The following is a 72,089-nucleotide window of genomic DNA, read 5'->3' on the forward strand; positions in this document are numbered from 1 at the left end:
CCTTTTGTATTCCTATTTTGAGAATTCAGCTTTTTGTGACTTTCTTAGATTAGTGCACGTGCAACTTAGGAAATAGTTCCCTCAAAAAAAAAAAAAATCTTAGGAAATAGGTCTGCCTAAGAATCCGTGGGGATAAATAACTAATATTGTGGAAATGACGTGGGTAATTATTTTGTGGGTAATTATTTTTTTGTGGGTAATTATTTTTTTGCCATAATTATATTATGTGGCTGCTGCTAAGAATCCGTGCCCAGAAAATCTGTTTACCGAGGTATAAAGATACCTAGACAATGATAGGATCATGGCAGGTCACAGGTGTAATTTCATCCGGTCTGGGTCGTTTTCCTATTTTGAGAATTCAGCTTTTTGTGCCTTAACGCACTGCGGTTGATCAGCTTTTCAGCTTTTGCAAAATTGATTACGAGTTGAGGCCTGCTACAAATTCGGCGCGCGTTTATTTGGGAATCCCTGAAGTTATGGGGAATTGCAAATGAGGGTCGGACGCATGTCTTAGTGCCATAACATAATCTAAGACATGTTTATTGCCATCACTTTCGAATATCGATATTTAATCACTTTCGAATATCGATATTTTTCTTGCATGCGATGCAAGAGGAAATGAAAATCACATATTTAAATCATTGAAACCAGTCATTACTTGCAGGTACCATACGTTTAATGGAGTTTCAACATTGCGTGCTCCACATGTTTAACAAAATGTCTAAGAAGAAATAAACCAATTTCATAAGAGAGTTGACCTGAAAGCGGAAACACTCGTATTATAAACAGACAGATTTCCCAAGGTAAGTTACAGACACTCAAATATTGAAAATCTTGAATAATATAACCAAAAATAGTCAACATAAATAAGAGAAAAAATTGTTCTGCTTAATACATTGAAACTACTCCCTCCGTCCCACTGTAAGTGAGACCTTTTTTTTTTGCACGGAAATTAAGAAATGTGTATTTTGTGTGTAGGTGAAAAAGTGAAAAAGGTGTTTAAAGGGAAAAGTTTTTACCCAAAAAGGAAAGGTCTCACTTACAGTGGGACGCCCAAAATAGAAAGAATCTCAGATACAGGGGACGGAGGGAGTAAATATTATCATAAAAAAAAACTATGCTCATAAACATTGATGCTCTTGCTGCAGACTTATTTGATTTATTGATTCACCACATAAAATTCTTGTTTTTTTTTTCCTTCTTTTTTTGGTTTAGATATTGGATAGACTGTAGAGTGATTCCTCATATAAGTGAGTCTAATCTCAACGGCAACCTCTTGAAGAAGTTAACCGGTATCCACGGCACCTTGTACTTGAACCGTGGATGGCGCAACACAAAGAGGTCGATGAGGAGGGCGATGATCTGGAAAGGCGTGATGTAGAGGAGCACAGCCCACGCAAATGAGAAAGCAGTGTATATGGCGGTTGCCCTTGGATCCCTCCACCTCAGCAAGCAGAGGATGGCCGATTGCTTCACCGTGCCCTAAACAGACGATGTACAACATTCATTGAACTATTTTGATGAGAACTGTAATTTAGATGACATTGAACTTTGTTCTTTCTAAAAATGAAATATTATAAAGTAAATTACGAATTTATACACATTTTGTAATTCTGATATTACTTTTAAACTTTTTTAAATATATATCGAATCTTACTAAATTTTGCATTTGAGACTTTTCCAATTTTTTCGACGGTCGAAAATATGGTGCGAATACCACCACTTTATGTTCTTCACTTCAATAATCTTAAAGTTTAGATTTACAATTCCTCTAGTCCAATATTATACAAATTATTCTCTAAATCACATCATTTTGCTTATACAAATTGGATTCGCTGCAAAAAAAAATATACTAAAAAAACATCACAATATATTATAAGAACACTAAAGCTGTACACAAATACATATGTTAATAACATTGACAATTTAAAATTAATAGTAAAACAAAATGCATATGTTAAGTATATATATTTATTTTTAAAATACATAGGAAGTACTCCCTCTGTCCACGAAAAAGTGCCCTACTTACCCCTTTTTTTTTGTCCACGAAAAAGTGTCATGTTTACCTTTTTGTACATTCATACCCTTTACTTTTCAATTTATTTACAACTTATGTCATTAATAATAAATCCACACTTTTATTTAATCTATGCAATTAACCCACACAATTAATCCCATTTATTTATTTATTTTCTTAATTTTCAGTTTATTTATTTATTTTCTTAATTTTCAGTTTATTTATTTATTTATTTTCTGAATTTCAAGTTTATTTATTTATTTATTTTAGAATTTTTAGTTTATTTATTTATTTTCTGAATTTTCAGTTTATTTATTTATTTATTTCCAGTTTATTTATATATTTATTTTCTGAATTTTCAGTTTATTTATTTATTTATTTATTTATTTTCTGAATTTCAAGTTTATTTATTTATTTATTTTTGAATTTTCAGTTTATTTATTTCCAGTTTATTTATTTATTTATTTCCAGTTTATTTATTTATTTTCTGAATTTTCAGTTTATTTATTTATTATTTATTTATTTATTTATTTCCAGTTTATTTATTTTCTATTTTATTTATATATTTATTTTCTGAATTTTCAGTTTATTTATTTATTTATTTTCTGAATTTCAAGTTTATTTATTTATTTATTTTTGAATTTTCAGTTTATTTATTTTCCAGTTTATTTACTTATTTATTTATTTATTTCCAGTTTATTTATTTATTTTCTCAATTTTCAGTTTATTTATTTATTTATTTTCGAATTTTTAGTTTATTTATTTCCATTTTATTTATTTATTTATTTTCTGAATTTTCAGTTTATTTATTTTCCATTTTTTTATATATTTATTTTCTGAATTTTCAGTTTATTTATTTATTTATTTTCTGAATTTCAAGTTTATTTATTTATTTATTTTTGAATTTTCAGTTTATTTATTTTCCAGTTTATTTCCAGTTTATTTATTTTCCATTTTTTATATATTTATTTTCTGAATTTTCAGTTTATTTATTTATTTATTTTCTGAATTTCAAGTTTATTTATTTATTTATTTTTGAATTTTCAGTTTATTTATTTTCCAGTTTATTTATTTCCAGTTTATTTACTTATTTATTTATTTATTTCCAGTTTATTTATTTTCCATTTTATTTATATATTTATTTTATGAATTTTCACCTAATAAAATAATGCCAAATAGTTAGTGCAAGATTAGTAAAAGTAACCACAATACATTAACACTACCCTTTTAGTCTTTTACACCACCTTTACACCAACTTTTTCAGCTTTCTTAAAACCCGTGCCAGCACCCAAATGGGGCACTTTTTCGTGGACGGAGGGAGTACAAATTAATAGGGACACGTGTAAGTTTTGTTGGAGGTAAGTGGTATTTGACATAACAGTCAAAGTGATACGCCAACAGAAGTCCTAATAGAAGCCCAACAAGTTATACAAGATGAACCAAGCCCAAGCTTAGCCCGGAGCCGACCTCGTCGAGAGATTAGAAAGCCCAACCGCTATCTTAATTAGTTATTCCTTTACTTATTGTTTTCTCAGAGTCCTACATAGATTAGCACTAGATTAGAGTTTATTTCTTGTTTTCCAAGTAAGTAGTTGTTGCCCTAGCTTCTATATAAGGAGATGGGAACGTTTGTTTTATTTATGCTATGAAATTATTTCTTGAAGCTATTCTTTGCGTGATCGTAAGAATTGCCGGAGTTTTGCATTCTCCCTAACGTGATCATTAATACGTAGCGTATTAATTGGTGCTTTCATTGTTGTTCTCATGGCCCCCGACGTTCCCGATTGGCAAGCGCCGCTCACCGCCGTGCAGAAACAGATCGACGAGCTCGTCGCGCTTTTCCGCAACTCCCACCCTTCATCATCCTCCACCATGGATAACCACAATCCTCGTGGCCCGCTGGTTCGTCTGGACGTTCCGCGCTTTGACGGCGATGATCCTCATTCATGGATCTTCAAAATTGAGGAATACTTCGCATACCACAACACACCAGACACGCAACGCCTCCAAATCGTTGCGTTCCATCTCGACGGCAAGGCCTCCACATGGTTTCAATGGCTGAAATCACAACATATGCTATCGACATGGCCGGATTTCTTAGCCCGCGTTCGCGCGCGCTTTGGTCCCTCGCAATTTGAGGACCCCGAAGGCACGCTAGCCAAACTCACACAACAAGGTTCTGTTGGTGATTACCAATCCACCTTCGAATCTTTAATGGGACGCGTCACGGGTATCTCTGAACCTCTTCTTATATCCTTTTATATATCTGGGCTCCAGCCATCTATCCGTCGTGAATTACAGATGAATCGACCATCAACGTTGGATGAGACTTTCGCTCTTGCTCGGGTATTCGAAAGCAAGTACTCAGAGGACCCGCCCAGCCACCACGGCTCCAACCGGCAGTTCAACAGGCCGGCATATTCGCCCTCTTCCGTGCCTCGGCCACCACCAGCTCACACGCCAACACCACCACCATCGAGCCACCCCATCACCACACCGCCTATCACTGGGCCTCGTCGCGAAACCACCACGGCTGTCCCGGTCCGACGCCTTACCCCGGCAGAAACTCGCGAGAAGCGCGAGCGCGGTCTCTGTTTCCACTGTGACCAAAAGTGGAACCCCGCCCATCGTTGCAAATCAAAAGGCACTGTCATGCTTTTAGAGGGAGATGACATCGAACCTTCGGAGGATATTGAACCCACCGAACCCGCTGATCACTCTTTGGATGAGACACTTATCATGGGCGATATCTCTAGCCTGCACTCATTGTCCGGCGCTACTCACCCCCGATCTCTTCGTTTATGGGGCACCACGCTCAATCAACGCTTTCAGGTAATGATCGATAACGGTAGTACTCACAATTTCATTACACCTGCCCTTGCAGAGCGCCTCAAGTTGCCACTCTCACCGGTTCCCAGCTTTCGAGTCCGTATCGGCAACGGTGACTCTATTATCTGCCAGCACGTCTGCCACCACACCACTATCAACCTCCAAGGCACCGACTTCACTCTGGATCTCTTTATGTTGCCCATCAAAGGCCCCGACGTCATTCTCGGCATTCAGTGGCTACAAGAATTGGGCCGTGTGCTACACGATTATAGTCACGGTCGCATGGAGTTCACGTGGAATGGTCAACAAGTTTTTCTCGAGGGCGACCCTTCGCTTTGTTCTCGCGAAATCTCTTTATCCTCGCTCTAGGCCCTACTCCAATCTGATGAGGTTGATTCACTATTTGAATTATGGATGCTCCTGACCGACGAACCCGCTGTCCCATCTATTCCTCTTACTGAACTCCAGGATGTTTCTTCCTATTTTCGTCCGCTCCTGACTCAGTTCGCCGACGTATTTACAGCACCAACGGGACTTCCTCCACATCGTCTCTTTGATCATCGTATCCATCTGGACCCAGGTTCCAAACCAATCAACGTTCGCCCATACCGCTACCCTCACTTCCAGAAGAGCGAGATGGAACGTTTGGTCCAAGAAATGCTCGATCAGGGCATTATACGCCCCAGCCACAGCCCATTTTCATCCCCAGTGCTATTGGTTCGGAAGAAGGATGGCTCTTTCCGCTTCTGCGTTGATTATCGCGCCTTGAACGCGGTAACCGTTAAAGACAAATTTCCAATTCCCACCGTCGATGAACTCATTGACGAATTGGGCACTTCAACCATCTTCTCCAAGCTCGATCTGCGCGCCGGGTTTCACCAAATCCGTATGCACAATCAAGACATTTTCAAGACGGCATTCCGGACTCACGACGGCCATTATGAGTTTCTAGTGATGCCATTCGGCTTATCTAATGCTCCGTCTACGTTTCAGGCCACTATGAACTACGTTCTCAAGAAATTTTTGCGTTGTTTCGTCGTCGTCTTCTTTGACGATATACTTATCTACAGTCGCTCCAAGTCCGAACATCTTGAGCATTTATCCGCCGTGCTCTCCTGCCTTCGCACCAACTGTCTCTACGTCAAGCTCTCTAAGTGCTCTTTTGGGACTTCGTCTGTCACCTACTTGGGTCATATCGTAAGTGCCGGCCTCGTCGAGAGATTAGAAAGCCCAACCGCTATCTTAATTAGTTATTCCTTTACTTATTGTTTTCTCAGAGTCCTACATAGATTAGCACTAGATTAGAGTTTATTTCTTGTTTTCCAAGTAAGTAGTTGTTGCCCTAGCTTCTATATAAGGAGATGGGAACGTTTGTTTTATTTATGCTATGAAATTATTTCTTGAAGCTATTCTTTGCGTGATCGTAAGAATTGCCGGAGTTTTGCGTTCTCCCTAACGTGATCATTAATACGTAGCGTATTACAAAGTGTCAAACAATTGTTCGGTGGTATTAGAGTTAAACAACCCGAACCGGCCAACGAAAACCCAAAACAAAATGCACTTTATTTAAATGCTACGTGTCCTCAGTCTAACGGCAATGTGTAATGCACGGCATACAAAAATATAACACCCGTTGACTTCTAAGTGGAAGATGAAGACCTCCAAACAAAGTCATACAAAAATTGTAATTTCAATTAATTATTACAAATTTCTGTATTAGATCATTAATTTCAATCTTCATTAAAGCTGAAGTTGGGCGAAAACGAAAAAACCTAACGCAATTCTCCAATATCTCCGGCGAGCATCCACGGCAGCCGCGCCTCCTCTCGCCGTCTCTCCTGATCACCCAGATGAAGATTTTTGTTTTTTTTAGAAAAAGAAAAAAAAATCAAGTCTTGGAGCTTGTTTGTTATAGATTCATCTCATTTCTTTTGTGTTTGTTGCTGAGTTTTTAGGAGTATATATATATATATATTATGCCAAGTCTGTCATCTTTTCTGACAATAACTAAAGGGAGAGATTATATATGTTCTAAAATAAAGCTTTGAAAGGAAACGAACCTTCTTCAGTTTGGTTTTGATGAGTATGTTGCTGTATTTGTTGTTTTCGCTGTAACAAAAATGAAGAGAAATTGATGAGGTGACAAAAAGGGAGTTGGTGAAGATAGGAACTAAATCATATGAATTGTAAAGGGAAACTCAAGATTCTTCATTCCAGATTATAGCTCTATATATAGAGCAGAATACATTCTGTTTAAGTTACAAGACGGAGGTTATTTTGAACTAATAAGCCTGCCACATCAGCAAAGCCATAACAGAAAGATTAACAGAGCTGCATGGAATTGGTGAAAAAAGGGATTCCCAAAACCTATGCATGGAAGTTGGGACCTATGCATGGAATTGGGTGAAAAAAGGGCGTTAATTAATTAATTCATTCATTCACATTCATACTTATTTTCGATTCCCAAAACCTATGCATGGAAGTTGGGACCTATGCATGGAAGTTGGGACCTGCATAACGAGGTGACGAGTGAGTAAATGGATAACACGCAAATGAGAAAAACGTGATTGTGATTGAAAGTCTATAAATAGACATGAAGAGACTCCTACACACACACTAAACAAATCAGCCTAGCACCTACCCAGCACTCCACCCCCCTCTCGCTCAGCACTCATCACCTATCCCCCCCCCCCCCCCTCTGCACGCAGCACCACCCCACCACCCTCACACCCTCCTTCCTCTCAACCACCCCCATCTCTCCAGCCTTTGTTAAGAGGCAACAGCAGCCAACATTTGGAGCAAACGCAGCAGCAGTGTTAACGAAACAGCAGCAACGTGAAGGAGCAGCAGCTCGCGGCTGAACCGCCGAGCCGCCGCCCCTTTTCTTCGTCTCTCTTTCGACCTCTGCTGTACCACCGCTCCACTGCCACCCTCCTCCCTCACGTTCTACCTCCTTGACGACGACGAAGCGAACGCCGGACTGTCAAGCGGCCAAGCTCTACGAGCCCTTGCTGCCTTACTTCTCTCTCTCGACTCTCACCCTCAAATTATAATTCGGCAGCCACCACATCTCTCCTCCCTAGCTCACCACCAGCGGTAACTCCCCAAAAGAACGAAAGAGAGTAGCAGCAGCTCCTACGCACCGCCGGAACCACCGCAGCTCGCACCGAGGAGGAGAGCAGTCGTCGGTCTTAGCTTCTCGGGTAGCCGACGCTTATTTTCTTGTCCCGACTTTTTCTCTTTCTCATGCACACCTGCACATATGCATGCATGATATATATATGTATGTGTACGTACATATGTATATAAGCATGAGGATATATATATATATATATGTACTTGGTATTGGTTTTATATATATATATATATATATATTATATTGAGTATATATTTATATAAGAAAGGATTTGATAATAATAATATTATTAGAAAATTCTTATTTCTAATAATTATATTTTTGGTTTAAATTTCTTTTCTTTGAAAAAGAAATCTTACATAGTAATATTATGGATTATTATGATAGATCGGGACGAGGAAAACGGGAATTCTAAGTTAGCTCAGTTGAAGAAGGAATGTCAATTCGCTACGCCTTGTGGAGATAAGTAAGTACTTATTAATAAAGTACTTTATATATATATATATATATATATATATATATATATATAGATGACTCGTTTTATCGAGCATAGATACGTGATTCATATGAATATATATATATATATATATATATATATATATATATATATATATATATATAGGGGGCCGCTCCAATGAGACCCCCTAATTTTATTGAGATCTAGGGCACGATCTGGTGCGTTTATTTTATCAATCCTATGGCTGATATTGTATCTGGAGGGTGATTTTTTTTCGCAGGGTTCGAATCCTAGAGGGAGCAGAATATTTTAAATTTTGTTATTCATCAGTATATACTGCATTGTTCATCAGTATATACGGCCCTGTTCATTAATATATATGTCTTATTCATTACGAATTTTTTAAATTTTATTTTTCATCAGTATATACATCTTGTTCATTAGATATACGTTTTGTTCATTAGTATTATATGTCTTATTCATTGTCCTAGTGTTTCACGAAAAATATGGGGTCTCACTGGAGCGCGCCCCTATATATATATATGATGGAGAAGAACTCCTATTAATGAGAGTGAATAAACGATTAATGATTGTTAATTGTCTATTTTATTTTTCTCTATTAACACGAATATATATATATATATATATTCTCGTTTATTTAAGGTCTGAACGTGGTAAAGCACGCAAGTGATTATAAGTGACGATAAGGAAAGAGCAAGGACGAAAGGTAGGCATATTTTCTAACCCTAATATGCGGGCCTTGCAAACCCTCTTATGTGGGTTAAAGATAAAATCTTTTATACGTTATTATTATTATTATTATTATTATTATTATTATTATTATTATTATTATTATTATTATTATTATTATTATTATCAATAATCCTCTATATTGGTGAAAAATTGTTGTTAAACCGTTGACTTGCCATGATTTGTGTTGATGAGTATATGGTACCTGCTACTATGATGATACGATCGGCCTTGAACTACGTGAGCCGACGGGCTACTAGTTAAGGTTTGTGCACATGGGTGTGATCGTGAGCCGTTGTCATGCATCGGCCGGTCACAGGAACTGAGAGGGTGGCCACCTTCTCTTTTCCATGGTTATTATGATTTCATCTTTAAGATGATGATGTTGGGTAGCAAAATGGTACATATGCTGTGAGTTAAATGGATAACCTGAATTGTGAAATATATGATTATTGATTATTATTATTTGGTTATTTGCGAAAATGGCGAACATGTGATTCTTTTCCTAAAATAATATCATGTGTTCAGCTACTGCCAGGCAAGTTCAACATATAGCTCTAATTGAGCACCTTTCAAATTATTTTTCGGCACGTGTTTACTGAGTAATAATTTCATTACTCAGCCCTGCATGTATTTCTAAATGTGCAGGTTGAATGACGATCGAGGGGAGAGTGCTCTATGTGCGTGGCACAAGTTACACTCGGAACTTTAAAATCACTTCTATTGTGTGTTTTAAATTCTGTTTTATTACAAACGGTAAAATAAATGCTCTCGCTTGTGAGGGTATTCGTATTGTGTCTCGATTGGACCTCATAGATTATTCGTCTCCATACGAGTAATCTGACTACGCTTTGGTTGTGTGTGTATAATTTGAACCCCGATGTCTACTACTACTTTATGATAGTTTGTGCAATAAGGGCATAAGCCCAATGTGAGAAATTCTAATGTTGGACTAATATTGCTTAGTATTTTATTTGCAAGATGTCCCTTGAATGAGTCTTTCTATTTATATCATTAAGTTATTATCAACTGAAATTATAATATATCAAACTCCTGTGAATAAATCAGTCCTTGGTGTAGTATTTGCGTGATTATTTATCCACGCTATCACGGGCCTTAATTGGGAAAGGGCTGTGACACTTTCAGTATTAATTATACGTTTTATTCACTACCAATACACGTAACAATATTTTCTTAAAATTCGTGTCGTCCCATATTAAGAAGTTATTTGTGGGACGGAGGGAGTATTTCATACTTACTCACAATTCAGTTGTGATTTTCTTATTTTTCGAATAAATATTTACAGAAATATGACAACATACATGACCCTAAAATTTGACTTCCAAATACATCAATTTATAATTTTGTCTGTTTTTTTTCCACGGCGAGAACCTCCGGCCAAATTGAAACTGACGTGGCTCCTATGTGACAAAATCGAAACTGACGTGGTTCCTATTTTTATTTTGTGAATTTTAAAAGGAAACGACACCGTTTCATTGTACATGCTCTTCTCTTTCTCCTGTTCTAGTTGTGGTCGACGGATTTGGGTGTTTGATTTGGAGGGTTTGTTGGGGAAGCCGGTGGATGATGAGGGTTTGCTGGTGGTAGGCGGCGGAGATCGTGGAGGAAGGAGAAGGGTTCGCCGGCTGGAGAATAGGTGGCGGAGGTCGTGGAGGAAAGAGGGTTTGCTGGGGGGAGGCGGCGGAGGCCGTGGAGGAAGGAGAAGGGTTTCGGGATGGAGAAGAGGCAGCGGAGGTCGTGGCGACGGGGGATCCAACTCTCTCCTCTCTCTCCGCATCTGGCTTAGGAAAATTGGAGTTGGAGTTGGGGAATTGGGTATTTGGTTTGGAGAGTTTGCTGGGGAAAGGCGGCGGAGGCCGTGGAGGAAGGAGGAGTGTCCGTCGACTGGAGAACAGGCGGCGGAGATTGTGGAAGAAGGAGGAGGTTTCGCCGACCGGAGAAGAGAACAGAGACTTGAGCTTTGCCTCGCCGGAGGGAGGGGCTCTGCTGGTGGGGGAGAAGTGGCAGCGGTGGTGGTCTAGAGATGAGATAGAGTGATGAATCTAAGAGAGAAAGAGAGAAAGTGTGGTGACGTGTGAGAGAGTGGAGTGTGTGTGTGATGTGGTGATTTCGACTGCCACATAGGCATTCCGGTTGCCACGTTGACGTGCCGGTTGCCAAATCAGATTTGATTTGGGCGAATTTGTATTTTGTGGGAAATTTGCGAACTAATTACAAATTGATGTATTTGAAAGTAAAATTTTAGGGTCGTGATATAAATCAGAAAATTGGAATTTCTCACGGATTTTCCGGTTGTTAACTCTTTAATTAAATATTCAACAAATTTCACGGTGATAATAATACAATATCAACTTACCTCTGTCAAACTATATGAAAAATATATACATAAATATGGAAATAAATAGGTGGGTGAGTGAGTACGAAGAATGATCTAAAATGGTAGTAATTTAAGCCCCCAATAATTTTATTTTCTGTACCTAATTCCTAACAAAATATTATCCCCCTAAAACATTCTCAACAATTTCCACGAAAGAAACGAAAAAAGCCCAGTAATTACTGTAATCAGGAAAATACCAATGGGCCAATTCGTGTGGGTCCCACAATCGCTATGTATATAGTATATAAAATCAACTTAAAAAATATTTTTCTTCCATAAATTGGTAAGACTTTAGTATATAAATTAAAACATATAATCAAACAATATATGCATATAATAACACTTGGACGAAAATAATTAATGAGAAATTTAATTAATTAAATCAGAATCCAAATTAACCACATTGGTTCAATTAATAAATTAAATGGCAAACCCAACAAATAAAGATGTTAAAATAAATCGGCCCAATCTTAAAAGAAATGCAGCCCACTTAGTGAAATAGAGCCCAAACAAAATTAAATAGATAGGGGCCCAACATAAAAGTCAAATTTTGAAAATTCTTAAAAGAGATGAGAATTTTCTGTACAGAAGAAGAAGTCTTCTGTGAAAAGGGAGAAGAAAGTTGAAGATTTCTGCTAGAGAACTTAGAGATGAATTCTTTAGAATCGTGAAGAATATAGAATGTAGTGATTGAAAGTAGTTGTATTAATATGGGTAATAATACATGTAATGGGCTTAAAAGAATTTAGCCAAAATGCTTTTAAAAGTAGCAATCAATTAGGTCCAGCCCAACTTCAAAAATAAATGGACTTTAAGATCCATCATTTGAAACTCACATGATATTCATATGAAAACTTTAAATCACACTCATATAATATTATTGAAATTATGCAAGGTATAAAGTTTGGTTATTTGCTTTAAAACGTTAACAAATCATTTATTAGAATTAAAACAATTTTTCTCCGGGGTGCGAATCAACTTAATTAATGACTCCTCTAAAAATCTTGATGAGGCAAAATCGAGGTATTACAAGTATAAAATAATTTTTTAAAAATTATAAAATATTTTTGTTTCTAACACTTAATAATCTAGGGCTGTCTCTCAAGGATCCACTACTTTTATTTGGGTTCTGGTTATCTCTCCATTATTATTATTATTATTATTATTATTATTATTATTATTATTATTATTATTATTATTATTATTATTATTATTATACTCCATCCGTCCACGAAAAATAGTTATTTGGGGTTCCGCACGGATTTTAAGAAAGTTTTTAAAATAGGTGTAAGTGGCGTAAAAGTAAATTTATAGGGGTAGTACTAATGTCACTTTTGAAATTCCTTAATCCCAAATTAACTTTTGATGACAATAATTTCAACTATGATTAAATTATTCAATTAAATTTTTAACACTTTAACTTTTCATATTAATTCAAGTTAAATTTCATACTTCATCTTAATTCAATAAAAATTCATTTCTTTCTCTTTTATGTGTACAATTTATAATTCAACTCAGTAATAACAAGATGACATGTGTCAAAGTACTTTTTTTCGGGGTGTGTATAATACTTTATATATTTGTTAATATCCACTTTAACAGAAAAGTTTGGTAAAAAGAAATTTATTCATTCGATAAAAATATGAAATGTGTTACAATATTTTTTTTAGGGGTGTCTTGTAATCTCAGTGTCCCATGAGATTATATGCTTCTCTCTATATTCGAGCATCCTACAAGAATATGCATTTATCATTTTTAGACACTACTCCATCATCAACAATCATTTCTTATCTCTATTTTACTATAAAGTGGATTATTTTCTCCACTTCCAATATACCTACCTAATATTTATTAAAACTCGTGTCATTAACAATGATATACACTCATACGAGATGGAGTGAGTAACACACTAATTAATTAGTTGGTCTGCCACTTTTCCTTTCTTGGTTACTCAATTTTTGTCATTTATCATTTTTTTCTTTTATTTCTTTTTGTCTGTTAGTGATAACCAATAGCAATCGATCTTTGATAAACTTAGTCTTAATATTTTCTGAGGTGACTGAATGGCATGCATGATAACGGAGCTTCATGTTTCAGACATTTACTTTATGCGTGTAACTGTGTAAGTAGGATTATATTAAATTTCATATTAGAGTATTCGAGTTCGATACATTAAAAGAATTCGAGTTTGATTTAATTTTCAATTTATAAGATTATTCAATAGGCACGTGTTAGATGGGCTTAAAATTTATACTCCTAGATAGAGTTATAAGTTTTCTTAAATTTATGAAGCTAACAAATTGACTTATTTCAATGCACAAATTCAACTTATATATAAACAATAAACCCTTTGAGACGCCTTGATTTGGCCTCTAAAAAGGTTTGGTGGAAATGGTCCTATGCAAATAAATATAGCATAAATTTATGTCGATATATATTATTTAGCCACGATATTGAGTATGGAATAAAATGAGAGTCATTAACGGTCTCCATTTAAGGATCCAAATTCATGATTTTATCAATATTTGTATATTGTCATATTAATTATAGTATTCCCTCCGTCTCAGTTATCTTAAGACCTTTCATCTCGGCTAACCATAGGAAATCAGAATTGCAAAAAACAAAAAATCATTCAATAATATAGTGAGCTTGCAAAACAAAAACAAGAAAAACTCGCGAACAATCGAAAACTCCAAATTGATACTAAAAAACCACGTTTAGTCAGCTAGGCAAGAACAATGATGAAGAAATATACAGAAACATTATGCGCTTCAACAAGAAGATGATCTAAGCAAACTAAGGCCATAAAAACAAGAAGATAATATTTGAACTTCCCTTCCCCATTTTCTAGTATTATGTTTTGAACTTCTATATATGTACATGTTTGACATTAATAACTATATTCAGCTTAACTGAGACACAACAGTTCGAGACTTATAGCAGCCATGCTTCATTGCAGGTAGTGTGGAGGTTTCCAGATTCTTGTTCATGAAGATGCAAGAGTATATATAGAATAATAAAGAACAACATTTTCATAAAATATGTAAACTCAAGAACACAAAATATGGAGGAAAGAGGGATAGAAAAACCTTGAGCATCAATAAAATGGTAATAGAACAATATTATCATAAAACTTTAAATTAGCTTACTTGAATCTCATTGGGAAAATCGATGTTTGATTTTCTGCAAACTCTGCATGTGCTTGTTTCATGTTGATTCTATCCCCGGGAGAGTCGGCAGAGCATTTCAAAGCCAATTCAAGTATGGATGATACACACTGCATATTCTTGCCAATCATTTCTTCCTCCAAATTCATGACTAAGTTGGCATCTATCACTTCATCTGGGATCTCCGAAAGTGAGAGTTCTACCCATCTCTTTAAGCTCATATCTCCGCAAAACATATCATCACTAGGCCTTTTTCTCGTAAAAGTTTCAATCAACATCACCCCGTAGCTATACACATCACACCTTGTTGAAACTAGCCCTTCCAAGCCATACTCTGGAACAACAGAAAAAGCATGATGTATGCAGTAAGGAAGACACAATTAATTGATTGAAAGTGAAGTGAAATCAATATATTTAGAGAAACTTCACCTGGAGCGATGTAACCCAATGTTGCTAGCGAGTTGGTTAACACAAAGCTATCTCCATCGCATAACAACTTTGCTATCCCAAAGTCGCTTACATGGGCAACCATGTCTTCATCTAACAACACATTACTAGTCTTCAAGTCGCTGTGGACAATGGGCATTGAATAACCGTGATGAAGATACTCCAAAGCAGATGCAACATCAATCATTATATTCAATCTTTCCATCATATTCAAGCAATAGTTGTGGGAATATAACCATTTTTCAAGGTTTCCCTTTGGCATATATTCAAGTACTAATGCCTTGAACTCTTCATTGGAGCAACTGCTTATGACGCTTGTCAGATTCCTGTGTCGAATGCTACGTAGTATCTCACATTCGACATCGAATATTCTTGAAATGCCTTCTAGCTGCATATTAAACACCTTGACAGCGATATCCTTCCCATTGTTAAGAATTCCTTTATAAACAGAGCATGAACTCCCAGTGCCAAGTAAATTGCTTTCATCGAATCTTTCCGTTGCTTGCAGCAGTTCATAATAAGAGATTCTTTCCGGCACAATGAATATCAACTCATCAACCTCTCTAGTCGTCTTATCTTTCCTTTTATTTCTGACAATTATAAAGGCCAAAGAAACAACTGAAATGAAAGCCACAACCCCAAAAATAATAAATGAAGCTCGTTCCACCTTCTTTCTCTTTGATATGTGATTAGAAATTGAAGAGCAAATTTGGACATGGAACTTGGGAATTCCACACAATGCCTCATTACCCTTAAAACAATCCATAGTGAAGTTTCTAAAAGAACCTCCGTTAGGAATTTCTCCACTTAAACTATTGAAAGAGACATTAAAGTAGTCGAGGTGTTGAAGTGCTTCTAAAGACTTTGGAATTGAACCAGAGAGGTTGTTGTACGACAAGTCGAGATTTACCAAACTGATCATGCTTCCCATAGACACGGGTATAGAACCTTCTAGTCTATTATTTGCCAAAGACAAAAAAATCAAATTCTGCAACTTCCCAATAGTGCTAGGAATTGACCCTGACAACTGATTCATTGCTACATTTATATAGATCGCTGCTCCTAAGTTACTCATCTCTAGAGGTAGTGACCCATTTAATAAATTCGAGGACAAGTCTAGATGGATCAAATCTTTTAGGCCCCATAAGCTTGATGGTATGCTAGAATTCAAAATGATGGAGTCTAGATAAAGATTTCTTAAAGAAGAGACATTTCCCAGACATTTAGGAATTGGGCCTGAAAATTGATTCCGGCTCATAACTAAAGTATCGAGGCGGAGTAGATCACATATAGCATGTGGAATAGAGCCTCCCAACATGTTATTAAGCAGCTGTAATCCTTGAAGTTCATGCAAATGGCTTATAGTTAGTGGAATATTACCAGATAACTCATTCCCAGATAAACCCAGTTCCATCATATTGCTTAGATTGCCTATTTCAATGGGAATGCTGCCACTGAATTTGCAGTAGTCGACATAGAATCTTTCGAGTGAGGAAGATAAGTTCCCGACAGAAGCTGGAATGACACCATTTAGAGGATTATCAGCAATTGACAAAGTAGTTAGAGACTTGCAATTTGTCAATGAAGTAATGAAGGAAGAAGATGGTGCCTGGGTAAGATTGTTGCCGGACAGAGAAAGAAGTTGGAGAAGTCTTAGGTTGCCGAGATGAGTATGTATATAACCACTGAATTTATTTTCAGCAAGTATGAGAATTGTGAGTCTAGAACAGTTAGAGATAGAGTTGGGTATTGTTCCGGTGATGGAATTATTGCCAAGATAAAGTTCTTCGAGAGAGGGAGAGGGATGGCATAAATGGGTTGGAAGAACCCCTGACAGAGCATTGCCGGTAAGTGAAAGAATCCGAAGAGTTGAAATGTTAAAGAGCTCATGTGGAATCGAACCACTCAAGGTATTGAATGATAATGACAATATCTCCAAATGGTAAAGTTGGCCAAATTCAGTGGGAATAAGCCCTGCAAAACATCAGATTTTAAAACTGTAGCTAAAAACACATATTGTAGCTAAATTTACTCTGTTGTACCTGTAAAATGGTTTTCCCGGAGGTCTAACGCTGTTAGCATGGTAATATTCCTGACATCCCTTGAAAGGTTCCCCGTGAATTTGTTACGCGCTAGATATATGTTTTGCAGAGAAGACATATTCGTGAAAATATTGAAATCAATTGAGCCCGCAATCTCATTCCATTCAGCAGCAAACTCAACCAGACTCTGAAGATGGCCAATCTCATGTGGTAGTATTCCTGGCAAAAAAAGTGTCATGAAACTAATAAAATCTCATTTACACAAATTTATGTGATAAGAACTTGAACCATATATACCATTCAAATTGTTAGCACCAAGATATAACTCCCGAAGAGATGTTAAGTAGCCGATTTCTGAAGGTATCTCCCCACTAAAAGAGTTGTAAGAGAGGCCTAACACCTCAAGCCGTGAACATTGGGATACATTTGTGGGAATCGCGCCACTCAGCTGATTTAAAGAAAGACCAAGCACAGTAAGAAATGGAAGATTATGGCACATGTCTGTTGGAAGACTTCCACTCAATTCATTGCCTGTCAAAGCTATAGCTACAAGGGTCGAGATGTTGAATATGGCTGATGGTATAGCACCCGAGAGATGATTATATTCAACATACAGAGTTTGTAGACTTTGAAGTCTTCCCAACTCTTTTGGAATTTCTCCACTTAGAGAATTGGAAGATAAGGAAAGATATTGTAGGTTTGTGAGGTTTGAGAGCGATTTTGGGATGGAACCTATGAAGCTGTTGTTGTGTAAAGACAAGTACTCTAATTTTGGTAACTGACCCAACATCGGAGGGATGTCTCCGGTGAAGTTGTTGAGTCGGAGAGATATGAACTTCAAACGGCGAAGGAGAGACAGTTCCTGTGGCAAATCTCCATGGAAAAGATTTCTTCTGAGGTCGAGGGAGACGAGGAAGGAGAGGTGGCCGAGCTGTGGTGGAATGGTGGCGGAGAGAGCCATGTTGGAGAGATTCAAGGCAGCTACTCTGTGGTGGCGGAAGCTGCAAGTGACGCCAATCCAGGTGCAGACGGAGGTGGAGTTGGTCCAATTAGTTGCAAGTAAAAGAGATGTATGTTTGAGTGAAAGAAGGGCAGTTTGATCAGTTGCAAGGCTCAGAGGTTGTTTGGCTTCAGAAGAAAGCATTTGGAAGGTTATGGTAATTAGGAATGCATACTGCAAAATGCAAGAAAGCTTTTTCTCCATGGCTGCAAATTGTGATAATTAAGTCGCTAATAACTGCAAGTTATATACACATATTACAAGAGTTGCTTTTGATGTGTTTTTTGTTTTTTGTACGTTTTTTCCGTTTGAGTCAAGTCGTCCTTAGATGTCGGCCCCAATCACTTATAGAGACTGATACGAAGACTTGAGGTTCAGACAAATTCTTGAATAATTTTATTCAACTACACATGGATTACACATGGATTGCAACGGCCAGAATTTCAAACTTACGAACTTTGAATTTCATAAAGTTTGGTGCCAATTACTTTTTAAAATATGACAAATTGTTAGAATTCACACATTACATGTATCTTAACAAATAATTTGTATGCCAACAACATAAATAAAATAAATAATTAGTCGGTCGGTATTGTGTGAAATTAATTCTTACGTCAAGGCCACTATATTCAATCCCAGTACCAAAAAATTATAAAATGCACCATTAATAAATTAATAAATTATTACAGTTGCGATTGGCTGCAAATCATGTGATTTGCACAAATTATCAGAGTATTTTATACTTTACAAATTATCATGACTAATTCAATGCGACTAACTAATTATCAATACAATAAAAATCCAAAATGAAAATTGGAATGGTACTACTATTAGGTTGACAATTACTGGTCGAAGAGATAAAAAATAAAATATTAAAAGAGGATTCAAATTATTGAAAAAATAAGGTACCAAATTTACAAACTGAATACTATTTTCCAGGCACACAATGACTAAATACTAAATATTCATATTCCTTAAAAATACACATTTTTGTATATATATTACAACATATGAAAAACATTATACACAAAATTCAATATCTAAATAAAATAAAATTTGCAACACTCGGATTTTCTAACTAGATTTGAAACACTCGGATTTTCAAAATAAAATTTGAAATTCATTTTCTTTGCTAAGGGTTCCAACAATGTCCTTGCTCGACTTTTACTTAACCTTGCTCGACTTTTACTTAAAAACTCAACTTGAGCATAAAATCAACTTAAAAAATGTTTTTCTTCCATAAATTGGTAAGACTTTAGTATATAAATTAACACATATAATCAAACAATATATGCATATAATAACACTTGGAGAGAAATAATTAATGAGAAATTTAATTAATTAAATCAGAATCCAAATTAATCAGTCATTGGTTCAATTAATAAATTAAATGGGCCAACAAATAAAGATGTTAAAATAAATCGGCCCAGTCTTAAAAGAAATGTAGCCCACTTAGTGAATAAGAGCCCAAACAAAATTAAACGTCAAATTTTGAAAATTCTTAAAAGAGAAAAAAAAACTTTTATGTGCAGTATGATGTGCTCTTGTATATACACAAGAGATCAGAATTTTCTGTACAGAATAAGAAGTCTTCTGTGAAAAGGGAGAAGAAAGTTGAAGATTTCTGCTAGACAACTTGGAGATGAATTCTTTAGAATCGTGAAGACTATAGAATGTAGTTATGAACACTAGTCTCCAAAAAAATACACAATTAAAGTAACTTATTCACTGAACTAAAGCTCGTTCTTGTATTTTAAATATAACATAATTTTATTTTAGTTTAAAAATGATTTTTTTAAATGAAAAAAACAAAAAAATGACAATTAATAATTAAAATATAATATATGTATATATATATATCTATATATATAAAATAATTAATTAAATAATTCTCGGTTATTCGGTTAACCCGAACCGATTATCAGGTTAACCGATACCCGAAATTTTTCTAAAAATGATAACCGAAACTGATCCAATACTCAAAAAATTCGGTTATTGGATACCCGAACCTGAGAATTTCGGTTCGATTAATGGATTATCCAAAATTCGATAACAAATTAGACAGCCCTACTTAAGGGACCTTTTGATTTTCGAGCAATTTACTTTTTTTTTTGGGCTTGATTTACCCAATAAGCAATCACATTCCTTTTAATTAATAAAGGCCCACTAGTATATTTTAATTAAATAAACTCTATATCTTTGTTGGGCAGCTTTTATATATATTAGCTCTCCAAGAATATAAATAATGCATTCATATTTATATATATCTAGCCACAAGTAAATATAGGTCAAATATTGTATTTGGAGTGAGGTGGAATTGGGGTTTGATGTTGAAAGATCGAAGAAGGGTGTTGGGTGGTAGGGGGTAGGTGGGGAGGGGTGGGGTTGTCAGGTAACTTTGACAAATTAAGGTGTGGGTTTAGTAACTTTGAATTTCACCATTGTTTCTATTTTCATACACTTAGCTAGTCATGAGTGTTAAAATTTTTGTAGAAGAAAGTATACTAAGCCCACGTTTGGTTGAGTGTTTTTAGAGGTGGGAAAGGGAATCAAGTAATTGAATCCATTACTTGTTGTTTGATTTGGGTAATGAGATAATCATTATCCTTACTTGAGGGGTAACCCAATCACCCAATTTGTTACCCTATGCCACCAGAGAGCAACCCGACCCGACTCCAAATGGATATGGAATCAATACGTTTCCATATCGGGTAGGGCAACCGGATCCCTGGGTTGATGCTACTGAAAGAAGAAGGAAGAAGCTGAAGTGCACAAGAGAATTCATTTGACGAAGCTTACGTGCTCCTCTGGAACTATGGCTTTCAACTTCCTCTTGCCATCAAAACCAATCGCAAGAAGCACGACATCAGCATCCAATTTGGTCCCATCCTCGAACTGGACTCCTTCGTCTCAAAACCACCACTTTGAGGCAGATCTTTTGATGACAATGTTGCCCTTGTCGGCCTCGGAGAAATAGTTGTGAGCAGGATCGCTATCTGGCAAGACGCGTAGTCCTCCTCAAAAGGTGCTCGGGTTTCAGCCCATACTTCTCCAAGGGAAGCTTCCATGTTAGGTAGGATTCAACAGCCTTTGACTGCCCTTCTGTGTAATAACCTATATATTTGTTCAGAAAGTAGAAGAGAAAATTGAAGATGTTATTTTTTAAAATAAAATAAAAAATAATTATATGTGGATTATAATAACATTTGGGGTAAATAATAGTATATGAGAATTTTTGTTATATATTGAGTTTCAATTTTAGGAAATAGCCTATTAAAACGGAAATTTTAGACGTGGGAGAATTTCCTTGTACCTCACATAAAGATTGTGATGAGAAATTTTAGGCGTGGGAGATTTTTAGTTGGAACTGAAATTGTAGCTTTGCTCAAAACATGCCTTAATAAAAGGTGCATGAATAAATCAAAGCTCAAGTGAGATGTTTGTATTTTGCCCCTTTAGAGAAAGGATGAGATCATTTAAATAGTACTCTTCCGTCCAAATTTAACAGGTCATAGTATTTCCTTACTTGGAAGAGGTATTGAAAATGTTGATCTAAAAGTGTAGATGGGTATTTAATTCAAATTGAATTTTACCAATTATCTAATTTTCTTTATTGGAAGTGGGCTTATGTGGCCCATTAAGATTATTTTAATCACAGTGTAAAATGGGCCGTCTCTTTTTTTTATACACAATAAACTTGATGCTAACTGTTTTTTTTAATAATTTTTTTAGAGGCCGAAACAAGCTTTCAAATAAGCAATCACATTAATTCCTTTTAATTAATCAAGGCCCACTAGTATATTTTAATTAAATAATTAAGCTCTATATCTTTGTTGGGCAGCTTTTATATATATTAGCTATCCAAGAATATAAATTAGAGTGAAACCCCTACTCTAGCCAAAACCTTTTAGTTGTAGTAAAAAATGTCCATGAAGATAAAAATGTGGAAAATATAGCCTTTTTAGAGTTGAAATGACTAAGTTATCCTTACTAATATATTTTGATTAATTAATATTTTACAATTTTCGAAAATATAACAAAATATTAAAAAGAGAAATAGTAAAAACAAAACCTAGATTTTGGGTGAAATCATATTTGGGTAAAAAAAAAAAGAGTTACCATCTCCTTCCCCAAGTCACCTTCATTACCAACGACCTTTTCCGGCGACCTCATTCCGGCGGTTTCGCAAGGCGGTCTCCACGGCCGTCTTACTCCTCTTCATCTCGTTTCCGGTAAGTTACTTCCTTCTAATTTCATGTATCTTTTGAATTTGTTGTGAGGTTTTTGAAAAAGTAGAATTTCGAAAAATTAGTTGGGAAAATGTTGATAATAGAAAAATGTGTTAATCCTCTTTGTAATGATGTTCAAAACTACGAGATATGTTTGATTTGTTATATTATTAGTGAATATTTATGAAGTTCTTGGTTTTTTATTCGATTTTTTCGCAATGTGTTTTTGGTTACACGCAAAACTGATGGTTACACACAAAAACGATGGTTACACACAATTTCATAAAATAATGTGTGTAACACTGTTACACACTTTATCGTCATCAATTGTGTGTAACAGTAAGAAATTAACCATTACACACATTATCGTCCGAATTTGTGTGTAACAGTACGAAATGCTTTATTACACACATTATCGATAAAAAAATGTGTGTAATAATGGAAATTACTTACTGTTACACACATTATCGATCACAATTGTGTGTAATGGTTCAAACTTCACTGTTACACACATTATCGTTCGAAATTGTGTGTAACAGTACAAAATGCTTTATTACATACATTATCGGCCAAAAAATGTGTGTAATAATGAAAATTGCAGAGGGAGAGCGGCGCGGTCTGAGGCGGTGAAGGCAGCGGCGCGGGTGAAGTCAGCGGCGTCTGAAAATCTATGTGGGCTTCCGGTGCGGGTGAAGGCAGCGGCGCGGTCTGAGGCGGTGACGGCGGCGCCTAGGTCAGAGAAGGTGGCGGCAGCGACGCGGTGGGGCGGAGGCGTGAAGACGGTGACGGCGGCGGCGCGTTCGGTCTGAGACGGTGACGGCGGCGGCCCGGTGGCAAAGGTATGAAAATGGCGGCTGAATTCTAGGGATTGAGTTTTTTGAAATTTAGATGTAGTAAATTTTCGGTAGTAATTTTATTTGAAGTAATTTTATGTAAAGTAATTTTGTATTTTAATTCAAATATATTAAATAAAACTTTTCAGTTTTTCTAAATTCCAGAAAATTTAAATAAGGGTAGAAAAGTCATAAAGGCTACTATTTCCATATTTTGTTTTTGGTGGACAATTTTTCCTTTTGTTATGTGGGATAGGCTAATTGAGCCCATTTACTCTATAAATTATGCATTCATATTCATATATATCTAGCTAGCCACAAGTAAATATAGCTCAAATATTGTATTTGGAGTGAGGTGGATTTGGGGTTTGATGTTGAAAGATCAAAGAAGGGTGTTAGGTGGAACATGATTATTGAAAGTTGAAACGGAAGGAGTAATTTTCAAACCAGATTTATTCAAAAAATTAAAAAGCAAGCTGTTACATATAAATATGTTTATATTATTAATCTGATGAAATTCTTAGGAGGTGATTTGTACGATGGAATGGAGATGAGAATGAAATGACGATTCCTACTTCGATTTTATTTTTTTGTTTGATATATTATCTTTGTATGAATCATCATTCTATTTGGAATTACCATATATATATGAATTATCATTGCTTCCACCTACTATGATCTTAGTCGTTGCATTCTATTTTTAATAAAAGTATTTTATTGAATAAAAAAATATTTTTAAATAATATTGTGGACAGACCAAAATAGTAAAAGTTGAAACTATATCGTGGACGGAGGGAGTATAATAAAAGAATTTCTCTGAACATAGTGAAATATTTCCTCGGGCAACTCATTTTCATTTATTTTATTTCCAATGGTAATTGATAGTTTTTTTATAGTGGCGTGGAGCATGACACAGTTCTTTTCGGTACAAGAATTAAGAAATTGGTATTTTGTGTGTTAAGTGTGGTAGGTGAAAAAATGAATAAAGGATAAATTTTTTGCTATTTTTAGAAACGTGTCATGCTTCGTGGGACAGATCAAAAAGGAAACTGTGTCATTTTTGGTGAGACGGAGGGAGTATGATAATTTTGATATTTGATCACCTATTTCTAATAAAGTAAACAATTGTATAGGATAATCTTAGATAAGTTTTTTCATCAATTATCATTTATCAAGTCTATCTTTACCCCATATCCCTACGTATGTTGTGTGAAATGTGTCTATAGATACCCACAGGGTAAGAATCAGTGGTCTGCTAAATCTTTTCCATTTCTAGCATTCATGCAACATCAATTATGAGAGGGAATCTTCTTCTTTAATTCGGAGATCCCACCATTAATTCTCACCTATAATCTAATCTCTATGTGTCTTGGCCTTTATAATCTGCTACGAGTGAAGCATCTGCCTAAATTTCAAGCTACATACTCCTTCTCCGGCGGAAACGCCGCCCCTCATCTCTCTTCTTCCCTCATCGATACACGCGCACAAAAACCTTTTCCCTATCTCTCCTCTGCCACTGTTCGCCGGTGGAAAGCATCCGCAGCAACAGCGGCGCTGCCTCATCTCTCCCTTGACCTCCAAAAGATCACAGCTCCAAACACACATAGGCGCACACCAGGTGTTCGATTAAAGGAGACAAAAATTCGGAGGGGAAGCCGAAGGAATTATCCATTTTTTTCAGGTTAGTTTCAGCTGCCTTCCCCATAAGATTTTTGTTTTTTTTCAGTTTTCACATTAGGTTTCATTTCGTATGAGTTTTTGATGAGGATGTTTCTGGTTTCGTTCCCTTTGTTCTGATTATGGTCTGAAAATGTGGAATATTTAGTATTTGAATAGTGTTCTTGTTTCTTCCCACCATTGAATTGATTAAGATGAAAATCGATTATGAAATGAAGTAACCTAGCTACTAACTGACCATAATCCTTTATTAGTTTATTTGGTTATATGAGATTAATGACATTGACTTGCCTGCCAGAATAATGATGATTTTGATCGTAATTCATCTTGTTTCTGATATTAACCCGAGATTGGTGATTATTTGGTTAAAATAAGATTAATACTTATATATGAATATGGATGATTTTTTCAGAGGTCGGAAGGAGATGAGATGGGTGTTTGCTAGTTGTATTGTTGGCATGGGCAGTATTGGTAATATATGGCTAAAACTCCTCCGGCTCGAGAGCCGAGCTTAGCTCGTAGCAGGCCTCGTCGGAAAGCCGAGCCGTTATCTCGGCGTGGAGCCACGGCTCGACGTCGAGTCGGAGCTGCGAAGAGGCTCAATCTGCCATGATGGAGAGTCTTCGGCAACATGTGGAAAGGCTTTACATGGACATGGAGCTTGACGAGGCGAAAAAGAAACCGTAATCTTTTGTTGTTTCTTTTTTTTTTTTTTATCACTGCAAGTGTGTTTCTTTTCATATTTATGTTTATATTCATTGGTGAAATGAGAATGGATTTGTTCAATAGTTTACGTGGGTCTTTTTTAGAGTAAAATAGGACGCTAATTAATAAGCGTCGTAAAAATAGGACATTTCTCGGCCCAAATTGGCTGAGAAATGTTCTGCGGGTGCAACACTTATTAATTAGTATCCTATTTTACTCTAAAAAAAATTTAGTGTCATATTTTTACAAGTTCGAAAGTTTTTGTCGTAATTTCCAAATCAACATAAGTTATTGTCCTAAAAAATCCTCTGACTCTCATTTATTGAGTAGGCAATTTTTAAGTTATATTGACTTTATTTTCAGTTTTTCGTAACCTACATTAATCATGTTCTGAGATTCAAATTAATACAAACTTAGAATAGAAAATCTGTCAAGCAAGAGAGAGGGAGAGGCTCAGGTGAGATTAAGAGAAAATTAAAGTAGAAAATTAGTTGGTCTCACTAGTGGGCCTATATTAATTCAAAGGAATGTGCTTGCTTATTTAATTAATTAATTATTTTGATGCATATAATAGTAACAGTGACAATAGCAGGGGTTGTGAAGGAAGCTGATACTATTTTGGTATTATAAAAATTACCTTACAATCAGGGGCGGATCCAGGATTTGAGGTTAGGGGGGCTGAATTTATTGATCTACGACATATGTAGACATTTACACGGGGGTTCCGCCCTCGAAGCAAATTTTTTTGAACATTCCGTACACTTCATTTTCATGCATTTTTTTAACAATCACTTAATATAATAGATAATTGTTTGCAATTCTATTAATTCAACATCAAGTAGATTGAAAGTATACAAAACAATACTTTTATGCATTCTTTAAAAAAATATATTTCATTTTCTAAACAAATAAACTAACTTTCATTGTTAATAATCAGTAATTTTGCATTTAACACAAGTATTTTTTTTAGAAATGGGTACAAATATTTGTTAACAATCCTAAGTGAAAATACATGTTACTAATGGTTAGTAACTTTGAATGTTACCTTTGTTTGATATAATAATAACTAGATTTATTTATTACGAATAATTCGTGTCAAAAAATAATTGATCAAGCTTTGCATGACGAGTGGAGTAATTTTTATAGTGGATAATTCACTACAAGAAAACTGATCGGACACCGACGAAATTAATGACGGACATAGTTCCGTCACTAATTACCGACAATATTAATGACGGAACAATAATGGATCTTCAATTCTCGACTATACGTTGGATTTATCGATGGAATACCGACCGATCATTTCCTGGCTAAATTTCTGTGTAATTACCGACAAAATCACCGACGAAATGTTAACGATGGACCATAATTACCAATGGACCATATTCATGATTTTGTCAATATTTATCTTTGTCATATCAACTTTAGTAATATTCAAGATTCTAAAGGAATATATTGAAGAAACAACAAAATAAAACTTGGGAGTTGGAAATTAAAGAAGGGAAAACAAAAATTACTTGGGAGTCTGAATATGGCGTCTCGTGAATCTACGAGATGGTCACAATGCGCTTACCAACATAACACTTGGGCCAATTATTAAAAGGAATAATTGCCTATAAATACACAAATTATAATCAAATTTTGGTTTTTGACCAAATCTATTTTTTCAGTTAAAAAATATATAAATTTTATTCTTTTTGAAATTTAACCTGAGCTCAAAGTTAGTTAGCTAATAAATTGATTGTCTGGGCAATCTGAAGATACCGTTAGAAAGCTCTTAACATTATCTTTGTAATGATAGATATATTTTTTGCTTTTGATAATTGTAAATGATCGAAAAATGATGTGAAAAAATGATGTCATGAAACTCTGCATTTTTTTTCCGACTACTTCCGGTGACCAAAACTCGATAATATGGGTATCATTAGGAAGTTATCATTGAGATGTTTCCAATGATAGTTTCGAATTGCACATTGGACTTCAGATAATTAAGTTATTGACTAACGAACTTTTGAAGTCATACCAAATTCCAAAAAATTAAAAGTTCATGTATCTTTTAACCAAAAAATAGATTTGGTTAAAATCCAAAATTTGGGTATAGTTCGTGTATTTATAAGCAATTAATCCTTATTAAAAAAAATAGTGCATCCGTCCACCAAAAATAGTCCTAGAAGATAACGACACGAATTTTAGTGAAAATAGTTTAGTTTATTGTAAGTGGATAAATAGTCTCACTTAAAAGATAGGGTTAATAATAATAATAATTAATTATATTGTGAGTAGAGAAATGAGCCCACCATATGATATAAATTTTTCAAAAGTGAAACAAAACTAATTTTTGTGAACAACCCAAAATAGCAAAAAGAGACTATTTTTTGTTTGTGGATGGTAATAATTAACAATTGGCCAATGAGTTGACAATTGACCTAACGCAATGACAGATCATTACTATACACGTACTACTAACCAAGAAATAATTGATAAATACTACACATGCACCCACTGAATGCAACAAATTCACCATTTTCAGCTTTAGATTTAAAAGAAATTCGTAACCAAATCTTTTTCAAAAAGAAATTAAGAACTTTAATTAGAAATTCATCATCATGAAAAGTGAGACCTATCGCATATCAATAGCATAGGCATCAGAATTGGCAAAAAAGAAAAAAGAAAAAAAAAAAGCATTCAATTAAAAAAACAAGAAAAACTCACGAACAATCGAAGCTCCAAATTAATACTAAAAACCCATGTTTAGTGTGACAAAGTGAGCATATGACCTGCGCGGCATCTCTGGAATAACTAGAAAGTAAAATATGAAGAAGCATCCTTATGATTATAAGTTATGTTATAGTTCATATGCCCGGCCACCAAAATATTTTTATACTAAAAGAGGCTGTTTGATTGAATATATGACTGCATGACAAATTGTTGAGTTACACGGTAAAGTTGGGGGGAAATACCAAGTTGCCCTCTACATGTTCGAAGTAATGCGCCAATGGAATTGAATGTGTGCACGATGAGTATCACAATCAATTGCTGCTACCTTCTATGCCGTGTGAAGATATGTTTGTGCTTCTGGGCAGCTTGATCAAGTTCGGCTGCGAACGGAATATCAAAATTTTCGCCAACTCTATTGAGAGGGGTTGTTTTAGCTGGTGAGAATGGTGAGGCAGAGGTATTGTTCAGAAAGATTTTCCCTTTTATGCTGTGACAAAGAAGATTATATGTAAACTCAAGAATATAAAATATGGAGGAAAGAGGGATTGAAAAACCTTGAGCATCAGTTGTTGAAATAGAAATTATATAAAAGGAGAAAAACGAAAAAGCAAACCTAGCAAATCCTTGAAAGCAAAAAGATACTAAGGGACGAGCCTCATTAAAACCTTTCTGGCGAAAACCCAATGGGAAAAACACCAGTAAAAGAAAACGAGTATTCGTCTATTAGAACGAAAAACGAATTAACAATGATAGCAAAAACCAACAAAACGACCAAGCCAAATTTTCCATTCTTTATGTCATCCACCTCACCACTATCCAGTGCCTCACCCCAATTTAGCATCTACTGCCTCTTCAAAATCTTCAACACTACATGCCTCATAAAAGCCACCAAATGAAGAATACATCATTAGCTAACTTCGCGATAGAACAATATTATCTTAGAAATAACATTGAACTTTGAAATAGCTTACTTGAATCTCATTGGGAAAATCGATGTTTGATTTTCTGCAACTCTGCATGTGCTTGTTTCATATTGATTCTATCCCCGGGAGAGTCGGCAGAGCATTTCAGAGCCAATTCAAGTATGGATGATACACACTGCATATTCTTGTCAATCATTTCTTCCTCCAAATTCATGACTAAGTTGGCATCTATCACTTCATCTGGGATCTCCGAAAGTGAGAGTTGTGCCCATCTCTTTAAGCTCATATCTCCACAAAACATATCATCGTCAGGCCTTTTTCTCGTAAAAGTTTCAATCAACATCACCCCGTAGCTATACACATCGCACATTGTTGAAACTAGTCCTTCCAAACCATACTCTGGAACAACAAAAATCATGATGTAAGGAAGACACAATTAATTGAGTGAAAGTGAAGTGCAATCAATATATTTAGTGAAACTTCACCAGGAGCGATGTAACCCAATGTTGCTAACGTGTTGGTTAATACAAAGCTATCTCCATCGCATAACAACTTTGCTATCCCAAAGTCGCTTACATGGGCAACCAGGTCTTCATCTAACAGCACATTACTAGGCTTCAAGTCGCTGTGGACAATGGGCATTGAATAACCGTGGTGAAGATACTCCAAAGCAGATGCAACATCAATCATTATATTCAATCTTTCCATCATATTCAAGCAATAGTTGTGGGAATATAACCATTTTTCAAGGTTTCCCTTTGGCATATATTCAAGTACTAATGCCTTGAACTCTTCATTGGAGCAACTGCTTATGACGCTTGTCAGATTCCTATGTCGAATGCTACGGAGTATCTCACATTCGACATCAAATATTCTTGAAATACCTTCTAGCTGCATATTAAACACCTTGACAGCGATATCCTTCCCATTGTTAAGAATTCCCTTATAAACAGAGCAAGAACTCCCGGTGCCAAGTAAATTGCTTTCATTGAATCTTTCCGTTGCTTGCAGCAGTTCATAATAAGAGATTCTTTCCGGCACAATGGATTTCAGCTCATCAACTTCTCTGCTAGTCGTCTTATCTTTCCTTTTGTTTTTGACAATTATAAAGGCCAAAGAAACAACTGAGATGAAAGCCACAACCCCGAAAACAATAAATGAAGCTCGTTCCACCTTCTTTCTCTTTGATCTGTGATTAGAAATTGAAGAGCAATTTTGGACATGGAACTTGGGGATTCCACACAATGCCTCATTACCCTTAAAAGAATCCATAGTGAAGTCTCTAAAAGAACCTCCATTAGGAATTTCTCCACTCAAACTATTGAAAGAGACATTAAAGTAGTCGAGGTGTTGGAGTGCTTCTAAAGACTTTGGAATTGAACCAGAGAGGTTGTTGTACGACAAGTCGAGATTTGCCAAACTGATCATGCTTCCCATAGACACAGGAATAGAACCTTCTAGTCTATTATTTGCCAAAGACAGATTAACCAAATTCTGCAACTTCCCAATAGTGCTAGGAATAGACTTTGACAACTGATTCATCGATAGGTTTATATGTATTGCTGCTCCTAAGTTACTTATCTCTTGTGGTAAGAACCCATTTAATGAATTTGAGGACAAGTCTAGATTGATCAAATCTTTTAGGCCCCATAAGCTTGATGGTATGCTTGAATTCAAAATGTTGGAGTCTAGAAGAAGATGTCTTAAAGAAGAGACATTTCCAAGACATTTAGGAATTGGGCCTGAAAATTGATTCTTGCTCATATCTAAAGTATTGAGGCTGAATAGATCACATATAGCATGTGGTATTGAGCTGCCCAACCTGTTATCAAGCAGATATAATCCTTGAAGTTCATGCAAATGGCTTATAGTTAGTGGAATATTACCAGATAACTCATTGCCATGCAAAGCCAATGTAATCAAATTGCTTAAATTGCCAATTTCAACAGGAATGCTGCCACTGAATTTGCAGTTGTTGGCAATGAATATTCGAAGTGAGGAAGATAAGTTTCCGATAGAAGCTGGAATGACACCATTTAGAGGATTATCACCAATTGACAAAATAGTTAGAGACTTGCAATTTGTCAATGAAGTAATGAAGGAAGAAGATGGTGCCTGGGTAAGATTGTTGCTGTTCAGTTGAAGAAGTTGGAGATGCCTTAGGTTGCCGAGATGAGTAGGTATATAACCACTGAATTTGTTTTCAGTAAGTGAGAGATGTGTGAGTTGAGAACAATTAGAGATGGAGTTGGGTATTGCTCCGGTGATAGAATTTCTGCCAAGATAAAGTTCTTCGAGAAAGGGAGAGGCATGGCATAAATGGGTTGGAAGAACCCCTGACAGAACATTGCTGACAAGTGAAAGAATCTGAAGAGTTGAAATGTTAAAGAGCTCATGTGGAATCGAACCACTCAAGGTGTTGAATGCTAATGCTAATATCTCCAAATGGTAAAGTTGGCCAAATTCAGTGGGAATAAGCCCTGCAAAACATGAGATTTCAAAAACACATATTGTAGCTAAACAGACAATTTACATGAAAATTACTCTGTTGTACCTGTAAAATGGTTTTCCGAGAGGTATAACTCTGTTAGCATGGTAATATTCCCGACATCCCTTGAAAGGTTCCCCGTGAATTTGTTACGCCATAGTATTAAGGTTTGCAGAGAAGACATATTCATGAAAATATTGAAATCAATTGAGCCCGCAATCTCACTCTGTTCAGCACCAAAAGTAACCAGACTTTGAAGACGGCCAATCTCATGTGGTAGTATTCCTGGCAAAAAAAGTTTCATGAAACTAATAAAATCTCATTTAATACACAAATTTATGTGAGAAGAACTTGAACTACCATTCAAATTGTTACCACCAAGATATAGAATCTGAAGAGATGTTAAGTAGCCGATTTCTGAAGGTATCTCCCCACTAAAAGAGTTGTAAGAGAGGCTCAACACCTCAAGCCCTGAACATTGGGATAGATTTGTGGGAATCGCGCCACTCAGCTGATTATAAGAAAGATGAATCCCAGCAAGAAATGGAAGATTACGGCACATGTCTGTTGGAAGACTTCTACTCAATTCATTGGTTCTCAATGCTATAGCTACAAGGGTCGATATGTTGAATATGGCTGATGGTATAGCACCCGACAAATGATTGAATTGAACAGACAGAGTTTTTAGACTTTGAAGTCTTCCCAACTCTTTCGGAATTTCTCCACTTAGAGAATTGTAAGTTAAGTCAAGAAATTGTAGGTTTGTGAGGTTTGAGAGCGACTTTGGGATGGAACCTATGAAGCTGTTGTTGCGTAAAGACAAGTACTCTAATTTTGGTAACTGACCGAACATCGGAGGGATGTCTCCGGTGAAGTTGTTGAGTCGGAAAGATATGAACTTCAAACGGCGAAGGAGAGACAGTTGGTGTGGCAAATGTCCATAGAAAAGGTTGTTGGAGAGGTCGAGGGAGACGAGGAAGGAGAGGTGTCCGAGCTGCGGTGGAATGGTAGCGGAGAGAGCCATGTTGGAGAGATTCAAGGCAGCTACTCTGTGGTGGCGGAAGCTGCAAGTGACGCCAATCCAGGTGCAGACGGAGGTGGAGTTGGTCAGTTTGATCAGTTGCAAGGCTCAGAGGTTGTTTGGCTTTGGCTTCAGAAGAAAGCATTTGGAAGGTTATGGTAATTAGGAATGCATACTGCAAAATGCAAGAAAGCTTTTTCTCCATGGCTGCAAATTGTGATTGTATTATGCATCCAGTAATCATCACATATATATACACAAATTAATGGAAGACTTGGTTGACTTGAGAGTCTTGATGGGTGTGGCTTTTGAGTCAAGTCGTCCATACAAATTAATGGAAGACTTGAGGTTGTGGACTACAAATGTGGGCCCCAGTCACTACAAATTAATGGACTTAATCATGATTCAAATCCTATTTTTCTTGGTTATTAGTGGAGTAATAGTGTGTGCTTGCTTCATTTGTTTTGTTTTGTTTTGTTTTGTATGTATATACAATACATATTTGGTTGTTTCATCAATGATTATTTGGACTTCTACAACTTAATCTTCGGTAACGGATTGTCAAATTTATGAAGGGGAAACAACCTATCATGAAAGGAATAACATTACAGCAATATGATTAGCAAAATAATCAATTGGCTCTTAAATAAGATGTTACATTAAATCTTGTACTAAAAGTGGATTTCTTTATCCTAGTCTTATACGAGATTGTATTATTCGATTCTAAGTCACGCATTCGCCATTATGCTTGCTATTCAAAATAATTTTGTGAATTAAATAAAACTTTACAAATAGAAATCATATCGTCAGTGCGTCACTGATGATGGAATTGGTTTGGGAGGCACTTTGAATTCCTTGACGGAGAATTTCGGAGCTACAATACTGAGAAAGAAAAAGAATTAATAAAGAATTAACATAGTGCAAAAAAAAAGTCTTAAATAGCAATAAAAAGAAGAAAAAACAGAGAAAAAATAGAAGACAAGTAAGACTTAACGCACTACAAAAAATCCTTCAATGGCAATATAAAGAAGAATAAGAAAAACCAGAGCAAAAAATTGAAGAAAGGTAAACGTTCATTCCAAGAAGAGATTTGATGTGATAAAGTTAAAATGAGAGGAAAATTGTGTGATAAATTTGAAAACTGAGAAAAGAAGCAACACAATGTTTGAGCAACCTCTTAGAGCATCCGCATCGCATTACGCGATGCCTCTTACTCGAGTAGAGGAGGCATCGAGTAATGCGATGCAGCCCCTCCCTACTCGAGAGGCTCACGATAGAACGGGTAGGGGAAGAGCGGCTTTATTGCGGGCGCGTACTATGCACGCCCCAAAAAAAAAAAAAAAAATTGAGAAAAGAAGCAACACAATGTTTGAGCAACCTCTTAGTCAGTTTAACATTATCTTCTCATGGTGATAGGACTAAGATGTAATAATATGTATTAATAGTGATTTAGCCTTGAGTGCTATGCCATTCATTTTTCCATATCCCACCACTTTTTCAAGGAATCAAAGGCCACCACCATAATTGGGGGCTAGTGCAATTCCTAGTGGCTCACATGCCCCAATTCAATTCACCCACATTCTCCACACTTAGAAATCTCAAATTCTCCAAATAAATCAAGACAAGTATGTAATCACCAACTAGGGTGTGTATTGGTTGTAGAGTTTGTAGGATTTTTTTGGACTTTGAAAGTATGGGGGTATTCAATCCAGACTTTTAAATGTCTTTAAAAATCTAGAGGTATTCAATATGGATTTTAAAAAGTCTTAAAAATCTAGGTATCCAAAAGTCCGTGAATTTTAAAACTCTATAAATTTTGATGGATTCTCCTTAAAAAATTACAAAGAGAGAAATCTCACCTCATCACGGATTCCTGTGGATTCTTTTAAAATATGAACAAAGGTACAAGAGTAGTCTAACACAATAGAAATTCACCTAACTTGTATGTGTTTTCTTCTCAATACTCGACTTGCTTAGAACTATAACACCCATTACGATTAGCACAACACTAGCAAACCACTTAAGAGGTAGTGACTTGCTGCATAATTTCAAGAAATTACATTGGACCTACGCATGGTTGAGGCAGAGCAAATTGGATTTGATGTACTTAAGCCAACAATTGTTGACAAGCTTCCAAATGATCTTGAGGGAATGGAAGCCTCCATGGGACGGTTGCTTGCTCTAATCGATGATGTTTACAAATATGTCGATGATGTCGTGGAAGGACACACTGCCCTTGCTAATAAAATCGAAAGATTTATATCTGATATTTCCTAATTTCTATAAAAAAAACAGTTAGTCAAACTCTACATTGCTAAAATCAAAGGAAAGAAAGGATGCTAGTCCAATACATTTTCTCCTTTAGGGCTAAAAAGACAGAGTCTGTAGATTTCCTAAACCCACAAAAGTTCATAGATTTTTTAAAGTCCAAAGAAATCCAACATAATCCCAAACCAATACACCCCCCTAAGATCAACATAATGGATACCACATTAAACCTTTCATCAACACCAAATTAAAGAGGCTAACGATAGAACGGGTAGGGGAAAAGCGGCTTTATTGCGGGCGCGTGCTATGCACGCCCCGAATTAAAAATAAAAATAAAAAATAAAAAAGAAGCAACACAATGTTTGAGCAACCTCTTAGTCAGTTTAACATTATCTTCTCATGGTGATAGGACTAAGATGTAATAATATGTATTAATAGTGATTTAGCCTTGAGTGCTATGCCATTCATTTTTCCATATCCCACCACTTTTTCAAGGAATCAAAGGCCACCACCATAATTGGGGCTCATTGCTTACCTGGACATTTCGTCGAACACCCTACGGGAAAACGTAAGATATGTTTGAATGTTTAAAATAGAGAAATAGACATATTTATTATATATTCGTGATTATTGTGACATTACATGTATCGGAGTAGTATTATCAACAACGAGATAATGGCCGTTACGATCAAATACCCCTCCATAGTCCAAAAAAAATGGTACAATTAAACCCAGCGAGAATGGCCGTTACGCGTCCATTACCTTTGAAATTTGGTTGAAGCGAGGAAGGTGTTCGACGAAATGCCTGAGAGAAAAGTGAAAGTTCCGACGAAGTCATATTCAACTCCGATGACCAAATGTGGATGTAATTGATATTTTAATAATTTTAATTTGAAGTTAATTGCAACTTGTAAGAGTGTTTTAGAAATTAAAATAATGGTCCATTTCTTTAGTATATATAGTTACATAAATATAAAGGTATAGTACTAGATATAGTATCATACACTTTTTCCTCTTTCCATATCTTTCTCCTTTATTTACAACTCATAATATCTAAAATGTTTTACGATTCTTCATTATTTGTCGTGAAGCATAATAAAGTATAGTTACATAAATAAAGGTATAGTACTAGATATAGTATCATGCACTTAATAGCTATTTAATATGGTTAATTAAGTAATGGACAAGAAGTTAATAATTATTGTAGTCTATATTTTAGTCTTAACCTTTTTCTAGCATCATGTGTAGCCAGCCACTACTAGAAATCAATATTTTTCACAATCAATATTATATTTCTTGGAGAATAAGATAGAGAAGAGAAGAAAAGAAAAGAAATCAATAACAATATTGTCATATTGCCACTACTAGAAATCAATATTTATTGTGTTTGGACAGGACTTTATGATGCAGTGTCCACAAAATTTCCAAAATTATTACTCACCATTGCACTAACGACATATATAGAAAAGCTTATATTTATTCATTTCAAAATTTTGCGAATGCTTGTGAATTTAAATATATGAGAGATAACTGCATATTTAGCATATTAAAATAAAGGGTAAATATCAATTATTGTCTCAATCATTACAGAAAAATGCCTCAACGTAAATATAAATTATAGAAAAAAGTACCGACGCTTTAAAAAAAATCACATCTGTATCCCAAAAATTATTTCCGCCACCAAGCATCTAAGATTAACCAACCAAATTAGAAATTCAATGAAAGCAGAGGAAAGAAAAGGAAAAAAATTAAATAGCTAGTTAATTGGTGAACTTAAATAAAAGAAATTAATGACTGTATCATGTCTCTACAATAACTTCAAGTTGCTACACAATAATCCAACCTTGCAATATCTTTTCTGTAACAAATGCAGGCCACCTGAAGTTTAGGCACAAATTCGAGTTGACAGCACTGTCTTTCCGAGTGATTTTGGCATTGTGTGAAGCTCCATGATCAACTCGTGAGCTCTTCAAATGGTCAATTGAAGGTTGAACTCAAAATATGACAATAACAATAATGAGAGAGTTAGGGTTCATGGGATTGAGGGGAATTATATTCTTTGACTGAAGATTTCCTTGAAGATGAATTGAGTTGTTCCGATGGTGAAGATGAGATAGTTAGGGTTCATGGTAGGTTCATGGTAGGGGTGAGCAAAATAACCGAAACTGAAAAACAGAAAATAAATTAACCATATCATATTTCAAAATTTCAGTTTGCTCACCCCTACCATGAACCCTGACTATCTCATCTTCACCATCGGAACAACTTAATTCATCTTCAAGGAAATCTTCAGTCGAAGAATTCCCCTCAATCCCATGAACCCTAACTCTCTCATCTTCGCCATTGGAACAGACCATCACGCCATGCATTCGTGAAAGATATCTTCAAACTTTCCAATTCTGTACGTGGCTACTTCCTTCATAGTTACAATAGGGTGACTCACTTGAATAGTAGCCGTCTGGTGAGCCGTCCATGCAAACTTCTTTATATATATACTAACCTTTTTCTCCAAAGGGAAATTGGTTAGGCAGCTTCTTTAATTTGATCATGTGAAGGTGCTGAGGTTTTTCACATTTGGAGGAAGACAAGAGAGGCGGATCAGTGGCACTACAATTACTATAATTGGCAGCCAATAATAGATCATGTACACTTTTCGATCATCAAGTCCCCACAACAAGATTAATTACCACCCAATTAAACTCTCCCTTTTAAATTCTATATTTAAAGTTGATCCAAAATTGAGATTTTTTTTTTTTTTTGAGTTTTTTATGGGAACTTGATCGCTATTTTAATTAGCAACAAAAATTGCAACTATAACAGTGTAATTGTAGCAACAAATAGCAAGTTAGATTATTGAATCCATGAAATCACTATAAGTAATTCTAATAAGGACTCTAACAATATTCACGCAAAACACCAAAATGAATGAATTAATTAAAACTAATACTGAAACAAAGCAAATAAAAATCAAGTAGAAAATCATATAATAAAACAACTGATCCTAGGGATGTAAATTCATTAATCAAATTCACATAATAAACCTATATATTAATCCTAAGTACAAGTTTAATCTAGTCTTGATGAGCGATCGCATAGATAATCAAACGCTCTCGGTAGAGCAGTATATGACAGTACATTAGTAAATTCTCTGTCTGCATTAGGTCTGATCAAGAAAATCTACTAACTCCCAAAAGCACATAAGAATAGCTCCCTATGATCCACCTATATATCTCCGTTAGGTCTCAAGATTAAAATCATATCATATATTCCCGAAGGAAGAAGCTCAAGTGCACAAGAGAATTCATTTGATGAACTTGAATTAATGCGAAGCTCAAGAGGAGTATACAATTCATGCATGCAGCCCAACTTCAAAACCTATATCTATAATAAGAATATAGGAAGGTTCGAGGAAATGACCAACTGTCTAACGTGTTCTGATTTCGTTTTGCTCCTCTTGAGAAAAGGAAAAGGAGAAAATTAATCTATATAAAAATATTGTTTGTAACTTTTTATGAAATATAAAATATTTTCGTTACTGACACTTAATAATTTAAGAGCTCATGGTTGTTGTTTGAGGTGGGTTTTGCCTTGACAAAAATAGATAATTAGATTAAGTTCACATGTGCTTAATTTAATTATATATTTACGGTTACATATATATGCGGTGCATGCTTGCTCATATCATATGAAATTAAGAGAGTGTATAATTAAATGTTTCGTGGGTTTCAACTAATAGAATTAAATCAAAAAAAAAAAAAACTAATAGAATTAAATTGAATTGAAACGCATTAAATCCATCTAGTTTCGCCAAATTATTATAAGTACGTACAACATTCACCATTTCACAAAACATTCTAAAAAGAAAATACTTCAAATATTTCAATTCGATCTATAGTTGAATACCATGATCCGAATCCTATTTTTTCTCGTTGTTAGTGGAGTAATAGTGAATGAATCTCAAGCGCATCGCCAGATCGAGTTGGATTCAACACTTGCTTCAGCAAATAATAAAACCGATTTTTGCGACAATAACAAAATAGGTTCTGTATCTTGTTGTCAAGCAATTCTTAAGGTCTTATGCAATGACAAAAGTGCTTTGAATTCATTGTCAAGTGATTGTTGTAGTTCATATGTTGCTCTTAGTGAAGATAGTTATGATGCATTTGTTAAGGAAGCCAAGGCAGAATATGATCCTTACTGTGACACTAAGTATGGGGAAAGAGTTTTACAGCTATGGTGTACTCCTTGAGAATTACTAAGCATGTAACATCACAATAATAGTTAATAAAAAAAAATCTTTATTTTGAATTTTCAAGCACTATCTTTTGCTTTCATATTAATGTACTCCCTCCCCTCATTTGTATTTGGACCCCTTGCCATTTTGGACTGTCCCAATTGTATTGGCATCTTTCTTAAAATAGCAAAAATAAGGGCTTCTAAGTGGACAAAAGTAAAACACTCTGCATACTTAACTCATAAATAAAGACTTTCTTAATCTTTGTGCCCAAAAGTAAGGGGCCAATATAAATGGGACGGAGGAAGTATTTAATAAAGGGGATTTTGATGTATCGAAAAACAAGAAACTCATGATTGAATTGTGAGAAACTCAGGATTTTGAACATGTATATGGGCTGGATCTGATTTGTTGATAATTTGGGTTGGATCTTAATAGTGTCGGTAACGAAAATATTTTATAGGATTAAGGTGCAGATGCACCAATGAAGTAGAGGTTTCGACCTTGAATCAAATACCCCCCATAGTCCAAAAAATGATACACTTAAACCCAGCGAGATAACGGCCGTTACGCGTCCGTTACCTTTGAGATTTGGTTGAAGAGAGGAAAGTGTTCGACGAAATGCCTGAGAGAAAAGTGAGAGTTCCGGCGAAGTCATATTCAACTCCGATGACCAAATGTGGATGAAATTGATATTTTAAGAACTTTAATTTAATGAAGTTAATTGCAAAGAGTGTTTTGGATGTTTAAAATAATGGTCCATTTCTTTAGAATATATCCAATTGCTGCATAACCTTTAGCTAGAATCCAAGTTAATTAAACATCTCACTCGAAATAAAAAGAAGACAACACAAGATAATGCTTGAATATTTAAAATAGAGAGAGAAAAATAACATATTCATTATTTATTCTCGATTATTGTGACGTTACATGTAAGTAGTAATTCTAGCAAGTAAGGTTTAAATAATAAGCCCCATGACAATTAGGTATTAATTTCCTAGCTCCATTAAAAAATGCATGTTGATTCTCTGTACTAAGATTTCCATAGAAATTGCAACAACCATCAACCCTATATAGAGGGTAATCAGGATCACAAATGCTATTCACAAACAAATAACAACAAACTTGAGGGATTAGTCTTTGTTTATGATTACAAAAAACCACTTTGCCATTTAAATCTGCTTGTTTTGAGCCCAATTCGATTTCATGAGACTGAGATTCATTTACTATCACTCCACTAATAACGAGGAAAATCAAAATTTGAATCATGATATTCAATTATAATTCGAATCAAAGTATTTGAAATATTCCCCTTTTAAGATGTTTTTGAAATGACGAATGCTTTTCAGTATTTATACTAATTTGGCGAAGCTAGATGTGTTTCAATTCAATTTAATTAATTATGTCAACTGAAACCCACAAAATAATTAATTGTCCGTCTTAATTATGTCAATTTTTATTTTTATTTTTTGAGAATTTTTTCTCCTAACATACTCTTTAATGGAAAGAGGACATTGCAAATATAGAAAAGGAATTTTGTTTCTCCTAACATACTCTTTATTGGTTTATTTATTTTAATTGGGCCTTATGATATTTTGATATTTCGAGCCCAGCGTTTTTTTATTATTTAATTGGACTCTTTTTATTATTTCTTTGGGCCCAAAATCATTTTTATTTATTGAGCCCAATTATTTAATTAGTTGTGCTTTATACTCCCTCCGTCCCACGAATCTTGAGTCAATTTTCTTTTTCGGTCATCCCACGAATCTTGAGTCATATCTATATATAATAAGGATTGGGAAAAAAAAAATAAGAGTTTCTAATTGTCTAATCATTTTTCTACTTTATTACCTACACATTTAAAACACTAATTTTCAATTTCTTAACTCTCGTGCCGAAAAGAAGTGACTCAAAATTCGTGGGACAGATGAATTATTATTTATTTATCTAAGCCCAAGTATTCATTTAGTAATTGGGCCATCTTCGTTGGGCTCAGATTGAATTATTTTACTTGGGCTTCAGATGTTTATACAAGTGGGCTGCCATTATTTAATTCATGCCCACTTTTATTTAATTAATTATTAGACTGCCTTACGATTGAACTTATTAATTACTGGGTCAACATTATTAATTCCTTTCATATTTATTTATGCTCGATTAAGGAACAAGCTGATTAAGCGTTTAATTAGACTTAATTAATTACTTCTAAAACGGTTTCTTTATGAAGATATTAGTAACCTTAACTTATCATTTCATTCCAAACAAGTTGCTGAACTTCGTATATTTGATTTCGGTCTTTGAACTACAGAACGAAACAAAATCAATTGATCAAACTTGTTTTTTTTATATATAAAAAAAAAATCGATTCAAACTTTGTATTTATATTCTACCAAATTATCAACAAATAAAATCCAGCCCATATACGACATGTTCAAAATCCAACCCAGAAAACAGCCCAAGTCCAACCCAAATTAATTATTAGTAGTATATTACATTTCACTTTCGTATTAAGACAACAAATAAATAAGATACATAATTAAATTATAATTAATCAACATATATATTGCAATTCCATTAAAATAAAATTATATAACAGTTGGTTGCATAGTCAAAACCAATGAACGTTAGAACACATATGTTTCATTATGCATTTATTAAAATGCTATAGACAATTTCTCATAATTCAATGAGTTTCATATTTTCCGATACATCAAAACCTCCTTTATTAATTACATTAAAATGAAAGAAAAAGATAATGCTTGAAAATACAAAATAAAGAAGAAAAAGAAATTTTATTAACTATTATTGTGATGTTACATGTTTAGTTTTTTTTTTTTTTGAGAGAATGTTACATGTTTAGTAATTCTCAAGGATTGCACGTTATCGATAAATTTTTTTTCCCATGGTCAAGGTCACAAGATTGATATTCTGCCTTGGCTGCTTCAACAAATGCAGAAAAACCATTTGAATAATCAAGACCATTAAATGAATTACAACAATCATCTGAAATTGAAACTTGTTCATTGCAGATGCCTTTAAGAATAGTTTGACAACAAGATACTGATACTATTTTATTATTATTGCAAAAATCGGTTTTTTTATTTGCTGAAGCAAGTGTACCCATCAACTCGATCTGACGATGTGCTTGAGATTCATTCACTATTACTCCACCAATAACGAAGAAAAATAGGATTTGAATCATGGCTATTTAAGTATAGATCAAATTGAAGTGTTTGAAATATTCTCTTTTTTGGATGTTTTATAAAATGTTGAATGCTTTAAGTATTTATAATAATTTGGCGAAACTAGATAGTTAGATGCGTTTCAATTCAATTTAATTCTCTCAGTTGAAACCCACAAAACATATATACACCGTCTTAATATGATATGAGCAAGCACCATATTTATGTGTACTTAATTTAATTATCTATTGTCGATGAGGCTTAGCTGATCAAGTGGCAAAGCTGAAGCACCTAAGAGAGAATATGTTGCCAAAAATGAAAGAGGGAAATCTCATTATAGCCCTCTTTCATAAAAACATAAGTTTTATAGCCCCAGTTTATAATAGATAAGTTATATAGTCATTTTAAGTTTAAAAGACTATAACACCCTTTGATTTTTTTGTACTCGATGGTGTACACGATAGTGCCATCGAGTACTCGATAGTGCCATCGTGTACACCATCGAATACTTCGATTACTCGATAGTATTATAGAAAAACTTCATTTTTTTCATTACTCGATGGCACCATCGTGTACATCATCGAGTACTCGATGGTGTACTCGGTGGTGTCATCGAGTACACCATCGAGTACTCGAAGTTACAAAAAAGTCAATGGGTATTATAATCTTTTAAGCCTAAAATGGCTATATAACTTATTTATTATAGACTAGGGCTATAAAACTTATGTTTTAACAAAAAGGGCTATATGTGATCATTCCCACAAAATGAAATGAGACATTTGTAATAGGACATTCCATTATGAAAAGCGAGGTATTTGTAATAGGACGGAGGGAGATTAATAAACTCAATTTAAAATTAATAATTAGGTTTTATTTTAGGTTAATTAATATTAATAACAGCACCGTGGGCCATTCTAACAACAACCCATTATAGGTTATTAGCGTTAATATATATAATTCTCTAAGTAAACATATTATTTTGTCCATGTGGCACACCAAAATTGTGATACGTGATAGAGGGCTTCCAAGGTATTCCAATGCAAAATCCGCGCTTCGGAATAAAAGTTTCAAAGATTAAAAAATAATCATTTTTTAATTTATACTATTATTTATTATTTGGGCTTATTCGCTCTAAATCCTTAAACTATAGTCATTTTTCATTTTTTTCCTCAAACTTTGAACTTCCCACAAAAAACCCCCCAACTATTGATTTTTCCTAATTTTCCCATGACGGTTTTTCCAGTCAAATCCAAAGTCGAAATTTTCCTATGTGGCGTTATTCACTTAATATGTGGCAATACGTGGTGCCAACCCAAATTAGAAAAAATTAAATGATTTCATAATTATCCATTCAAAACACAATATGTAACAAAAAGTTAAATTGGCAACCCAAATTATCAACAAATACAATCCAGCCCATATACAACATGCATGTTCAAAATCCAACCCATATTACTTAGTAGTATATTTCATTTTACTTTCGCATTAAGACAACAAATTAATAAGAGTACATAATTAAATTATCATTAATCATTAATACATATGACCTGCACGGCATCTCTGGAATAACTAGAAAGTAAAACACAAGAACAAAGGTCTTGAAAAGATAGAATACTACTGGATAAAGCATAGGAAGAAACAGAGACACAATTATTCCACATATAGCATACCTTCCATGGTAATAATAAAGAACAACATTTTCCATTCTTTATGTCATCCACCTCACAACTATCCACTGCATGTCTCATCAAAGCCACCAAATGAAGAAGACTTCATTAGTTAATTTTGCCATAGAAATTTGGGATATCAATATGCTTTTAGAAATAACATAGAACTTTAAAATAGCTTACTTGAATTTCATTGGGAAAATCGATGTTTGATTTTCTGCAACTCTGCATGTGCTTGTTTCATGTTGATTCTATCCCCGGGAGAGTTGGCAGAGCATTTCAGAGCCAATTCAAGTATGGATGATACACACTGCATATTCTTGTCAATCAATTCTTCCTCCAAATTCATGACTAAGTTGGCATCTATCACTTCATCCGGGATCTCCGAAAGTGAGAGTTCTACCCATCTCTTTAAGCTCATATCTCCGCAAAACATATCATCACTAGGCCTTTTTCTCGTAAAAGTTTCGATCAACACCACCCCGTAGCTATACACATCACACCTTGTTGAAACTAGCCCTTCCAAGCCATACTCTGGAACAACAAAAATCATGATATGTGCAGTAAGGAAGACACAATTAATTGATTGAAAGTGAAGTGCAATCGATATATTTAGAGAAACTTCACCTGGAGCGATGTAACCGAATGTTGCTAGCGTGTTGGTTAACACAAAGCTATCTCCATCGCATAACAACTTTGCTATCCCAAAGTCGCTTACATGGGCAACCATGTCTTCATCTAACAGCACATTACTAGGCTTCAAGTCGCTGTGGACAATGGGCATTGAATAACCGTGGTGAAGATACTCCAAAGCAGATGCAACATCAATCATTATATTCAATCTTTCCATCATATTCAAGTAATAGTTGTGGGAATATAACCATTTTTCAAGGTTTCCCTTTGGCATATATTCAAGTACTAATGCCTTGAACTCTTCATTGGAGCAACTGCTTATGACGCTTGTCAGATTCCTGTGTCGAATGCTACGTAGTATCTCACATTCGACATCAAATATTCTCAAAATACCTTCTAGCTGCATATTAAACACCTTGACAACGATATCCTTCCCATTGTTAAGAATTCCCTTATAAACAGAGCAAGAACTCCCGGTGCCAAGTAAATTGCTTTCATTGAATCTTTCTGTTGCTTGCAGCAGTTCATAATAAGAGATTCTTTCTGGCACAATAGATTTCAACTCATCAACTTCTCTGCTAGTCGTCTTATCTTTCCTTTTGTTTTTGACAATTATAAAGGCCAAAGAAACAACTGAGATGAAAGCCACAACCCCGAAAACAATAAATGAAGCTCGTTCCACCTTCTTTCTCTTTGATCTGTGATTAGAAATTGAAGAGCAAATTTGGACATGGAACTTGGGGATTCCACACAATGCCTCATTACCCTTAAAACAATCCATAGTGAAGTTTCTAAAAGAACCTCCATTAGGAATTTCTCCACTTAAACTATTAAAAGAGACATTAAAGTAGTCGAGGTGTTGAAGTGTTTCTAAAGACTTTGGAATTGAACCAGAGAGGTTGTTGTACGACAAGTCGAGATTTGCCAAACTGATCATGCTTCCCATGGACACAGGAATAGAACCTTCTAGTATATTATTTGCCAAATACAGATTGATCAAATTCTGCAACTTCCCAATAGTGCTAGGAATAGACTTTGACAACTGATTCATCGATAGGTTTATATATATTGTTGCTCCTAAGTTACTTATCTCTTGTGGTAAGAACCCATTTAATGAATTCGAGGACAAGTCTAGAGTGATCAAATCTTTTAGGCCCCATAAGCTTAATGGTATGCTTGAATTCAAAATGTTGGAGTCTAGATATAGAACTCTTAAAGAAGAAACATTTCCCAGACATTTAGGAATTGGGCCTGAAAATTGATTCTTGCTCATAACTAAAGTATCGAGGCTGAATAGATCACATATAGCATGTGGTATTGAGCCTCCCAACTTGTTATGAGACAGATTTAATCCTTGAAGTTCATGCAAATGGCTTATAGTTAGTGGAATATTACCAGATAACTCATTGCCTTGCAAAGCCAATGTCATCAAATTGCTTAAATTTCCTATTTCAACAGGAATGCTGCCACTGAATTTGCAGTTGCCGACAGTGTATGTTCGAAGTGAGGATGATAAGTTCCCGACAGAAGCTGGAATGACACCATTTAGAGGATTATCATCAAATCCCAAATCAGTTAGACACCTGCAATTTGTCAATGAAGTAATGAAGGAAGATGATGGTGCCTGGGTAAGATTGTTGCTGAACAGTTGAAGATTTTGAAGAAGTCTTAGGTTACCGAGATGAGTAGGTATATAACCACTGAATTTGTTCTCATAAAGTGAGAGAATTGTGAGTTGAGAACAGTTAGAGATGGAGTTGGGTATTGCTCCGGTGATAGAATTACTGCCAAGATAAAGTTGTTCAAGAAAGGGAGAGGCATGGCATAAATGGGTTGGAAGAAACCCTGACAGAGCATTGCCGGCAAGTGCAAGAATCCGAAGAGTTGAAATGTTAAAGAGCTCATGTGGAATCGAACCACTCAAGGTGTTGAATGATAATGTTAATATCTCCAACCGGTAAAGTTGGCCAAATTCAGTGGGAATAAGCCCTGCAAAATATGAGATTTCAAAACTGTAACTAAAAACACATATTGTAGCTAAACAGACAATTTACATGAAAATTACTCTGTTGTACCTGTTAAATGGTTTTCATCGAGCTGTAACTCTGTTAGCATGGTAATATTCCCGACATCCCTTGAAAGGTTCCCCGTGAATTTGTTGCGCCATAGATATATGTTTTGCAGAGAAGACATATTCATGAAAATATTGAAATCAATTGAGCCCGCAATTTGATTGAATTCAACACCAAACTCAACCAGACTCTGAAGATGGCCAATCTCATATGGTAGTATTCCTGGCAAAAAAAGTGTCATGAAACTAATAAAATCTCATTTACACAAATTTATGTGATAAGAACTTGAACCATACCTTTCAAATTGTTACCACCAAGATCTAAATACCGAAGAGATGTTAAGTAGCCGATTTCTAAAGGTATCTCCCCAGTACTAAAAGAGTTGTAAGAGAGGCTCAACACCTCAAGCCGTGAACATTGGGATAGATTTGTGGGAATCGCGCCACTCAGCTGATTCTCAGAAAGATAAATCCCAGCAAGAAATGGAAGATTACGGCACATGTCTATTGGAAGACTTCCACTCAATTCATTGGTTCTCAATGCTATAGCTACAAGGGTCGAGATGTTGAATATGGCTGATGGTATAGCACCTGATAGACGATTGAATTGAACAACTAGAGTTTGTAGACTTTGAAGTCTCCCAAACTCTTTTGGAATTTCTCCACTTAGTGAATTGAAAGATAAGTCAAGAAATTGTAGGTTTGTGAGGTTCGAGAGCGACTTTGGGATGGAACCTATGAAGCTGTTGTTGCGTAAATTCAAGTACTCTAATTTTGGTAACTGACCCAACATCGGAGGGATGTCTCCGGTGAAGTGGTTGAGTCGGAAAGATATGAACTTCAAACGGCGAAGGAGAGAAAGCTCTTGAGGCAAATCTCCATAGAAAAGGTTGTTGGAGAGGTCGAGGGAGACGAGGAAGGAGAGGCGTCCGAGCTGTGGTGGAATGGTGGCGGAGAGAGCCATGTTGGAGAGATTCAAGGCAGCTACTCTGTGGTGGCGGAAGCTGCAAGTGACGCCAATCCAGGTGCAGACGGAGGTGGAGTTGGTCCAATTAGTTGCAAGTAAAAGAGATGTATGTTTGAGTGAAAGAAGGGCAGTTTGATCAGTTGCAAGGCTCAGAGGTTGTTTGGATTCAGAAGAAAGCATTGGGAAGGTTATGGTAATTAGGAATGCATAAGCAAAAATGCAATGAAGCTTTATCTCCATGGCTGCAAATTGTGATTGTATTATGATAATGAAGTCGCTAATAACTGCAAGCTATATACACAAATATTACAAGAGTTGAGAGTGTTGCTTTTGATGTGTTTTTTGTTTTTTGTACGTTTTTTCCGTTTGAGACAAGTCGTCCTTAGATGTCGGCACCAATCACTTATAGAGACTGAGACGAAGACTTGAGGTTGAGACAAATTCTTTAATTATTATATTCAACTACACATGGATTACACATGGATTGCAATGGCCAGAATTTCAAACTTACGAATCACAACATTGAATTTGCATGCATTCATAAAGTTTGGTGCCAATTACTTTTTAAAATATGAAAAGTTATTAGAATGCACACATTATATGTATCTTAAATAATTTGTATGCCAACAACATAAATAAAATAATTAGTCGGTGGGTATTGTGTGAAATTAGTTCATACGTCAAGGCCAGTATATTCAATCCCAGTACCAAAAAATTATAAAATGCACCATTAATAAATAAATTATTACAGTTGCGATTGGCTGCAAATCATGTGATTTGCACAAATTATCAGAGTATTTTATACTTTACAAATTATCATGACTATTTCAATGCGACTAACTAATTATCAATGCAATAAAAATCCAAAATGAAAATGGGAATGGTACTACTATTAGGTTGACAATTACTGGTCGAAGAGATAAAAAATAAAATATTAAAAGAGGATTCAAATTATTGAAAAAATAAGGTACCAAATTTACAAACTGAACGCTATTTTCCAGGCACACAATGACTAAATACTAAAATATTCACATTTCTTAATATTAAATATACACATTTTTGTTTTTTGTTTTTTGAGGAAAAACGGAGATATATTATTCAACACATGAACATGGGACAAGGAGATGACCCACCACAAAGGACGGGGGTTCATTCCAGACATGATGTGTAATGATATCTCGCGCAGCCTTCGCTAAACAGTGAGCGATGACATTTTGTTCTCTCCTTACATGGCGAATACTAAAAGTTCGGCAACACCCTCAGCTCTAGACGACAAGCAGCAGCAATAGCACCAATCTCAAGCAAGTTCCTGTCTCCAGAGGTGATGAGATTACACGCCTGTATGCAATCATTTTCAACCCAACCTTTAACAAGCCCAAGCTCCTTAATCCAAGATAACGCCTCCTTAATGCCGAGAAGCTCTCCCTCCACAACACTCCTGCGGCCATTAAGTTTTATAGTTTTGCCAATCACAAAGTGCCCCTCATGGTTTCGTATAGCAACACCAATTCCCATGGACTGATCCTCCTCAAAGAACGCGGCATCGACATTGCAGATAAACGACCTACCCATCCGGAATAGAGTGCCACCCCACGCAAGAAGCCCCGACCTGCTGCCTCTGCGTCGCAGGCTGCCGCATGGCTTTCCAATCACTCCGCGCCACAGCAGCACGTAAGATAGAACGAGTAGGAACCGGGAGTTCATTCTGCCAAACCATCACAAAATTCAATATCTAAATACATATATATATGTGGTGGATATTAACTAACATACACTAAACAAAATGCATGAAAATCTCATCTAAACTAAGTATTCAGCAACAGAAAAATCAAAATTCATGCTACACCTCAGTTATTCTCAACAGCAAACTCACTCACTCAAAATCAATCAGATCTACAACAAAGCCTCATTCAATGCAGCTCCAAAACTCATAACAAACGAATTCAAAACAATGAAGGGAGAGACTTACCATCTTTCTCCTCCTGCACGCCTCCGCCTCTCATCAGACGGTGAGGTCTGTCGATCATCATGCCCCCAACGCCAAAGATGATAAGTTCAATCATACATTACGTAAATAAAGCCTCACCTGATTTGAAGACAATCCAAATAATTTAATAGAGTTTGATCGGGAACCTAAATATCTTCTTCTATAGGACCTACAAGATAAGTTCTCAAATTAATTAAGTTCTAGTCCTAAAATCAGCCTTAGCCTTCGTAACTTGTCATCACTTTCTAACTAGATTCGCAACACTCAGATTTTCAAAATAAAATTTGCTAAGGGTTCCAACAATGCCCTTGCTCGACTTTTACTTAACCTTGCTCGACTTCTACTTAAAAACTCAACTTCAGCATAAAATCAACTTAAAAAATATTTTTCTTCCATAAATTGGTAAGACTTTAGTATATAAATTAAAACATATAATCAAACAATATATGCATATAATAACACTTGGACAAAAATAATTAATGAGAAATTTAATTAATTAAATCAGAATCCAAATTAACCACATTGGTTCAATTAATAAATTAAATGGGCAAACCCAAGAAATAAAGATGTTAAAATAAATCGGCCCAATCTTAAAAGAAATGCAGCCCACTTAGTGAAATAGAGCCCAAACAAAATTAAATAGATAGGGGCCCAACATAAAAGTCAAATTTTGAAAATTCTTAAAAGAGAAAAAAAAACTTAAACATGTTATGTGCAGTGTGGTGTGCTCTTGTATATTATATACACAAGAGATGAGAATTTTCTGTATAGAAGAAGAAGTCTTCTGTGAAAAGGGAGAAGAAAGTTGAAGATTTCTGCTAGAGAACTTAGAGATGAATTCTTTAGAATCGTGAAGAATATAGAATGTAGTGATTGAAAGTAGTTGTATAAATATGCGTAATAATACATGTAATGGGCTTAAAAGAATTTAGCCAAAATACTTTTAAAAGTAGCAATCAATTAGGTCCAGCCCAACTTCAAAAATAAATGGACTTGAAGATCTATCATTTGAAACTCAGGTGATATTCATATGAAAACTTTAAATCACACTCATATAATATTATTGAAATTATGCAAGGTATCAAGTTTGGTTATTTGCTTTAAAACGTTAAAAAATCATTTATTGGAATTTAAAAAAAAAAAATCTCCGGGGTGCGAATCAACTTAATTAATGACTCCTCTAAAAATCTTGTTGAGGCAAAATCAAGGTATTACAAGTATAAAATATTTTTATTTTTGTTTCTAACACTTAATAATCTAGGGCTGTCTCTCAAGGATCCACTACTTCTATTTGGGTTCTGGTCATCTCTCCATTATTATTATTATTATTATTATTATTATTATTATTATTATTATTATTATTATTATTATTATTATTATACTCCATCCGTCTACGAAAAATAGTTATTTGGGGTTCCGCACTGATTTTAAGAAAGTTTTTAAAATAGGTGTAAGTGGCGTAAAAGTAAATTTATAGGGGTAGTACTAATGCCACTTTTGAAATTCCTTAATCCAATTAGTTGCAAGTGAAAGAGATGTATGTTTGAGTGAAAGAAGGGAAGTTTGATCAGTTGCAAGGCTCATAGGCTGTTTGGCTTCAGAAGAAAGCATTTGGAAGGTAATTATGGTAATTAGGAATGCATATGGCAAAATGCAAGAAAGGTTTTTGTCCATGGCTGCAAATCAATTGTGATTGTATTATGATATAATAACTGCATATATATAAAGAAATATTACAAGAGTTGAGTCTTGATGGGTGTGGGTTTTGATGTGTTTTTTGTTTTTTGTACGTTTTGAAAATTATAAAATATTTTTGTTTCTAACAATTAATAATCTAGGGCTGTCTCTCAAGGATCCACTACTTCTATTTGGGTTCTGGTCATCTCTCCAATATTATTATTATTATTATTATACTCCCTCCGTCCACGAAAAATAGTTATTTGGGGTTCCGCACGGATTTTAAGAAAGTTTTTAAAATAGGTGTCAGTGACGTAAAAGTAAATTTATAGGGGTAGTACTAATGTCACTTTTGAAATTCCTTAATCCCAAATTAACTTTTGATGGCAATAATTTCAACTCTGATTAAATTATTCAATTAAATTTTTAACACTTTAACTTTTCATCTTAATTCAAGTTAAATTTCACACTTCATCTTAATTCAATAAAAATTCATTTCTCTTTCTTTTATGTGCACAATTTAATTCAACTCAATAACAAGATGACATGTGTCAAAGTACTTTTTGTCGGGGTGTGTATAGTACTTTATATTTTTGTTAATATCCACTTTAACAGAAAAGTTTGGTCAAAAGAAATTTATTCATTCAATAAAAATATGAAATGTGTTATAATATTTTTTTTAGGGGTGTCTTGTAATCTCTTAGTTCCATAACATTATATGCTTCTCTCTATATTCGAGCATCCTCCAAGAATCTTCTCTCTATATTCGAGCATCCTCCAAGAATATGCATTTATCATTTTTAGACACTACTCCATCATCAACTCATTTCTTATCTCTATTTTACAATAAAGTGGATTATTTTCTCCACTTCCAATATACCTACCTAATAGTATTTATTAAAACTCGTGTCATTAACAATCATATACACTCATACGAGATGGAGTGAGTAATACACTAATACTTTTGACATAAGTTGGTCTGCCACTTTTCCTTTCTTGGTTACTCATTTTTTGTCATTTATCTTTTTTTTTCTTTATTTCTTTTGTCTGTTTGTGATAACCAATAGCAATCGATCTTTGATAAACTTAGTCTTAATATTTTCTGTGGTGACTGAATGGCATGCATGATAACGGAGCTTCATGTTTCAGACATTTACTTTATGCTCTTAATAAGTGTTTCCTGAAGTTAATTAGGGATGCAATGGAACTGCGTGTAACTGTGTAAGTAGGATTATATTAAATTTCATATTAGAGTATTCGAGTTCGATACATTAAAAGAATTCAAGTTTGATTTAATTTTCAATTTATAAGATTATTCAATAGGCACGTGTTAGATGGGCTTAAAATTTATACTCCTAGATAGAGTTATAAGTTTTCTTAAATTTATGAAGCTAACAAATTGACTTATTTCAATGCACAAATTCAACTTATATATAAACAATAAACCCTTTGAGATGCCTTGATTTGGCATCTAAAAAGGTTTGGTGGAAATGGTCCTATATATGCAAATAAATATAGCATAAATTTATGTCGATATATATTATTCAGCCACGATATTGAGTATGGAATAAAACGAGAGTCATTAACGGTCTCAATTTCAGGATCCAAATTCATGATTTTGTCAATATTTGTATATTGTCATATCAATTATAGTATTCCCTCTGTCTCAGTTATCTTAAGACCTTTCATCTCAGCTAACCATGGGAATCAGAATTGCAAAAAACAAAAAAACAAAAAATCATTCAATAATATAGTGAGCTTGCAAAACAAAAACAAGAAAAACTCGCGAACAATCGAATACTCCAAATTGATACTAAAAACCACGTTTAGTCAGCTAGGCAAGAACAATGATGAAGAAATATACAGAAACATTATGCGCTTCAACAAGAAGATGATCTAAGCAAACTAAGGCCATAAAAACAAGAAGATAATATTTGAACTTCCCTTCCCCATTTTCTCGTATTATGTTTTGAACTTCTATATATATACATGTTTGACATTAATAACTATATTCAGCTTAACTGAGACACAACAGTTGGAGACTTCTAGCAGCCATGCTTCATTGCAGGTAGTGTGGAGGTTTCCAAATTCTTGTTCATGAAGATGCATGAGTATATATAGAGTAAAATGAGTAAAACCAACCAACCTGCACCGCTGCACAGCATCTCTGGAATAAATAGAAAGTAAAACACAAGAAATAAGGTCTTGAAAAGATGGAATACTACTGGATATAAAGCATAGGAAGAAACAGAGACACAATTATTCCAGATATAGCATACCTTCTCAATTAAAGTGTGAGCTTTTGGTCAATGCAAATATTGTTCTGTTGGCCAGAATATAAACAACTAAACATCACTAACTATTGCCCACAGAGAGGTATAACCAGTGGCGGAGGCAGGAATTTAGTTCGGGGGGCTGAATTTTGACGGGGGCCGATTTTTCTTTTAGCATAAAATATGTAAACTCAAGAACACAAAATATGGAGGAAAGAGGGATAGAAAAACCTTGAGCATCAATAAAATGGTAATAGAACAATATTATCATAGAACTTTAAAATAGCTTACTTGAATCTCATTGGGAAAATCGATGTTTGATTTTCTGCAACCCTGCATGTGCTTGTTTCATGTTGATTCTATCCCCGGGAGAGTCGGCAGAGCATTTCAGAGCCAATTCAAGTATGGATGATACACACAACATATTCTTGTCAAGCATTTCTTCCTCCAAATTCATGACTAAGTTGACATCTATCACTGGGATCTCCGAAAGTGAGAGTTCTACCCATCTCTTTAAGCTCATATATCCGCAAAACATATCATCACTAGGCATTTTTCTCGTAAAAGTTTCAATCAACATCACCCCGTAGCTATACACATCACACCTTGTTGAAACTAGCCCTTCCAAGCCATACTCTGGAACAACAAAAAAAGAATGATGTATGCAGTAAGTAAGATACAATTAATTGATTGAAAGTGAAGTGCAATCAATATATTTAGAGAAACTTCACCTGGAGCGATGTAACCCAATGTTGCTAGCGAGTTGGTTAACACAAAGCTATCTCCATCGCATAACAACTTTGCTATCCCAAAGTCACTTACATGGGCAACCATGTCTTCATCTAACAACACATTACTAGGCTTCAAGTCGCTGTGGACAATGGGCATTGAATAACCGTGATGAAGATACTCCAAAGCAGATGCAACATCAATCATTATATTCAATCTTTCCATCATATTCAAGCAATAGTTGTGGGAATATAACCATTTTTCAAGGTTTCCCTTTGGCATATATTCAAGTACTAATGCCTTGAACTCTTCATTGGAGCAACTGCTTATGACGCTTGTCAGATTCCTGTGTCGAATGCTACGTAGTATTTCACATTCGACATCGAATATTCTTGAAATACCTTCTAGATGCATATTAAACACCTTGACAGCGATATCCTTCCCATTGTTAAGAATTCCTTTATAAACAGAGCAAGAACTCCCAGTGCCAAGTAAATTGCTTTCATCGAATCTTTCCGTTGCTTGCAGTAGTTCATAATAAGAGATTCTTTCCGGCACAATGAATATCAACTCATCAACCTCTCTAGTCGTCTTATCTTTCCTTTTATTTCTGACAATTATAAAGGCCAAAGAAACAACTGAAATGAAAGCCACAACCCCGAAAACAATAAATGAAGCTCGTTCCACCTTCTTTCTCTTTGATATGTGATTAGAAATTGAAGAGCAAATTTGGACATGGAACTTGGGAATTCCACACAATGCCTCATTACCCTTAAAACAATCCATAGTGAAGTTTCTAAAAGAACCTCCATTAGGAATTTCTCCACTTAAACTATTGAAAGAGACATTAAAGTAGTCGAGGTGTTGAAGTGCTTCTAAAGACTTTGGAATTGAACCAGAGAGGTTGTTGTACGACAAGTCGAGATTTGCCAAACTGATCATGCTTCCCATAGACACAGGCATATAACCTTCTAGTCTATTATTTGCCAAAGACAGATTAACCAAATTCTGCAACTTCCCAATAGTGCTGGGAATTGACCCTGATAACTTATTCATTGCTACATTTATATAGATCGCTTCTCCTAAGCTACTCATCTCTAGAGGTAGTGACCCATTTAATGAATTTGAGGACAAGTCTAGAGAGTTCAAATCTTTTAGACCCCATAAGCTTGAAGGTATGCTTGAATTCAACATGTTGGATTCTAGATAAAGATTTCTTAAAGAAGAGACATTTCCCAAACATTTAGGAATTGGGCCTGAAAATTGATTCTTGCTCATAACTAAAGTATTGAGGCTGAATAGATCACATATAGCATGTGGTATTGAGCCTCCCAACATGTTATCTTGAAAATATAATCCTTGAAGTTAAATAGTGTATTAAAACTCGACATGTTATATCTTGTCAATGACATTTAACAGAAGTGAAAAAATAACTAATCCATACAAAATATGTGGTGAGATGCGTTGAAACAATGAATGTGAGTACGAAAGATAGAACACAACGAATGATAACCCAGTTCGGTTAAACAACCTATGTCTGGGGGGCCTCGCCCAGGGAAAATCATCCACTATATGAAGTTAAGATGTACAAAGGACTTACACAATAAGACACCCTCTTACTTAGCCTCTACATCTTCCCAAAACCTCATCAACAGTGAATAACTGAAAGCTAGACAACGACTAACTTTCTAGGCGCACCTAATCCCTTGAGAAATAAGAACCAATAATAAAGAAGAGTAAATAACTCTTTTACAATGTACGCTCAAGTGTATAACTCACAAACACTCTTCTGCTAGGAGAAAATAAAAGTACAATATCAAGAAAAGTACTACGGACGGTAATAATTCACGTCTACATCGTGAGAACTGATCTGAATGAAAATCCCCCCGCAAAAACGTATTCCCTTCATCAAGTATATATAGCCAAACCCTAGAAGAAGTTTGGGCTCTTGTCGGGCTCCAAGCGACGACCCATAAAGCGATCCAGTTGCAGCGGCACAAATTAGGGTTCAATGTAACCCTATGAATGAGGACTCCCAAGCCAACAAAAGATCTAGTAGATATATATCCATAAATAGATCCAAGAGAAACTCCTTCAAAATCCCGCAGGGAAAGAGGCTGCCAGAAACATGAGACCGAAGAAGCAACCCAACAAGGAACAGACTGTAGAACTCTTGAAGCAACTCTCGAAGAAACAGTTCAATCCAGATCATGAAATCTTTATACACTTATTGTCTACTCAATGACAATTAAATAGAATATGAAAATACTCTAACGAAGCATAAATTAGAAATAGAAAAAATGATTTCATAATTATCCATTCAAAACACAATATGTAACGAAAAGTTAAATTGGCAACCCAAATTATCAACAAATAAAATCCAGCTCATATACAACATGCATGTTCAAAATCCAACCCATATTACTTAGTAGTATATTACATTTTACTTTCACATTAAGACAACAAATTAATAAGAGTACATAATTAAATTATCATTAATTAATCATTAATAAGAGTATGGATGAAGTGAGCATATGACCTGCACATGCCTCTGGAAAGTAAAACACAAGAAAAAAGAGAATATGTAAACTCAAGAACATAGAATACTACTGGATATAAAGCATAGGAAGAAACAGAGACACAATTATTCCAGATATAGCTAGCATACCTTCTCAATTCAAGTGTGAGCTTTTGGTTAATGCAAATATTGTTCTGTTGGCCACAATATAAACAACTAAGCATCAATTTTATTTTGAGCATAAAATATGTAAACTCAAGAACATAAAATATGGAGAAAAATTGGATAGAAAAACCTTGAGCAACAATAAAATAATAATAGAACAATATTATCTTAGAACTTTGAAATAGCTTACTTGAATCTCATTGGGAAAATCGTTTTTTGATTTTCTGCAACTCTGCATGTGCTTGTTTCATGTTGATTCTATCCCCAGGAGAGTCGGCAGAGCATTTTAGAGACAATTCAAGTATGGATGATACACACTGGATATTCTTGTCAATCATTTCTTCCTCCAAATTCATGACTAAGTTGGCATCTATCACTTCATCCGGGATCTCCGAAAGTGAGAGTTCTACCCATCTCTTTAAGCTCATATCTCCGCAAAACATATCATCACTAGGCCTTTTTCTTGTAAAAGTTTCAATCAACATCACCCCGTAGCTATACACATCACACCTTGTTGAAACTAGCCCTTCCAAACCATACTCTGGAACAACAAAAATGATCATGATGTATGCAGTAAGGAAGACACAATTAAATGATTCAAAGTGAAGTGCAATCGATATATTTAGAGAAACTTCACCTGGAGCGATGTAACCCAATGTTGCTAGCGTGTTGGTTAACACAGAGCTATCTCCATCGCATAACAACTTTGCTATCCCAAAGTCGCTTACATGGGCAACCATGTCTTCATCTAACAGCACATTACTAGGCTTCAAGTCGCTGTGGACAATGGGCATTGAACAACCGTGGTGAAGATACTCCAAAGCAGATGCAACATCAATCATTATATTCAATCTTTCCATCATATTCAAGCAATAGTTGTGGGAATATAACCATTTTTCAAGGTTTCCCATTGGCATATATTCAAGTACTAATGCCTTGAACTCTTCATTGGAGCAACTGCTTATGACGCTTGTCAGACTCCTGTGTCGAATGCTACGCAGTATCTCACATTCGACATCAAATATTCTTGAAATACCTTCTAGCTGCATATTAAACACCTTGACAACGATATCCTTCCCATTGTTAAGAATTCCCTTATAAACAGAGCAAGAACTCCCGGTGCCAAGTAAATTGCTTTCATTGAATCTTTCCGTTGCTTGCAACAATTCATAATAAGAGATTCTTTCTGGCACAATGGATTTCAGCTCATCAACTTCTCTGCCTGTCGTCTTATCTTTCCTTTTGTTTTTGACAATTATAAAGGCTAAAGAAACAACTGAGATGAAAGCCACAATCCCGAAAACAATAAATGAAGCTCGTTCCACCTTCTTTCTCTTTGATCTGTGATTAGAAATTGAAGAGCAAATTTGGACATGGAACTTGGGGATTCCACACAATGCCTCATTACCCTTAAAACAATCCATAGTGAAGTTTCTAAAAGAACCTCCATTAGGAATTTCTCCACTTAAACTATTAAAAGAGACATTAAAGTAGTCGAGGTGTTGAAGTGTTTCTAAAGACTTTGGAATTGAACCAGAGAGGTTGTTGTACGACAAGTCGAGATTTGCCAAACTGATCATGCTTCCCATAGACACAGGAATAGAACCTTCTAGTCTATTATTTGCCAAATACAGATTGATCAAATTCTGCAACTTCCCAATAGTGCTAGGAATAGACTTTGACAACTGATTCATCGATAGGTTTACATAGATCGCTGCTCCTAAGTTACTCATCTCTAGAGGTAGTGACCCATTTAATGAATTTGAGGACAAGTCTAGAGTGATCAAATCTTTTAGGCCCCATAAGCTTGATGGTATGCTTGAATTCAAAATGTTGGAGTCTAGAAGAAGATTTCTTAAAGAAGAGATATTTCCCAAACATTTAGGAATTGTGCCTGAAAATTGATTCTTGCTCATAACTAAAGTATTGAGGCTGAATATATCACATATAGCATGTGGTATTGAGCCTCCCAACCTGTTATCACTCAGATATAATCCTTGAAGTTCATGCAAATGGCTTATAGTTAGTGGAATATTACCAGATAACTCATTGCCATGCAAAGCCAATGTCATCAAATTGCTTAAATTGCCAATTTCAACAGGAATGCTGCCACTGAATTTGCAGTTGTTGGCAATGAATATTCGAAGTGAGGAAGATAAGTTTCCGACAGAAGCTGGAATGACACCATTTAGAGGATTATCACCAATTGACAAAATAGTTAGAGACTTGCAATTTGTCAATGAAGTAATGAAGGAAGAAGATGGTGCCTGGGTAAGATTGTTGCTGTTCAGTTGAAGAAGTTGGAGATGCCTTGGGTTGCCGAGATGAGTAGGTATATAACCACTGAATTTGTTTTCAGAAAGTGAGAGAATTGTGAGTTGAGAACAGTTAGAGATGGAGTTGGGTATTGCTCCGGTGATAGAATTATTGGCAAGATAAAGTTCTTCAAGAAAGGGAGAGGCATGGCATAAATGGGTTGGAAGAACCCCTGACAGAGCATTGTCGTTAAGTCCAAGAATCCGAAGAGTTGAAATGTTAAAGAGCTCATGTGGAATCGAACCACTCAAGCTGGTGAATGATAATGATAATCTCTCCAAATGGTAAAGTTGGCCAAATTCAGTGGGAATAAGCCCTGCAAAACATGAGATTTCAAAACTGTAGCTAAAAACACATGATTGTAGCTAAACAGACAATTTACATGAAAATTACTCTGTTGTACCTGTAAAATGGTTTTCAAAGAGGTATAAATTTGTTAGCATGGTAATATTCCCGACATCCCTTGAAAGGTTCCCCGTGAATTTGTTACGCCATAGTATTAAGGTTTGCAGAGAAGACATATTCATGAAAATATTGAAATCAATTGAGCCCACAATCTGATTACCTTCAGCACCGAACTCAACCAAACTCTGAAGATGGCCAATCTCATGTGGTAGTATTCCTGGCAAAAAAAGTGTCATGAAACTAATCAAATCTCATTTACACTAATTTACGTGATAAGGAACTTGAACCATACCATTCAAATTGTTACCACCAAGATATAGAATCTGAAGAGATGTTAAGTAGCCGATTTCTGAAGGTATCTCCCCACTAAAAGAGTTGTAAGAGAGGCCCAACAACTCAAGCCCTGAACATTGGGATAGATTTGTGGGAATCGCGCCACTCAGCTGATTGCCAGAAAGACCAAGCATAGTAAGAAATGGAAGATTACTGCACATGTCTGTTGGAAGACTTCCACTCAATTCATTGTCTCTCAATGCTATAGCTACAAGGGTCGATATGTTGAATATGGCTGATGGTATAGCACCCGAGAGATGATTGAATTGAACATACAGAGTTTTCAGACTTTGAAGTCTCCCAAACTCTTTTGGAATTTCTCCACTTAGAGAATTGTAAGTTATATGTATCTTAAATAATTTGTATGCCAACAACATAAATAAAATAAATAATTAGTCGGTGGGTATTGTGTGAAATTAGTTCAGACGTCAAGGCCAGTATATTCAATCCCAGTATCAAAAAATTATAAAATGCACCATTAATAAATAAATTATTACAGTTGCGATTGGCTGCAAATCATGTGATTTGCACAAATTATCAGAGTATTTTATACTTTACAAATTATCATGACTAATTCAATGGACTAACTAATTATCAATACAATAAAAATCCAAAATGAAAATTGGAATGGTACTACTATTAGGTTGACAATTACTGGTCGAAGAGATCAAAATAAAATATTAAAAGAGGATTCAAATTATTGAAAAGATAAGGTACCAAATTTACAATCCAAATTAACTAGTCATTGGTTCAACTAATAAATTAAACGGACAAACCCAACAAATAAAGATGTTAAAATAAATCGTCCCAATCTTAAAAAAAATGCAGCCCACTTATTAAACAAGAGCCCAAACAAAATTAAATAGATAGGGACCAAACATAAACGTCAAATTTTGAAAATTCTTAAAAGAGAAAAAAAAAAAAAAAACATCTCTCTCTCTCTTGCATCGATCCCTCCTCCCTCACACCCTTCTCTCTCTCTCTCCCTTCTCACCCGCTGCTACGCAGCCACCCGCCGCCGCCTGTTACGAGTCGAGGCCGACAAGGGCAACATTGTCATCAAAAGATCCGCCTCAAAGTGGTGGTTTTGGAAGGGAGGAGTCCAGTTCGAGGATGGGATGCTGATGGCGTGCTTCTTGTGACTGGTTTTGATGGCAAGAGGAAGTTGAAAGCCATAGTTCCATAGGAGTACTTAATTAAGCTTCATCAAATAAACTTTAATAATTTTATACACAATAAACTTGATGCTAACTGTTTTTTTTTTTTTAATAATTTTTTTTAGAGGCCGAAACAAGCTTTCAAATAAGTAATCACATTCCTTTTAATTAATAAAGGCCCACTAGTATATTTTAATTAAATAAGCTCTATATCTTTGTTGGGCAGCTTTTATATATACTAGTACTCCCATTCGTGCGATGCACGACGAATATTGAAATTAAACGATATATTCAAATATATAAATATAAAGATTAAATAAAATTAAAATATAAATAAATACGATTTTTTAAAAAAATAAAATAAAATAATCCACAACTTATTCATTTTAAATTCATTTTTGTTGATTTTTATACTATTAAATTTAAGATGTGTGTTGAATATTTTTTTATGAATCGAATTTGATAATATTTAGAAAATAATTAAAATATAGAAAAACAAAATGAAAATAATAGTAAAATAATTGATGGAAGAAGAGAGAAAAAAAGAGAGGGAAGAAATGAAGGGAAAAAAACTCCTCTTTTATATATTATATAGATTAGCTCTCCAAGAATATAAATTATGCATTCATATTCATATATATCTAGCCACAAGTAAATATAGGTCAAATATATTGTATTTGGAGTGAGGTGGAATTGGGGTTTGTTGAAATATCAATGAAGGGTGTTGGGGGGGGGGGGGGGAGGATGGGGTGTCAGATAATTTTGACAAATTAAGGTGGCTTAACATTGACTGTTACTTTTGTTTTATATAAGAATAGAAAATTGATACTCTACTAATAATTTTATGCTTAACTTTATATATGAATAATGGATGTGTGCATCTGTTTAATTATATAACGGATAGATTTTCTCCATAATGTATATAATAATTAGTTTTGTAACTATAGGTTATTTACCTAGTTAAATAATACTCCCTCCGTCCCAACGAAAGCGGTGCGCTTCTTTTCGGCACGGGTTTAAGGATAATAAGATTGTAGTGTAAAAGTGTGTAAAGGTGTGGGGCCACATTGTTTATAGTGTAAAATTATTACCAAAAAAAGAAATGCACCACATTGTGTGGGGCTAATACAAATTACGGCTTCTTTTTCGCCTCCTCAGGCTCCAGGTGAAGCCTTACCACATGTGGCGTCATTAGCTTCTTTGCAGAGCTCGTCAATCTGCGAACAAAGATCCTCAATTTTTGACTGATGACTAGCATCACGGCTCCGCCTTGACGACGTCTCCTCGCCCTCTGCATTACTTTTTTTACTTTTGTTTCCTCCTGCCAGAGAGAGAGAGAGAGAGAGGTGTTTGAGGTGTGAAGAATTGTGAAGGGATAAGCCCTTATTTATAAGGAGAAATTTAGGAGGTGATTGGTATAATGGAATGGAGGTGAGAATGGAATGATGATTCCTACCATCATTCCATTCCTTTGGTTGGTATGTTCTTTTTGTAGGAATCACCATTCCTACACCTACGGGAATAGCCATTCATTCCATCTACCATGGTATTAATAATTCCATTCCATTCTTATACCATCTAAATTTAAGTTTTATTATTATTATTATTATTATTATTATTATTATTATTATTATTATTATTATTATTATTATTATTATTATTATTCAAAATATAAAAAATATTTTTTCAATAAAATATTATCAACTTTAAACAAGGAATGGTCTAATTTATATATTACATCCACAAAATTACTATTTTAATTTAAATTTTTGCGAATGTTCTTCATGAAATACATCAATAAACTATTATCTACTCAATTATATTTATAGTTTTTATACTTTTAAAGTGATGTAAAAGGTAATTTAATAAAATAAAATAATTTCATTCAATTCCTAAACTTTGTTTCTAGCTACCAATTATATGAATTGATTTTTTTTTTTAGAATTATCATAGAAACTAAATTAAACAAAGAATGACAATTCCATTCCTTTGATATTCCTTGTGCATACCAAGCATAGGAATATCACTTAGGAGATGATTGGTATGATGGAATGGAATGAGGGTGGAATGGAATGAGGTTAGGAATGGAATGAAGGGGGGAAAGGAATGGCAAACCTTGATGATTCCTTTGCTTGGTATGCATAAGGAATACAAGAGGAATGGAATTGTAATTCCTTGTTTGATTCCATTCCTATGATTGGTATCTAAAAATAAATTCTAGGAATGGAATGAAATTATTTTGTTTTACTAAATTAACATTTACATCATAACTAGCATTTGCACTCGTGCAACACACGAATTTTTTTATATATTTTATTATATATATAATTTATATTAATTTGATTTTTATATAAAAAATTCTAAATATAATAAAAAATATTGTAATTTAAGATAAATATTTTAGTTTAATATGAAAAAATAAAGAATAATTCACATTAATAATTTTATTATAATCACAAATTTGCCGCTCAATTTTGTTTGAAATCAATTTGAAATTGAGAACTCCATTTTTAATATAGTATAGATTTATCAAATTGGCATTATTTTGCATCTCTCATCTCTATTTTGTGTTATATTTGTAGGGACAAACCAAAATTTGCACTGGGGTAAAATCGGAAAGAAAAAAAAATTGAATATTAATAAAATTATATTTTAAAAAAAATTGACGTATTTTCCATGCATATTACTACACAAAAACATGCACCCCCCAAAAAAATTAAGTTTTTCTTGCCACCCACAACCCCCCCCCCCCATCTTTTTATTAAATTTTTCTTGCCACCCCCAACCCCCTTCCCCCAAATTTTTGTATATTTTACTCGCCACCCCCACACCTCCTCCCCCCCCCCTTCCCAATTTTTTTAGGGTAAATTTGGTTTAAAACAATAATAAATTTTCAAATTTTGGTTTTTCCCACAAATATGGCTGAACATCGGTTCAAAACCGAACCGAACCGACCCGATTTATAAAAACTGAATTTTCTATTTTTCAAATCATAAAACACATGCTACTGTCATTTGACTCATTTCAAATAATTACAAAAAAAGCGAAAAGAACAAGAAAAACATGTTGCTGCCTCACATCTCGAAATCTGAAGAGAAAAAAATCCATAAACATCAGCGATTCAATTTCACACATATCAGTCAATTCATAAAACAAGAAAAATATATATTAACAATTCATTCTTAAAACAAGAATGCTACTGCGTGGACGTGACGACGCAGATCGCGGGCTGCTGCTGTTGCGGATGAGAGGCCGGGGAGCAGTCATCGTCGCCGACTCGCCGATAGGGTGCTGCTTGCTGCTGCTGTAAGACGGCGGTCTGCTGGCAAATGACGGGAGGACGCAGGACGTGGGCTGGGCTACTGCTGTTGCGTGGACCTGGCGAGATGGCTCCGGTCTTCTGGCGTGGCGACGGAGGGGAGGCCGGAGCGGAGAAGGAGTAGTTCTCTAGGGTTTCACTTTGAAAGTTCAGATTCTAGAATATGGGTGTGCGGCACAGCGGTAGTTCACTTTGAAATTGAGAACTCCATTTATTTTATTGCATGTTCAGGCTCACCAGCAAACGTTTCCCTAAGAACTGGATCTTGAGTTGCAATACCAATGAGACATGTGTCTTCGTGTCATTTCTGCATTATGATGGATGGGTGTGGGTGTGGGTGTGGGTGGCGAGTAAAATTTTAAAAAAAAAATTGTGGGGGTAGGGAGAAATTAAAAAAAAAAAAAAAAAATTGGAGGGTGGGGGTGGGTGGGTTGGGGTGGGGAGAAAAACCAAAAAAAAAAATTGGGGGGAAAGGGAAAGGTGGGTGAGGTGTGGGGGTGACGAGAAAACTTAAAAAAAAAATTGGAGGGTGGAATGGCGAGAATTTTTTTTTAAAAAATAAAAATATTTTTTTTGGGTAGAGGGGGTGGGGTGGGGTGGGGTGGAAGGGGTGTAAGTAGGGGTGGGGTGGGGTGGGGGTGCAAAATATATAAGGATAATTTTGTCAAAACCTAAATTTAGGTGAATTAGAAATGGAATGGAATGGGTAATACCATGTGGGAGGGAAGGAATGGTGATTCCTATATGTAAAGGAATGGTGATTCCCTTAAGAATGGTGATTCCTAAAATAAAACTATACCAAGCATAGGAATGGAATGGAGGTAGGAATCACCATTCCATTCCCACCTCCATTCCATCATACCAATCACCTCCTTAAGGTTTGTCATTCTATTCCTACTTCCATTCAATTCCACCCTTATTTCATTCCATCATACCAATCACCTTAGTGTATCTCCTATTCTGTATGCTAAATATTAGGTAGCTAGGTAATATTGTGATGCATTGTGTCTGTAACAAGTGCAGTAACATTAACAATAGGTGTTGTGTTCAAGTCAAAAAAATAATAGGGGTTGTGTTAATTTTTTTTTATTGTCCAGTCAACAATTACAAAAATCAAACACGTTTAACAAATGATAATTAACTTACACTTATTTTTTTAAAACAGGTAGGCCATCTTTTTTACTACACTAATTTAACTCTCTTTAATAATCGTGCTAAAAAAATGGAATATGATTATTGAAAGTTGAAACGGAGGGAGTAATTTTCAAACCAGATTTATTCAAAAAATTAAAAAGCAATCTGTTACAGATAAATATGTTTATATTATTAATCGGACGAAATCCTTAGGAGGTGATTGGTATGATGGAATGGAGATGGGGAATGGAATGATGATTCCTACTTTGATTTTATTTTTATGTTTGGTATATTATCTTTGTATAAATCATCATTCTATTTGAAATCACCATATATATATATATGAATTATCTTTCTTCCGCCTACTATGATATTAGTCATTGCATTCTATTTTTAATAAAAGTATTTTATTGAATAAAAAAATATTTTAAAATAATATTATGGACATACCAAAATAGTAAAAGTTGAAACTATATCATGGACGGAGGGAGTATAATAAAAGAATTTCTCAGAACATAGTGAAATATTTTCTCGGACAACTCCTTTTCATTTATTTTATTTCCAATGGTAATTGATAGTTTTTGGGTAGTGGCGTGGAAATATTTTCAATATTTAGTATGATAATTTTGATAATTTGATCACCTATTTCCAACAAAGTAAACAAGTGTATAATCTTAGATAAGATTTTTTTTTTCATCAATACTCCCTCCATCCTATTCTAGCAGGGTCGTCCCTATTCTAGCAGGGTCGTTTTCCTTTCTGAGATGTCTCACTAGAATATGTTTGTTTTCCATTTTGAGAAAAAAAAAATGTTTAATTTATGTGAACCAACTCCTAAAATATAAGTTTATTAATTTTCGTATCCAAAAGAAATGAGCGTATTAGAATATGACGGAAGGAGTATAAGATGAAAAAGAGAAGAAAAATAATATTTACTTTCATCTTTTTTTATTCATGGTCTTTCAATAAAATTTTTACACCATTAAATTAACCGCAAACTTAATAAAGATATTATCCAATCCATCTTTAGGAAGCATGGGATCAAATTCAAATACTTGCATCATTTTGGTAATGGAAATAGAAAGAAGTAAGGCGTTAACTTTTTCAGAAAAAAGCAGCAAGAATCGAAAATCTTGGAAAAAGAGAACGAAAGATGAAAATGCAGATTTCAAAATTAGATTCTCGAAAAGAAAACAATTGCCAAGTGTATTGAGAAAAAAAAAAAAACAATTGTCAAAATTAAATCTTTTCCATTTCTAGCATTCATGCAATATCAATTATGACAGGGAATCTTCTTCTTTAATTGGGAGATCCTATTTGTGAAAAACACCACCATTAATTCTCACCTATAATCTAATCTCTCTGTGTTTCTGGCCTTTATAATCTGCTAACTCCTTCTCCACCTCTCATCTCTCTTCCTCTCTCTTCCCTACCCAAACCCTTTTCCCTCTCTCTCCTCTGCCACTGTTCGCCGGTGGAAAGCATCGGCGGCAGCAGCGGCGCTGCCTCATCTCTCCCTTGACCTCCAATAGACCACAGCTCCAAACACACATAGCCGCACACCAGGTGTTCGATTAAAGGAGACAGAAATTCGGCGGGGTGTTTTTGGGGGCACCTATTAACTGAATCCCCAAGCCGATGGAATTATCCCATTTTTTCAGGTTAGTTTCAGCTGCTTTCCCCATAAGATTTTTGTTTTTTTTTTTCAGTTTTCACATTAGGTTTCGTGTCGTATGAGTTTTTGATGAGGATGTTTCCGGTTTCGTTCCTTTTGTTCTGATTAGGGTATGAAAATGTGGAATATTTAGTATTGGCCTTGAGTTTGAATAGTGTTCTTGATTATTATGGTAGCTGCACACAGGTAGATGAAAATCGATGATGAAGTAACCAAGCTATACTAATTAACTAACCATACTCCTTGATTAGTTTATTTGGTTATATGAGATTAATGACATTGACTTGCCTGCCAGAATTATGATGATTTTGATCGTAATTGATCTTGTCTCTAATATTAACCCGAAATTGGTGATTATTTGGTTAAATTAAGATCAATACTTATGTATGAATATGGATGATTTTTTCAGAGTTTTGAAGGAGATGAGATGGGTGTTTGCTAGTTGTATTGTTGGCATGGGCAGCATTGGAAATATATGGCTAAAACTCCTCCGGCTCGAAGAAATAACTATTAAAGAAAGAACTAATCTAGATAGCGGTTGGGCTGGGGGAGCAGGTGGGTCCTCAACGACTGGCTCCTGCTGCTGAAATACTAATGGCGGTGCTGGCATGTCGTCAACCCCAGATGGTCCGTCCTCATACTCATCCCTACCCCTGCGATGTGACAGGAGTGCATTATAGATACGTGAGAGGGAGCCACTACACACAAAATATCTAACTTTTTACCTTAGTTTTTCATCTTTTTATTTTTCACGTTTTCTCCTTGTATAGGAGTGCATTGATTGATGCAAAAGAATAAGTTAAAAAAGAATGATATTTTCCCTTTCAGATATAAAGTTTTATTAGTTGATCATAAATGTGTTCCTACAAAGATGGAAGTGTGGCCCTCACCCAAATATGCAGAAATGCTCTTCTTCACTTTGAAACTAAATAAATTAACAAAAAAATGACAGCTTGGTTGGGTAAGTGGTCTATTGCGTTAATTTCGTGGAGTTCATTAAGGGAATGAGTAATATTTAAAACATTAATAAAAATTACTATTATTTGTAAAAAAATGTCTACGTAATAATATTTTTGGACCAATTTTTTTTTAATAAACATATTAAGACATGAATTTTATTTTTGAGTGGTTGAAAAATTTGGAAGTGTCTAATCGAAAAATAGGGATATTACTGAAATGTTTCAAAAATTTAAGTAATTTTACATATTTGATCAAGTTCAAGCATTATTAGACAATATAAATAAACTTTTATAACAATGAATGTGTGTACTAACAAAAAGTATGAATTTTGCATTTGAAATACATATTGGGTTGTTAGGTATATTTTCCTTCTATGCAATTTAAGTCATGCAAAATGATTATCTAGTATCTATTAGTACATATTTATGTAACATTTTCTATTGTATATACGAATAATTGACAGATGAAATGAGACTGCATGCACTCGATGAATGGTAAAACCTATAATCATAAAATCTCATGAAATTATATTTACACATGTGTACGTATAATTGAATGAGGAACATGTATAGGAAGACTAGTCATGTCAAACTCCAAGAAATTGCACATTGAATGGGGTTGAGACAAGACCCACAATTCCCATGGCTAAAAAAGCTCGAATTCCCATGGCTAAAATTGCACTCGAATAATTGAATGAGGTCACAATTCCCATGGCTAAAAAGCTCTTTCAATTATTTCAATATTTTCCAAAAATAGAAAGAAGGAAAAGAGGGCTTGTTGTGGGTCCCACATTTTCTGCCTTTTTCTTCTCAAAATTGTTATTGTGTTGGTGAAAATAATTGGCAAGGCCCATCTTTGAAATTCACAAAGTTTGGACCCCATATGGTATTAAAGTTCAATCAAAATTAGGGTTCTTTTTGCTAAATTTAGCCTAAAATATTACACCCACCGAATTTGTGTATATCCTCCCATCAATCAATCCCATATCTTATCTCTCAAAATTCAATCTCAATATCGTTAGTATTTAGATTTCATTATGTATTTTGTCAAATAGATCATATTTAAAAAATATTTTATCCGTTCACGAATAATTATTATCTCCACCGATCAATGTTCTTATATCAAGAAAGTGAGTAAATTTACTCTTTTTATTCTTAATAATTGCATGACATTAATTCGAGCGATTAAATACTTTGTATCTAAAGATAAAATTGAAAATTTGATATCATTTTCCTATAGCACTCTAAATTAACACGGCACTTGTTAGAATTTATCCCAAAAAAAAAAAAAACACGACACTTGTTAGAAGGCAAGCTTCCAAACATTATTTTTTTAGGGATATTTTCCGTAAAATACATCTTTCAATAAATTATGGATTTTCTCATAACCTTTTAAATTTGAAGAAAATATATTCTGCAACGCAAATTATTGCATATCGTTAATTATTTATATTATTAGAAAATATATTTGTTCAAAACTTTATATATAAGTTGTCAAATTCAACATACGTGGAGCTGGATGACCGAGGCAAAAAATTGGTCTCTATAGTCGGCATAATTAAATTGAATTGAAACACATCTAGCTTCGCCAAATTAGTATAAATACTGAAAGCATTCGTCACTTCAAAAACATCTTAAAAAGAGAATATTTCAAATACTTTGATTCGAATTATAATTGAATATCATGATTCAAATCTTGATTCTCCTCGTTATTAGTGGTGTGATAGTAAATGGACAAGCTGATTTAAATGGCAAACAGGTTTTTTGTGATTATAAACAAAAACTAATCCATGATCTACTTTGTAAAGAGAATCAACGTGCATTTTTTAATGAAGCTAGGGAAATACCTTATTGTCAAGGGGCTTATTATTTAAACCTTACTTGCTAGAATTACTACTATACATGTAACGTCACAATAATCGTGAATAAATAATAAATATATATTTTTTCTCTATTTTAATTATATTCAAGCATTATCTTGTGTTGTCTTCTTTTTATTTTGAGTGAGATGTTTAATTAACTTGGATTCTAAAGGTTATGCAGCAATGTATATATTCTAAAGAAATGGACCATTATTTTAACATCCAAAACTCTCTTACAAGTTGCAATTAACTTCAAATTAAAATTCTTAAAATATCATTAACAAAACTCGAGAAGCATATGTGCTGATCAAGGTAATCACCGAATTTCTATCGAAATACCAATCTGCAAAGGCCTCCAACATGGTCTGCAAAAATTTTACCAAGAAAAATTAGTATGTAAATATTAATTAGCAATATCTATTTTCAGTAGTATTTTGTATGAAAGAAAAAAAAAGATAGATAGAATGACATAAAAAGTAATTAAACTCACCAAATTTCCCAATTTGGCTGTGGAATTTGGTGACCAATACTTTCTCAGCCTAACCCAAAATTGAAAAAGAAGGCACTGCAATTTCCATCCGTCAACTAGACTAGTTGTAAATACACTAATGCTCGATATGCATGCATTACTCGAGCATGTCGAGCATTAGTGTATTTGTGATAAATATATTAATGCTCGATATGCTCGACTTCTGCAAGTCTAGCAAGTAATGGTAAATACTCCAATGTTGGACGTGCTCAAACATTGCGAGTCGAGCATTCTTAGAAAATACGCTAATGCTCGACATATATAAGGGTAAAAATATCTTAAATTGATATATTTATATGTTTTATAAAAGGTAAAAAAAATTTAGATTTTATCTTTTATAATTAAATCAGTAGATGTAGTTTTAATTAGATGTTGAAATTAATTAATGCATGTAAAAAAAATTGTGAATGAATTAACCTGCTCCTTTCTGAGTAGCGTTGAGAAGTGGAGTGAAGGGGACCTTGTCGCATGCCGGCTGCTCGCCGCCGACCATCACCAAAATTATCGCACACACAATCATCCACATCGTCGCCATCACAATAGCTTACAGAGAGAGAATCAAGTTAGAGAGAGTGAGAGATGAGAGAGAGTTGTTTGAGGTGTGAAGAATTGTGAAGGGATGAAGCATTATTTATAAGCAGAAATTTATAAGCATTATTTTGGTAATAATTTTACACTACAAACAATGTGGCCCCACACACCTTTACACACTTTTACACTACAATCTTATTCTCCTTAAATCCCGTGCCGAAAAAAAGCGCACCGCTTTCGTGTGCCGAAAAAAAGCGCACCGCTTTCGTTTGGGACGGAGGGAGTAATTAGTATGCAGTTTTCTTAATTTGTTTATTTCCTTTAAATACCACAAAAGTTCCATCGAACTCTTCCAACAAAACTTTTTCCTTTTTTCAAAAAAAGTTTATTAAATAATTTCTCAGCCTAACCCAAAATGGAAAAAGAAGGCACTGAAATTTCCATCTATCAACTAGACTTAGGCAAACAATATATTATAGTAATAATTTTCTCTGGGATGAGAATTATATTGTAAAAGGAAATTAAACGTGTCCCTAGTCTAATCAAATCAATGAACCGAAATTTTAATAATTATTCCCTCCGTCCCAACGAAAGCGGTGCGTATTCCTGTTTGAGCTGTCCCAATGAAAGTGGTGCATTTTTTTTTTTGGTAATAATTTTA

General features: G+C 34.8%; 6 protein-coding genes and 1 long non-coding RNA gene across 7 annotated transcripts; 1 reads left to right on the forward strand and 6 right to left on the reverse strand.

Moving 5' to 3' along the window:
- Positions 1-3,781: 3,781 nt before the first annotated feature.
- LOC131019144 (uncharacterized) lies at positions 3,782-11,247 on the forward strand. The gene is made up of 3 exons (XM_057947830.1): positions 3,782-5,155; positions 5,216-6,043; positions 10,798-11,247. The coding sequence occupies exons 1-3, from the start codon at positions 3,782-3,784 to the stop codon at positions 11,245-11,247; spliced, it is 2,652 nt and encodes an 883-aa protein (XP_057803813.1).
- A 3,457-nt stretch (positions 11,248-14,704) lies between these two features.
- Positions 14,705-18,447, reverse strand: LOC131019145 (receptor kinase-like protein Xa21). Its single transcript, XM_057947831.1, has 4 exons — positions 17,541-18,447; positions 17,244-17,462; positions 15,184-17,175; positions 14,705-15,088 (listed from the first exon to the last, which is right to left on the reverse strand). Exons 1-4 carry the CDS (start codon positions 18,445-18,447, stop codon positions 14,733-14,735), a joined length of 3,474 nt encoding a protein of 1,157 aa, XP_057803814.1. The 3' UTR covers positions 14,705-14,732.
- Positions 18,448-28,254: 9,807 nt separating this feature from the next.
- LOC131015326 (probable LRR receptor-like serine/threonine-protein kinase At3g47570) lies at positions 28,255-48,120 on the reverse strand. The gene is made up of 3 exons (XM_057943682.1): positions 47,190-48,120; positions 31,883-32,101; positions 28,255-31,808 (listed from the first exon to the last, which is right to left on the reverse strand). The coding sequence occupies exons 1-3, from the start codon at positions 48,097-48,099 to the stop codon at positions 29,743-29,745; spliced, it is 3,195 nt and encodes a 1,064-aa protein (XP_057799665.1). The 5' UTR covers positions 48,100-48,120; the 3' UTR covers positions 28,255-29,742.
- On the reverse strand, positions 42,438-47,190 carry LOC131015350 (probable LRR receptor-like serine/threonine-protein kinase At3g47570). Its single transcript, XM_057943724.1, has one exon. It carries the CDS (start codon positions 46,248-46,250, stop codon positions 44,379-44,381), a length of 1,872 nt encoding a protein of 623 aa, XP_057799707.1. The 5' UTR covers positions 46,251-47,190; the 3' UTR covers positions 42,438-44,378.
- A 6,255-nt stretch (positions 48,121-54,375) lies between the features above and the next one.
- Positions 54,376-55,876, reverse strand: LOC131019146 (receptor kinase-like protein Xa21). Its single transcript, XM_057947832.1, has 2 exons — positions 54,528-55,876; positions 54,376-54,386 (listed from the first exon to the last, which is right to left on the reverse strand). Exons 1-2 carry the CDS (start codon positions 55,861-55,863, stop codon positions 54,376-54,378), a joined length of 1,347 nt encoding a protein of 448 aa, XP_057803815.1. The 5' UTR covers positions 55,864-55,876.
- Positions 55,877-56,826: 950 nt separating this feature from the next.
- LOC131019147 (LRR receptor-like serine/threonine-protein kinase EFR) lies at positions 56,827-60,423 on the reverse strand. The gene is made up of 4 exons (XM_057947833.1): positions 60,222-60,423; positions 60,090-60,146; positions 57,846-59,840; positions 56,827-57,749 (listed from the first exon to the last, which is right to left on the reverse strand). Exons 1-4 carry the CDS (start codon positions 60,421-60,423, stop codon positions 57,406-57,408), a joined length of 2,598 nt encoding a protein of 865 aa, XP_057803816.1. The 3' UTR covers positions 56,827-57,405.
- Positions 60,424-70,569: 10,146 nt separating this feature from the next.
- LOC131015486 (uncharacterized) lies at positions 70,570-71,666 on the reverse strand. The gene is made up of 2 exons (XR_009098546.1): positions 70,859-71,666; positions 70,570-70,733 (listed from the first exon to the last, which is right to left on the reverse strand). It is a non-coding gene; the product is annotated as an uncharacterized LOC131015486 (long non-coding RNA).
- Between the last annotated feature and the right edge of the window lie 423 nt (positions 71,667-72,089).

Source organism: Salvia miltiorrhiza, chromosome 3 (genome assembly GCF_028751815.1).
Source record: "Salvia miltiorrhiza cultivar Shanhuang (shh) chromosome 3, IMPLAD_Smil_shh, whole genome shotgun sequence".
Lineage (NCBI taxonomy): Eukaryota > Viridiplantae > Streptophyta > Magnoliopsida > Lamiales > Lamiaceae > Salvia > Salvia miltiorrhiza.

Excerpts from the sequence above, each read along its gene's own strand:
- LOC131019146 (XM_057947832.1), bottom strand. The coding sequence starts at position 55,863 with ATGTTGGGAGGCTCAATACCACATGCTATATGTGATCTATTCAGCCTC.
- LOC131019147 (XM_057947833.1), bottom strand. The coding sequence starts at position 60,423 with ATGTGCAGTAATCTTCCATTTCTTACTATGCTTGGTCTTTCTGGCAAT. Across the intron at positions 59,841-60,089 it reads GGTTGAGTTCGGTGCTGAAG|GGCTTATTCCCACTGAATTT; the intron begins GTAATCAGATTG and ends CATGTTTTGCAG. Across the intron at positions 57,750-57,845 it reads ATTGGGTTACATCGCTCCAG|AGTATGGTTTGGAAGGGCTA; the intron begins GTGAAGTTTCTC and ends TTGTTGTTCCAG.
- LOC131019145 (XM_057947831.1), bottom strand. The coding sequence starts at position 18,447 with ATGGAGAAAAAGCTTTCTTGCATTTTGCAGTATGCATTCCTAATTACC. Across the intron at positions 17,176-17,243 it reads CCGGGAAAACCATTTTACAG|GGCTTATTCCCACTGAATTT; the intron begins GTACAACAGAGT and ends GATGTTTTGCAG. Across the intron at positions 15,089-15,183 it reads ATTGGGTTACATCGCTCCAG|AGTATGGCTTGGAAGGGCTA; the intron begins GTGAAGTTTCTC and ends CTGTTGTTCCAG.
- LOC131019144 (XM_057947830.1), top strand. The coding sequence starts at position 3,782 with ATGGCCCCCGACGTTCCCGATTGGCAAGCGCCGCTCACCGCCGTGCAG. Across the intron at positions 5,156-5,215 it reads TCACGTGGAATGGTCAACAA|GCCCTACTCCAATCTGATGA; the intron begins GTTTTTCTCGAG and ends TCCTCGCTCTAG. Across the intron at positions 6,044-10,797 it reads TCACCTACTTGGGTCATATC|GCGGCGGAGATCGTGGAGGA; the intron begins GTAAGTGCCGGC and ends TGCTGGTGGTAG.
- LOC131015350 (XM_057943724.1), bottom strand. The coding sequence starts at position 46,250 with ATGACATTGGCTTTGCAAGGCAATGAGTTATCTGGTAATATTCCACTA.
- LOC131015326 (XM_057943682.1), bottom strand. The coding sequence starts at position 48,099 with ATGGAGATAAAGCTTCATTGCATTTTTGCTTATGCATTCCTAATTACC. Across the intron at positions 32,102-47,189 it reads TGGTGGTAACAATTTGAAAG|GAATACTACCACATGAGATT; the intron begins GTATGGTTCAAG and ends TTTTTTTGCCAG. Across the intron at positions 31,809-31,882 it reads CTCGGAAAACCATTTTACAG|GGCTTATTCCCACTGAATTT; the intron begins GTACAACAGAGT and ends CATGTTTTGCAG.